This window comes from Gossypium raimondii, chromosome 2, assembly GCF_025698545.1.
Source record: "Gossypium raimondii isolate GPD5lz chromosome 2, ASM2569854v1, whole genome shotgun sequence".
Classification (NCBI taxonomy): domain Eukaryota; kingdom Viridiplantae; phylum Streptophyta; class Magnoliopsida; order Malvales; family Malvaceae; genus Gossypium; species Gossypium raimondii.
In genome coordinates, this window is record NC_068566.1 from 6491436 (window position 1) to 6561236 (window position 69801).

At 33.0% G+C, this 69801-nt stretch overlaps 2 protein-coding genes across 3 annotated transcripts; both read left to right on the forward strand.

The window, feature by feature from the left end:
• The first annotated feature begins 46020 nt into the window (after positions 1–46020).
• LOC105787884 (uncharacterized) lies at positions 46021–48814 on the forward strand. Of its 2 annotated transcripts, none has more exons than XM_012614479.2 (3): positions 46021–46212; positions 47141–47221; positions 48289–48814. In XM_012614479.2, exons 1-3 carry the CDS (start codon positions 46171–46173, stop codon positions 48685–48687), a joined length of 522 nt encoding a protein of 173 aa, XP_012469933.1. In that variant the 5' UTR covers positions 46021–46170; the 3' UTR covers positions 48688–48814. The 2 variants fall into 2 exon arrangements, with proteins under 2 accessions (XP_012469933.1, XP_012469932.1); XM_012614478.2 differs by having other exon boundaries at positions 46029–46329.
• Positions 48815–49865: 1051 nt separating this feature from the next.
• On the forward strand, positions 49866–52692 carry LOC105787885 (uncharacterized). The gene is made up of 3 exons (XM_012614481.2): positions 49866–50201; positions 50668–50748; positions 52090–52692. Exons 1-3 carry the CDS (start codon positions 50043–50045, stop codon positions 52468–52470), a joined length of 621 nt encoding a protein of 206 aa, XP_012469935.1. The 5' UTR covers positions 49866–50042; the 3' UTR covers positions 52471–52692.
• The last annotated feature ends 17109 nt before the right edge of the window (positions 52693–69801 follow it).

Sequence of the window (69801 nt, forward strand, 5' to 3'; positions counted from 1 at the left end):
ATCAAAGCTATTTCAAATAGTGGAAAAAAACCAAAACTCGTTTTAAAATTTTAAACTTTCCTTTAAAATGGCTAATTTTTTTATTTTTAAAAATCTAAACTTTTTCTTTTTAAAAAATCACTACTTTTCTTAAAGATCAAAACTATTATTTCAAATAGTTGAAAAAATCAAAATTTTGTTTTAAAATTTTAAATTTTCCTTTAAAATGACTAAAACCATATTTTTATTTTTAAAAATATAAAATTTCTCCTTTTAAAAAAAACCAAAACTTTTCCCAAGATCAAACCCTTTATTTTAGAGGAAGGGGAAAAAAGGGGATTTTTGGGGCTCCTATGGGCGGAGGACCGACGGTCTGATGACGTCCCCTTCATCGGAGCCCAAAACCTAATCCCTCATGACATGTCTATGGCAAAAACAAAAGAAAAAGAAATAGCATGCTTCTTGTTGTTGTTGTTTTTACCTTTTTCCTTAAAAAAACTATGAAAAGCCTTTTTTTTCATTTTCTTTCATGTATATATATTGTTTTTCAATCTTATTTGTTTGTAAAAAATGATAATAATAATATTTAATAATAATAATAGTAGTAGCAACGATAATAATAATTTGGGCTCCTGAAGGGCCCAAAAAGGAAAGAAAATGAAAACAAAAACAAAGGCCTCATATTGGCCAAAATAGAGGGGGCTTCGAACGGGCCCAAGAGAGAACAAATAATTTAAAGGGAACAAATGGGCCTCCAATTGAGCTTGGACAAAAAAGGGTGTCTACAATGACAATGTCAATCATTCAGTCAAACTAGCAACATTGCTACCATGCGAAACAGTTAGCGCTTGAAACATATCTGACTCGACCACTTACAAGTTAATTACTTAGCTAATTAAGCTGAGCCCGATCAGTAGGCTAAATCACCAATTAAATCGTAATAATTATCATTACCAACCAAGATATTGAATTTAGGACTCACCTTGTAACGCCCTAAAATTTTAATTTTGGGTGTTGTGAATATGTGACACAAAATATCTATCTGCTTTAGTGGTTATGTGTTCCGGGTGTGTTTGGGAGGTCCCAAGTTCAAGCCAGGACTTGGGCAAATTTTGGCATTTTTATGAATAAACCCTATCTTTGGTCAGTAGGCTTTTAAGTAAAAGTTGGCAAATAATTAACAGAATAGGCTTGCTGGTTTGGTGGATAAGTAGAGTGTTGGTGTGAAGGAGGTCTAGTGCTTGAATCTTGGTGTGGGCATTATTTTTGCTCGTGCGTCTAGGAGAGTTTGAGATGGACTAAAAAACTGAGTAGTGGATTTAGTGGGGAGTTTGATGGAGAGAAATAAGGGATTGGGGTGGTTATCAAATATTCTGTTCATCTTTTTTTTCATTTTTTTTAATTTTCCCCAAAATCCCTCCACTCTCTTGTCGTTTTTCTCTTCATTTATGCCGAATTTCTACTCTCTTTCACCCTTCATCTTCTTGATTTTTTTCCCACTTTGCCTCATGTCACTCCACGTTTGTTTGCGATCGTTCGGTAAGTTTTAGATAAGTGATTTGTCTCTGTTTGTTAAATTTCTTCTGAAGTGTTTTGTTTATGCTAATTAGGGGAGGATTCAAGGGCTCATAATCACCAATCGGAGTCTTAGTTTGTGTGGGAATTACTATTCATCAGTTGAAGGTAAGGTTTAGTCGCTTATGGGTTAAAACCTCGATACGAGTTCGATTTGGGATCACGTTATGTGAGATTAAATTAGTCTTATTTGTTAAATTATAGGCTGGAGTGCTCGAGGACTGTTTTAGCATCAAACAAAACCAGGTGTGTACCTGAAACGCAGAAAATGAGATTCGACGAAAAGCTGAAATTGCTTGCTGTTTGGACAGAAGCAGTAGGCTAACTTTGAAAAATCACCATAGATTGTGGAAATCAAATTAGAGAATTAAAAAAATATGAAATTAAAGCTTATTGAGTCTAGCTTCTCATAGAAGAAACGGTGTAAGTAATGGAATTGTAAATCGTGAGACATAATAAGTTTTGTGAGACAAGATTATAAATGAATTCGGGTTCCCCTGTTCTAACTTTGGAAAATCATCAAATATTGGAGAAAAATATTTAGGGGTTAAAACTTACATTTTTAAATTATTAATGAGTCTATTTTCAATAGAAACAAATGGTAACATCCTCCAAATTTTTTACTAAGAGATAATTAATTTTTAGCAAAGAAAGGTTGAAGCTGTCAGACAGCAGAACAAGGGTAAGATTGAAGATTTTACTGTACTTATTGGCTAAACCAAAAATTTTGAAAATTTTTTGGTTGAAAGGTATTTGAGTCTAGTTTCAAAGACATCCAGTAGAACTTAATTTGGAATTCTGTACATCAAGATACAAATAATTTAGTAACAGTGACTCAAGTAGGCAGATTTGAAGGAACATATAAGTAAATAGTGAAAACATATATGAATATTTAGTTAGCACAGATTACATTAAAAATGGACAACGCGGCCAAGGCCAATTTGGGCTAAGTGGGCCACACGGGCATGTGGGCCTACACGGGCAGACCACATGGGCGTGAGAGCCCATTTTCACTGAATTGATTGCTAAGGTTGCACGGGTCACCCAAGTCAACTGTGAACCTACTGTAGGGTCGGTAAGCATCATTTAGACCCCTAATTGTACGAATTGACTGTTTGATTTATATATGTGTTGAGCATGATGATAGTATGCTTGTATACTGAACTAGTTATATGTACTGATGTCCTGAGATAGCATGTCATGACTTGCATGTTGCATTGCATGGGGTTGGGTTAATTATATTTGGAGGAAGTGTACTGAAAGGCTCTTAAGCCTAATATCTTGGCACTCATTTGCAAATTCTTGCTTTTGTGCCGCATTCGGTACTACCTGGAGTGTAGGGATGGGTGGGTTGATTTGATCCCCACATGGAGTGTAGGGTTGGACGGAGATGGTGTGTAGAGGCTGGTTGGGTAGGACTTTGTTACCGAATACTGCATGACTTCTACTGATATTGTGATGGGCTAAGGCCCTACTGCATATTTGATATTGTACTGAGATGGGCTAAGGCCCAAACTATTACTGATACTGAAAAAGAGCTTAGGCCCAAGGCTGCTTTAACTGTGCATTGTGATTTGCTATTGTTTGTTTTCTATGGGATTACACACTGAGTTTTCGTAAACTCGCCCCTTTTGTTTAAATGTGCACAGGAAATCCCCAGATCTAGGCGGATCGGTACGACAGAGGACTCGGCGGTGACCACGGTTTTGGACTTTCATGGTTTTTAGGTTTTGGACTTTCATGGTTTTTAACTCATATTTATGATAATTAGTTTTATTTCTATTCTATTTTTACTGGATAAGTTTTGGGGTTGTAATTGGACTTTCGGACTTTGGTTTTAGGTTTTAATTATCTTTACCTTATGGACTACAACTGCTAGTAATAGGAAACCTCAGTTTTCAAAAGAAACAAATGTTTTTCCTAAACGCACGATTGTTTAATATGTTTTAAAAGCTTCCGCAAACGAATAATGTTTTGAAACTATCGATTAAATGAGCAACACAATTTTGGAACTAATAAGATATTAAGATAAGGAATTCAATGGAAATGGTTCTAATGCGACGACACAGTTTTCAAACACTCTATCATGTGACATCGCTAGATCCGACTATAACGTCTGGGCCGAGTTTGGGGTGTTACACACCTTATTTTACGTTCTTTTGCAGCACACTAGCGAATCTTGAGGTTTCTCTAATAAAATTTAAAACAAACCTAAATTAAAAAATAGTATAAAACTCAATTTATACACCTATTCCAGATCTGGAATAACCATTAAATCCTTAAAAATCTCCCAAATTTTAGATCTAGAAATTTAGGTTTTTATCTTACAAGATTCATCAACAAATTGAAAGAAAACAAGAACTTACACAAGCTAGGTGAAAGGGGCGGCAATGGAGTTCTTTGGGGACATAAATGGAGGTCGATCTTGAGTGCTAAGGTTTCAAATTTAAGGCTGGAAATTTTATGATAAAATGATAGCAAGAAGAGGAAAATAATGGTACAAGAACCTGTTGCAAAAAGAAGAGAAATTGATGGTGAATCTTGGTGGCTTGGGCGGTGGCACACAAGGGAAGAAAGAAAGAAAATTGAAGAGAAAAGAGGAGAGGAAGAGGGTGAATGACTAGGGTAGAGAAATTTTAAGTTAAAGGCTGAAAAATACAAGAAAAAAAGTTGTATTTATACCTAGGGTTCAAGGGTATGGATGGCACAAATATTTAAAAAATATGGGATTTTGCAAAACTTAATTATTTTGCAAGGGAAAAGATTCAAACTTGGGACCTTAATCTAATTTCCATGCTTTCTCATATTTCTTTTAACCACTGATCTATTTCCTCGTTCTTGAAATAATTTTGCTATATTTATTTTAAAAACAAGGCGTGACATACTAGGTTTTGATGCAAAATTTGCAAATTAATAAAAATGGTGCGAGAGAAGGGATTTAAACTTGGGTTTCAAGGAATGTTTCACTAAAACTTATCCAACAAACCAATACCTCATTTATTTTCTAAAAAAACATAGATAATCTCAAAAATTAAGGCATGACCACTCTCTCTCTATTCACAAAATTGATTCTACTACCCCCGATTTTTAGGATGTTACACAGTCCACAAGAAGTGTCATGATTGAAAACTTATTATTGTATACTCTTTATGGAAGCAATTCTATAATACCCTCAAAATTACTACAATAAGAAAGTAAAATATCATCCTTAATATAGTAAAATAAGGAAATAAAATGACAAAAAGGGAAATTTTGAGTTATGTCAACATTGGGAAGTATATTATGATATATTAATTCAAGAAAGAACTAAATCGCAAAAGTGAGAAAATTTTTATGGCCTAAGAGTAAATACTCAAAATTTGAGGGGTTAAAGAGTAAATATGAAAACTTTAAAGGACCAATAGTGCAAATATTTTAAGGGTGGAATAATCTAGAAACTAAGGAAAATGGATGAATTAGGACCAAATTGAATGAGTGAAAAAAGTATGAGGGGGTTAAATCACAATTTTACCAAAATAAGTGATGAGTCAATGGAGAAATTTTGAAGAATCATGAGGGGAAAAATGGTCATTTAGCAAGGAAGATAATTTTGAAGAGTAATGATGATGTTGGTGATATTTTAGATTAAATAAATATTAGTTTATTAATATTTTGATTTAATTTTTAATTATTTTATTTAGTATATAAGGAAAGAAAGATAAAGAACTCTCTTCATCTTTCCATGCTACCAACGTGGGAAGAGAAAAGAAAGAAAGAAATTTTCTTTTCTTCACAATTTGGTCCTTTCACCAAAAAACCACCATTTTCGCCAATAATTTCAAGAAATTTTCATAATCACCAAGAGAGAAAAGTGATAAGGAGACTATGGAGAACAAGAAAATCATCTTGGATTCAAGAAAATGGAAATTGGACGAGAGAGAAAATCAAGTTAAAGATTGAAATCAATAGGACAAGGTAAGAAAATCAAGATTTCAATATATTTTTAAGTTTGATATTATTGAAAAAACATAAAAATGATGTTAAAGTAGAGTTTTTTTTATATAATGTTATATGTTCTTGATATTTTAGTGAAGGGAAATAGGAGGAAGTGATGGAAAATATTGTAGAGAAAGGAAAGGAGGGTGTTATAAACTTGGTTATCAACATTTTGCACTAAAACAGTTTTGGACAGCAGCAATTGTCTGACTTTGAAAATTCACCAAAAATTATAGAAATTGAATTAGAGGTTAATTAAATCCTATTAAATATATTTTTACATAGAAGAAATGGTGTAAGCAAAATAATTTCATATTATGAGATATATGAATTTTCGTGAGACAATGTCAGATTGATTTCGGGTTCCCCTATTTTGAATTTGGAAAATCATCAAAAATTGTAAAAAATAATTAGGGGTTTAAATTTATATGTTTAAATTATTAACGAGTCTATTTTAAATAGAAACAAACAGAAACATCATCCAAACCCCTTACTAAGAGATAATTAATTTTTGGTAAAGAAAGGTCGAAGTCATCAAACAAAAAAATAGGAATAAATTTGAAGATTTTACTGTACTTATTGGTTAAATTATAAATTCTAAAATTTTATGGTAGAAATATATTTGAGTCTAGTTTCAAAAACATCAAGAGGATCTTAATTTAGAATTCTTTAGCTCAAGATATAAATAATTTAGTGACTATTATTGAAGTGGACAACTTTGATATGAACATATAAGCATGTTATATACTAAAAGCTAAAGATTCTAACAAATATATATATACATTAAGGATGTGGAATAGAGAGGAGGATGAATATATATATATATATATATATGAATATTCAGCTAGCATGAGTTTACATTAAAATGGCTAATTGCATGTTTTAGGCATAGGGACTAAATTGAATAAAAGTAAAATTTTAGTGGCAATTTTGTAAAATGTAAAAATGACCAAATTGCATGAAATGAATTGTTATATTGTATAAATTAATATATTGAAAGAAATTATTAATATCAAGTGGGTTTAGAGCTTTAATTTTGTTGTATGATGATATTATAAAGTGGTTTTGTTAATTATTAATGTTAGTATCAAATTGTGAAAATAGTTAAAATATTAGGGTTTGGTATTAAATTTATATTTTATTAAGGGTTTTATGATAGCCTAGAATATTTGGATAAATTATTAATTGAGAAAATTAGTTGATTTGATAGATTAACTAATTAAGGGACTAAATTGTAAAAGTTGTAAAAGCTAGGGTAATTGTGTAAATTCAAAAATTGAAGGGTATAAATTGTGAAATAAATTGGAACTGAAATATATGCTAATGAATGAGTAATTTTATATTTTAGATCAAGCTTTCTTAGATACTCGTGAAAAGGAAAAATAGCGGAATAGTCCCTAAACTCTTGCAATTATTACAATTCGATTCAGGTAAGTTTGTATGGTTAAATTTAATGTTTATTTATTAAATTTATGAATGATATTATGTATTGATTCATATCTATTGTAGAAAATAAAATTATTGTTAAAATATGAAATTGAATTGAATGCTCAAAATGAGTGGAATGCGGGATTGAGTACAACCGTTCTGTGAAAAAGGGATGAATTGACGGTAAAAAGTAAAGGATGAATTGACGATATATGGAAAGGATGAATTGAAGTAAAATGCAAATGATGAATTGACAGTATATGCAAAGGATGAATTGACGACAAATGTACCCAAATAAATCGAGGTTCAGCATTTGTTGCGAACTTTCGTGTTTACTTTCCATTTAGCTCTCACGAGCTTCTGTTAACTCATATAAGTTTTCGTTAAACCATAATGGGTTTCTGATCAGCTCTTTTGAGCTTCAGTTTAACCCTTATAGGTTTCCGTTCAACTCTTACGAGCTTCCGTTTAACCTTTATGGGTTTCCGTTTAGCTTTCATGAGCTTCTGTTCAACCTTCGGGCTTCTGAAAACAATGTACTCATATCTATAAATCGTTCTTCAAATGGTAAGTTATCGGGAGTTGTCTTGAATGATATATATGTATATTAAGAAATAGTAAAAAATTATATGTATCACGAAATGTATATATATCAATATCTTGATATGTTGATTCATGGAAATTATGTAAGTTGAGACGAGTAATAAATTCAAGTGTGACATGTTGAGATAATAAGGTTATTGATGTTGAAATTATATGAAATGCGTTCAAGTACACTAACAAGTTTTATTGTTTGATGCTTAGGCAAGTGTCAAACTACTAGTTGAATGGTAATATGTTTAATTATAAGATGCATTGAAATAGTAGGTCCTCAAATGAAAATATGCTTGTGCTCATGAAAGAGTGGTAAAGTTTAAGTTATGCAATTTCTTATGAAATGATTTATCATGTGATTAATTCAAAAAAGGCTAATGTTTAAATGAACTAGGTTGTAGCTATGGTTGAATGATATGCTTATGAGTGTGGAAAGTAAAGAAACACAAATGAAAATAAAGAAATTTTGGAAGTGTTAAAGTTGTTTAAAATCCTACTATGTTAGGAATAATATGTATAAGTGATATTGTAGATTTTTTCGCTTAGTGAGTTGTTAAATATAACTTCATGAGTATTGCGGTATCAATATTGGATTATTCTTTATATGTATAAATTTCATATTTTAAAAGAAGTATTATGATTAAAGTTTATACGAGCTTACTAAGCATTCATTGCTTATGTATTTGTTTATAATGACATGTATAGGTATTTTGTTTAATAATGGCCTATTTTTGTCCACACGAGTAGAGACACGGGCGTGTGTCTTAACCATGTGTGACACATGGCCAGGTAACACGGTCGTGTGTCCCTTGTATCTTAAATTTGCACAAAATAGAATGCTTACATGGTCTAGCACACGGATGTGTGACTTGGTCGTGTGACCCAAGTCAGTATACTCACACGGGCACAAACATGGCCTGAGACATGGCCGTGTGTCCCTATTTCGAATGCCCACACGGCTTGAGATATGGGTGTGTCTCCAAGCCGTGTGAGACGCACGCCCTAGCCACATGGCCGTGTGACCCTGGCAGTGTTGAAAATTTTAAATATTTCTGAAAAATTTTATGAGTTTTCGACTTAGTCCCTATTTTTTTCTAATGCGTAAATTTAAGCTTCGAGGGTTCGTTTAAGGGACAATATGTATCATTTTGGATTGGTTTCTAATATGAATGATAGATGAAATGAAATGTTTGATAATTAATTTGTAAACTCTAGTAATGCTCTGTAACCCTGTTCTGGCGATGGATTCGGGTTAGGGGTGTTACAAATTCATTCAACTACTTTGTCCAATGACCTCGTTATGTGTGTGTTACCCTCATATGATATCATTGATTCTTTTTAGTTAAATACGTTCACTCAATACAATATTATTTTATCTCATTGCCACCATTGTGTCTTCTTAATGATTAATATGATCACTACAAAAGGCTGTGATAAATTACTCATTCGAGAACAAGCAACCCTTGACCACATTCCATATTTATTAGTTCACACAATACCGATGAGAAGATATCGTTAACTCTATAATTGAGTTATGAATTTCACTGTTGCTAGTAAAGTCATGCCATACACAAGTCATGTACCTAACATACCGGTTATCGGCTCGATCATATTTAGAGCATAAGCCTCTACTTATACCAAAGCACATAAGTTACATACGCATGGTCAGTGACTAACTCAGGATTTAGGTAAATCACACCATGAACGTCACAAGTGAATTAATTCACAAACGGAATCAAAATTAATTCATCTTGGGTCTAGTCCAATGTATCATTCTTCCAATAAGTACATCTATATCTCTACCCGTGGAGTAAACTGCTCTAATAGCCAAGATTAGTCATTTCCCCAATTGGAATTGTAGACGACATAATAATCCTCCTAAGTATTTAAATCAAATGCTCACTTTGATTCTTTTACGGTATTATGGACTCGTTTAGATTATCTACTGAAGTAAGTTGTCTTTCTCACAATGTAAATGTTCCTACAGTGCCATTTATCATCAGTTTGAACTTAGAAAATCAATAAGCTAATATTTGCTTGTCGCAATTTCGCTATGCATGTAAAACATGAAAGACAGAAACACAAAAGACATAATAGTGAAATGTGAAATTAACTTTATTTATTTGTCGTTCAAATACATAGAAAACAATTACATGTTTACTACAATATGGGCACATTTCCCAACATTATCTCATACAATATATCGAGTACGCTACATAATACAATAACACTCTTCATATCTAATTCATTCCCATACCTTTCACTAATGCGGACTCCAATTTTATTAGACAAGTTTCCCATTACCCCTCATTCTTTAATTCGCCAATTTCACATCTTGCATGTTTTATATTACCCGATGAACATCGTAAAAGAAAATAAAACACAGATATGCTTCACATCAGAGGCTCGTCCGAGCTAATCATGTACAGAGGTGTCAAGTTACCCGTCTGGGCTAAACCTTTATTGACACAATGAAAGTCTGGCCAGAGCTATATATACATGTAAGGTTACCAGTCTAAGCTAAACCTATAAAATGACAACAAACTACCAGTCTAGGCTAAATTTGTGTCACACGTATCTTCAAATCCGCAACAAATGTCGGATCTCGGAATCATCAGGAAATAACATGTAACCATGTTTATGAGTGTTTACTAAGTTCATCGGGACACTTTCATTTTATAAACTCATTCTCCTTCCTTGGTGTAATAACTCAACAAACCAAATATGACTTATCAAATTTTTAAGTATATAATTAAAGAGCAAAAAATAAGAAATTTAAACGATGTTTATATTGTATGAACTTACCTGGCTAATTATAACACGTCACGATAGAGCCTACTTAACAACTTTTCCTTTCCCGTGATCTTCTCTCAACAGATTCAAAACTTGATCTATAACATAATTTAATTCAATTTTTATCAACCATTATCATTCATCAACTTATGAAACATATAAGTCAGTTCAATTCTATCACTCTAGATTCATTTAAACCTAACACATTAAACAACTGAGCCATTTATAACAAAGTTTATAGAAATCTTAAGTTGGTTTCAAAATATCTATACTTAGTCTTGATATTCGAAACTAACAAATTCTCATTTTACCAAGTTATCCTTTTTCATAATCTCTCTTCTAAACTAATCGTTTAACACCACAATTTCAAGCATTCAACAATGGTAATATCATGAAATCTTTAATAGTTTTGAAAACAAATACCACTGTTAGCTAGATTGAAGCACAACAATCACAAAAACATCAAATCCAAGCAAAATGGGCTCAAATTAGCTTACCATGCAAGAGTACAAAATTTTCCCAAGTTTTCCTAACTTATAAAGAAGAAAGACGATGATGGAGTGGATGAAAGAGAGAAAAATGAGTCTTGTTCCCCTTATCCACTATGTTACGATATATATATACATCTAACCTAATTATTAATTACAATTAACATCATTACAGGTAAGGTAAAGCCAACACCTATCCGACCACCGTATACAAAAATGGCTAAATTATCATTTTAGTCCCTAATCGATTAACGTATTATCATTAGCAAAAAGAAATCCATAATGGTCAACTTTACCTCTTTTATGATTTCATCCCTGTACTATGTTCAATTCTCTAATCAATCAAATTTTCTAAACTAAAATTTTATATAACCCTATATTGAACCAATGACTATTTAAATATTAATATCTTCGAACTTGATCATCGAAGAACGGGGTTCTGAAACCACTATTTTCGGTACCACAGAAGACAAGTTGTTACATATCCAACTAGTAACATAAGCAATCACATATACACATACTCTAGGTCCAAATTATCACTTACTGACACCTATTTACATGTCACATAATCAGACGTAAATGAACAAAAGACTACCAAATCAACAGTTGGATAGCGTAAGCTCTGAGGTGATCCAATTGACAGGTTCCATAAACAGACAAACTACAGAAAAAGAAAAAAACAATCGAGTAAGCATTTTGAATGCTTAGTAAGTTCATAATCATAAAACAGTAAACTTACCTCATTTAATACTATATACGATAACATAAACAATCCAACATTTAGACTTAACATACCAATTCAATTCCACAAGGTGAGTTCTCTTTTGAATTCCATATGATACGTCAACATATATATATACATTCATCATTAAACGATATTTTGGTATAAATCATATTACCAATCTGATACTGAATCACATTCTTATCAAACTCATATCATATCAATATCGTTACTCAATTTGTATTAGTTATTTAGCCCAATGAACTTTAGTAAATAAATTCAGATACGATGGTACTACACCACACTGGGGAGCACCAAAGTGTAAGCCTATACAAGTGTGAAACTAACCCTATTGGCATGCCAATTGTATCCTATTCTTTACTACGTTCACCTGGGCATCACTTTATATGGATATCAACATTTCTTTTCAATTCAATTCAAATTTCACCTTTTGTACCATTTTGTAAAAAATTCAAAACATAATAAACATACATACATTCACGTAAAAATATTTATCAATTAAATACACATAAGTATCATATGAATTTACTTGACAAAACTCAGCAAACAAGTAGAATCGTAGGGACTATTCAACAATTTTTCTTTTTCGTCGGTTATCCTTGACTTGATTCAAATATTGATCTATATGATAATTTAATTTCAATTTAACAATTCCAAATATCCTAAAACACCCAAATATATGCATATTACATTTTAATTTCATTTTAAAAAATTTCTCTAAAGTTTCATATTTTATTCAATTTAGTCCTTAAAACAAAAAAATGACATAACTTTTAAATTTTAGCTTCGATTCCGTCCTTCTACAGACCACCAAAACCTATATTTATAGAAAATTCATGCCAAATTCAAAATTATTGCACTTTAGTCCCTATGTTCAAAGCTAACAATTTTTACTTTACAAATTAGTCCTTTTTCATACCCAAACTTCAAGTCTAACCAAATAACATCAAAAACTTCAAGAAACCATTAATGGAAATTTTTGAAAATTTTAACAGTTTTGCAAAATAGTACACGGGTCAGCTAAAGTGGGACATTTCCAAACCCTATTTCTTCTCCTATTTTGTCAAGTTGAAAATAAAGAATGAAGGGAAAAAAATATGTTCTTTTCTTTTTACTAAACTTATTTATGTATATTATATTTTAAATCATAATTTTTATTATTAATAAAACAAAATCCCATCCTAACCATCCACTAATATACTAAATGGTGTATTATCCATTTTAACCCATAATTTAATTGCTATTTTAGTCTCTTAATAAATGAAAATCTATAGAGATTAACCACTTTTACAATTTATTCATTATACCTTACTTTGATATTTACGGACTCACTCGTTGAAATTAGGGTTCCGAAACCACCGTTTTCGACACAACTAAAAAATGGGTTGTTACAGGAAGACTTACTCGCATCTAATCTACAGAGGTGGCTATCCTCAATTACTTCATATGATGTCGGCTTCTCTCTATAAGTTTTTTAAATCACCTTGACCATGTTAATGGAAACTTCTTGTAGGGAGAAAATGAGGAAGTTAGGAAACTTTAGCCTATGAACTAAAAAATGGGTTGTTACAGAAAGGTGGGTTCCGAAAAGATAGAGTGTAACACCCCTAACCCGTATCCGTCGCTGGATTAGGGTTACGAGGCATTACCTAACACAACACAGTCTAACACAGCCATTTATCACAATTCATGTCTACTAATCATATTTCATATCCAAACCATACTTCTTTTCGTGCAAACCAATTTCACAATACAATTCATACACTGAAATTTAACCAAGTCATAACCATTCTACTATTCAAATCTCAAACCAACTAACATACATCAATCATATTATGTCATAACAAAACATATCCACCAACTAAATTATTACTCAAGCCAAATCTTATAATCAAACATTATCACACATATATACTTAACATACTTCCCAAAAGAGCTTATAACATGACCGAATATACATAATAATTAGTATCTATAACAAGCCATTTCGCATGGCAACTTATATACAATTCAAAATTATCCATAGTCTATAAATGCCATATGTCATAATATCAAGCTTTCAAAATACTGAAATGGCGGTTGATACTGTGACGATATTCCTTGACGATCCCCGAGCTTGAGCTAGCTTTATATATCTATAAAGAAATGGAAGGATGCACAAAGTAAGCTTTGGAAGATTAATAAGCCATAAGAAAATAAATCATCTCAATGATATTTATAATTCAATTCAACTAGGTCGAATTCAAATGAATCTCAAACACATATACATTTAACTAACTCATATAAATTCATATTATCACATTAAGTACTAAACTTACCTTAATATTTCATGAACATATAACTACACACATACCTGAACCATTTAGCTCAACTTTACATTCAGAATTGTTAAGAACACACGGAAATCATATAAAGCTTGTACAATGCCATATCCCGGATATGGTCTTACATGTTAATGCATATCAATGCCATTGTCCCAGACAGGGTCTTATACGAATCATATACGATGCCAATGTCCCAGACATGGTCTTACACATTTTCTCACTTCGATGCCAATGTCCCAGATATGGTCTTACACGAAATCACACCTCAGAAGTCCTAATATAATGACATCAATATCCAATACATTTCCTAAGGTTCATTTGGAGCATTCGACTTCGTAATTAAATCAATTCATGCACGAAACCAGTCATCTAATGATCAAATCAATTTGGCAATATATATGTATACATATACACATCAATTCAGCAATGTATATCCATATACAAATCAATTCGACAATGTATATCCGTATACAAATCAATTCGGCAATGTTTATCCATATAAAAATCAATTCGGCAATTTATATCCATATACAAATCAATTCGACAATATATAAAACATATACAAATCAATTCGACAAAGTATATCCATATACAAATCAATTCGGCAATGTATGTCCATATACAAATCAATTCGGCAATTTATATCCATATACAAATCAATTCGGCAATATATGTCCATATACAAATTAATTCAGCAATATATAAAACATATACAAATCAATTCGGCAATGTATACCCATATACAAATCAATTCGACAATGTTTATCCATATACAAATCAATTCGGAAATATATAAAACATATACATTTGAATTCAAAAACATTTATTTACTAATGAACTTACCTCGTACGGAAACGAACAGATCGGATCAACTACTCGTCAACTTTCGATTTTCCTCGATCTAAATCTGATTTCTATCTTTCTTGATCTATATGAATTAAAATTTAACTCATTTAATCACTTATTCATTTAATTTCATCCAAAAATACCTATTTGGATATTTTTCACTTTAGCCCCTAAAGTTTCACATTTGTTCAATTTAGTCTCTATTTCACAAATACACAAAATTCACACAATTCAATATAACCCAAGCTTAGTAAAATTACTATAGTGCCCCCTAGCAGCCCAAAAATTTCATTTATTTCGCATTTCAACCACTCAATTTACATATTTCACAATTTAGTCCTTATTTGACATTTTCGTCAACAATCACTTTATAGAACATAGTAATCTATCCACAATTATTCATTTTCCATCATCAACATTCAAAAACATCAAGCTATCATCAATGGCAACTCACAAATTTATAAACCAATTCAAAAACTATGGTATGGGGTAGCTAGAACACAAAGCAACGATCTTAAAAACGTAAAAATTATCAAAAATCAAGCTCAAACCGTACCTTAATCAAGCTATGTATGTGTCGAACCCTAAGTGTTCATCAATGGTGTCTTTCTTCTTCAATATTCGGCCAAGGAAGAAAAGATGGACAAAGTTTTAGCTTTGGTTTTATTTATTTTATCATTAATTTACTTATTTACTATTTTACCATTAAACACATTAGTAATTACACCAAATGCCACTCCACTATCATCCACTAACTCAAAAATGGCCTATTTACCACTTAAAGACCTTTACTTTAATGTTCTATTGCTATTAGACACCTTTAGCTTATAGAAAACAACTTTTACGCTTTACGCGATTTAGTCCTTTTTACAGAATTAAGCATTCAAACAGTAAAATTTATTTACGAAACTTTCACACATATATAATCACATGCTGTAAATACCAAAAATAATATTAAAATGATTTTTCAACCTCGGATTTGTAGTTCCAAAACCACTGTTCCAATTTAACTAAAACTGGACTGTTACAACTCTCCCCCCTTAGGGATGTTCGTCCCCGAAAATTTTACCAGTGAATAGGTTTGGACATTGCTTTCTCATAGCATCCTCAGGTTCCCACGTAACTTCTTCTACCCCTTGTCAGTGCCATAATAATTTCACTAATGTAATTTTTTTTATTTCTCAGCTCTTTGATCTCACGAGTTAGAATTCGGATCAGTTCTTCACTGTATGATAAATCTGACTGAATCTCAACTTCGGTAGGGGAATAACATGTGAAGCGTCGGATCGATATCGTCAAAGCATCGACACATGGAATACATTATGTATCTTTTCTAATTCAAACGGTAATGAAAATCGATAAGCCACTAGTCCAACTCGTTCTATAATTTCATATGGTCCGATGAATCTCGGACTTAATTTGCCTTTACGACTGAATCAAATTATTTTCTTCCATGGTGACACTTTTAAAAACACCTTATCCCCGATCTGAAACTCAATATCTTTCTGTTTCAAATCTGCGTAAGATTTCTGTCGATCTGACGCCGCTTTCAAATTATCACGAATTAATTTCACTTTTTCCTCTGTCTCTCTAATTAAATCAACCCCGTGAATCTTATTCTCGCTTAACTCAGTCCAGTATAATGGTGTTCGACACTTACAACCGTATAGAGCTTCATATGGTGCCATCTTTATACTCGATTGGAAACTATTGTTATACGCAAATTCAATCAACGAAAAATATTTTTCCCATGTACATTCAAACTTAAGAACGTTACATCTCAACATATCCTCGAGTATCTGTATAACTCGCTCAGATTGACCATCTGTCTGAGGATGAAAAGTAGTACTAAAGTACACATTTGTACCCAATGCATCTTGCAATTTCTTCCAAAAACGCAATGTGAATCTCGGATCTCTACCTGAAATAATGGACATAGGTACTCCGTGCAACCTCACAACCTGAGAGATATATATCTCAGCTAACTTATCAAGTGAGTAATCCGTGCGTACCGAAATGAAATGAGCCGACTTAGTCAGTCTATCGACAATTACCCAGATCGCATCTTTCTTACTCGCTGACAGAGGCAAACTTGATACAAAATCCATCGTGGTTTTATCCCATTTCCACTCGGGAATCATCATCGGCTGTAGTAACCCAGACGGTACCTGATGCTCAGCTTTGACTTGCTGACAGATTAAACATTTCGAAACAAATTCTGAAATATCACGTTGCATGCGATGCCACCAATATAGTTGTTTCAGATCATTATACATTTTAGTGCTTTTCGGATGAACAAATAAACGACTACTATGTGCGTCATTCAAAATCATCTGAATGAACTCTAAATTTCTCGGAACACATAATCGACTTCTAAATCTTAAACAGTCATTGGAATCAACTTGAAACTCTGAATCAGGGTTTGAATCATATTGAGCTCGTTTTGCTAATATTTCATTATCAATTTTCTGAACTTCACAAATCTGCTGCAAAAACAACGGTCTCACTTTCAACTCAGCTAAAACCGAGCCGTCTTCAAATAGAGTCAACTGAGTATTCATTGCACGTAGAGCAAACAAAGATTTCCAACTTAATGCATCAACAACAACATTTTCTTTTCCCAGATGATAGTCAATTACTAACTCATAATCTTTTAGCAACTCTAACCATCTTCATTGTCACAAATTCAAATATCTCTGAGTCATTAGATATTTCAAATCTTGTAACTAGAATACACATGACATTTCTCACCGAAGAAATAATGGCGCCAAATCTTCAATGCAAACACAATGGCTACTAACTCTAAATCATGTGTCGGATAATTCTTTTCATGTGCCTTCAACTTTCTCGAGGCATAAGCTATGACTTTGCCTTTATGCATCAAAAAACAACCCAGACCATTCAACGATGCATCGCTATAGATCACAAATTCTTTACTTAATTCTGGTTGTATTAACACTGGAGCTTCAGTTAATAGGGCTTTCAACTGATCGAAACTTTTTTGGCATTTCTGGGACCATTCAAATTTTACATCTTTCTGAAGCAATTTCGTCAACAAAATCACAATCATTGAAAAGCCTTTCACAAATCGTCTATAATAGCCTGCGAGTCCTAGAAAGCTACGAACTTTGGATACATTTCTCGGAGGTTTACTATCCATTATTGCAGAAATTTTGCTCGGATCAACTCTTATACCCGATGCTGACACTATATGTCCCAGAAAACTAACTTCTCATAACCAGAATTCACATTTACTGAACTTTGCAAATAACTGTTTATCTCGCAAAGTCTGCAACACGATTCTAAAATGCTCGACATGCTCAATTTCATCTTGTGAGTAAATTAATATATCATCAATAAATACGACAAAAAATCAGTCTAAGTATGGTCTGAAAATTCGATTCATCAAGTCCATAAAGACTGCAGGAGCATTCGTTAATCCAAAAGGCATAACTAAAAATTCATAATGTCTATACCTCATTTGGAAAGCGGTTTTTGCCACATTGGATTCCTTTACTCGCAACTAATAGTAACCAGATCTTAGATCTATTTTTGATAACACAGTAGCCCCTTTCAACTAATCAAACAAATCGTCTATTCTAGGCGGAGGATACTTGTTCTTGATTGTCACTTTATTGAGCTGTCTATAATCAATGCACATTCTCATAGTTCCGTCTTTCTTTTTCACAAATAATACTGGAGCACCCCAAGGAGAGAAACTCGGTCGTGTAAATCCTCTATCGATTAATTCTTGCAACTGATATTTCAATTCTTTTAACTCAGTGGAGCCGTTCTATATGGAGTTATTGATATCGAAGTAGTTCCTGTCACTAGTTCAATACCAAATTCAACTTCTCGAATTGGTGGTAATCCCGGTAGCTCTTCGGGAAATACATCTGGATATTTACACACAACTGGCATAGATTCAATCTTCTTTTCAATCACTTTTGTATCAAGAACATAAGCAAAGTAAGTTTCATACCCTTTTCTCAGATAACTCTAAGCTTTCATTGATGAAATCACAGCCGGCAACCCATTCAGATCATCTGACTCAATCCGGATAATCTCATTATTCTGACATCTCAAATCGATCATCTTTCTTTTGCAGTTCACAATCGCATCATGTAACGTTAGCCAATCCATACCAAGAATTATATCAAATTCATCAAATGGTAACAACATCAAATCGACCGAAAAACAAAAATCTCGTACCATCAACGGACAATTCTTGCACACTTTATCTACCAATACACACTTGCCTAAGGGGTTTGATACTCTAATCACAAATTCAGTAAACTCTACAGTCAAAGTCTTACTAGATACTAAATTCATACATATATAGGAATGAGTTGATCCTGGATCTATCAATGCAATTACCGTAGTATCATAGAGAGTGAAAGTACCGGTAATAACATCTGGAGACGAAGCTTCTTTGCGAGCGCGAATAGCATAAGCTCTGGCAGGTGCACGAGCTTCAGATCTAACAGCAGTGTCTTTAGTTCCCTTCTGGCTACTACTCACATTACCCATGTTTCTGGGTGGTCTACCTCTAGTTGCCGTGTTACTCGGTCTCATATTCTGCACAGTGTCTTTTTAAACCAACTCGGGACAATCACGAATGAAATGACCTAACAATCCACATTTAAAACAGGCCCGATCACTCAATCTACAATCACCGGGGTGACGTTTACCATAATGTCTGCCCTCGGGTTGATTAGGCCTGATGTTACCAACACTAGCTATTGAGGTCGGTTTCGAACTCACAGGTGGTCTATCTCGATCTCGCATAGAATAACCCACATTAGCCTTTGAACGGCTAAAATCATCTCGGAACTTTTTTGATGTCGACTGAAATGACTTACTCGATGATCTTTTTCGTGAATCTCTAGCTTCAAAGTTAGCTTTTCTTTTCTCTTTCCCGAGTTCTTCAGCTTTGCATGCTCTTTCGACAAGTACCACAAACTCTTTGATTTCCAGAATCCCGACTAATAACTTGATGTCTTCATTTAAACCATCCTCGAACTTCTTACACATGATTGCTTCGGTCGATACACATTTTCGGGCATATCTACTGAGTCTCACAAATTCTCTCTCATATTCTGTCACTAACATGCGACCCTATTTCAACTCGAGGAATTCTTTACACTTCTGATCTATAAATCTCTGACTGATATATTTCTTCTGAAATTCAGTCTGAAAGAACTCCCAAGTAACACATTCCTTAGGAACCACAAATACTAAGGTATTCCACCAATGGTACGCAGTATCTCTAAGCAAGGAAACAGCACACTTGATGCATTCATCGGGAGTGCCAGATAATTCGTCAAACACTCGGATAGTATTATCCAACCAGAACTCAGCTCTCTCAACATCATCATCAACAGTAGCTTTGAACTCTTCGGTCCCATATTTACGAATCTTACTGATAGGTTGCTTACTTGAGCGTATCGGATCAATAACTTGGGGAGCTACAAGAACTTGTGGGGGTGGAGGTTGTTGAGCAGTCAAATTCGTTCGAATGAACTCTGTAAACCACTCATTCATCATTTGGAAAAAGCCTTCCTTTGCCTCTCCTTCGTGGCTACTAGCAATAACTCTAGAATCAGATTGCACTTCCCATTGAGTGGGAGCGGGTGCATTACTTTCAACATCGTCAGCTACGGCTTGATCAGGATCCATTTGCTATACAAAAACACATTTTGAACTGTCAGGAATTCATCGCACTATCGCAGTATATAAATATAGCTTGTATAGCTAAACTCTCACACGCTACTTTAGTTCTAGAATCGACTAAACCGTAACTGTGATACCAATTAAAATGTAACACCCCTAACCCGTATCCGTCACTGGATTAGGGTTACGAGGCATTACCTAACACAACACAGTCTAATACAGTCATTTATCACAATTCAAGTCTACTAATCATATCACATATGCAAACCATACTTCTTTTCCGTGCAAACCAATTTCACAATACAATTCATACACTGAAATTTAACCAAGTCATAACAATTCTACTATTCAAATTTCGAACGAACTAACATACATCAATCATACTACATTATAACAAAACACATCCACTAACTAAATCATTACTCAAGTCAAATCTTATAACCAAACATTATCACACATATATACTTAGAAACATTCTTCCCAAAAGAGCTTATAACATGACTGAATATACATAATAATTAGTATCTCTAACAAGCCATTTCACATGGCAACTTATATACAATTCAAAATTAGCCATAATCTATACATGCCATATGTCATAATATCAAGCTTTCAAAATACCAAAATGGTGATTGATAGTGTGAAGATGTTCCTTGATGATCTCCGAGCTTGAGCTAGCTTTATATATCTATAAAAAATGGAAGGATGCACAAAGTAAGCTTTGGAAGCTTAGTAAGCCATAAGAAAATAAATCATCTCAATGATATTTATAATTCAATTCAACTAGGTCGAATTCAAATGAATCTCAAACACATATACATTTAACTAACTCATATAAATTCATATTATCACATTAAGTACTAAACTTACCTTAATATCTCATGAACATATAACTACACACATACCTGAACCATTTAGATCAACCTTACATTCGAAATTGTTAAGAACACACGGAAATCATATAAAGCTTGTACAATGCCATATCCCGGATATGGTCTTACATGTTAACGCATATCAATGTCATTGTCCCAGACAGGGTCTTATACGAATCATATATGATGCCAATGTCCCAGACATGGTCTTACACATTTTCTCACTTCGATGCCAATGTCCCAGACATGGTCTTACACGAAATCACACCTCAGAAGTCCTAATATAATGACATCAATATCCAATACATTTCCTAAGGTTCATTTGGAGAGTTCGACTTCGTAATTAAATCAATTCATGCATGAAACCAGTCATCTAATGCTCAAATCAATTTGGCAATATATATGTATACATATACACATCAATTCGGCAATGTATATCCATATACAAATCAATTCGACAATGTATATCCGTATACAAATCAATTCGGCAATATATAAAACATATACAAATCAATTCGGCAATGTATATCCATATAAAAATCAATTCGGCAATTTATATCCATATACAAATCAATTCGACAATATATAAAACATATACAAATCAATTCGACAAAGTATATCCATATACAAATCAATTCGGCAATGTATGTCCATATACAAATCAATTCGGCAATGTATATCCATATACAAATCAATTCGACAATGTATGTCCATATACAAATCAATTCGGCAATGTATGTCCATATACAAATCAATTCCACAATGTATGTCCATATACAAATCAATTCTGCAATGTATGTCCATATACAAATCAATTCCGCAATGTATGTCCATATACAAATCAATTCAGCAATATATAAAACAGATACAAATCAATTTGGCAATGTATATCCATATAGAAATCAATTCGGCAATGTATATCCATATATAAATCAATTCGACAATGTATGTCCATATACAAATCAATTCGCAATATATAAAACATATACAAATCAATTCGAAATGTATATCCATATATAAATCAATTCGACAATGTATGTCCATATACAAATCAATTCAAAAATATATAAAACATATACAAATCAATTCGGCAATGTATATCCATATACAAATCAATTCGACAATATATAAAAATATACATTTGAATTCAAAAACATTTATTTACTTATGAACTTACCTTGTACAGAAACGAACAGATCGGATCAACTACTCTTCAACTTTCGATTTCCTCCAATCTAAATCTTGTTTCTTTCTTTCTTGATCTATATGAATTCAAATTTAACTCATCTAATCACCTATTCATTTAATTTCATCCAAAAATACCTATGTGAACATTTTTGCACTTTAGCCCCTAAAGTTTCACATTTGTTCAATTTAGTCTCTATTTCACAAATACACAAAATTCACACAATTCAATATAACCCAAGCTTAGCCGAATTACTATAGTGCCCCTAGCAGCCCAAAACTTTCATTTATTTCATATTTCAACAACTCAATTTGCATATTTCACAATTTAATCCCTATTTGACATTTTTGTCAAAAATCACTTTACAAAACATATTAATCTATCAACAATTATTCATTTTCCATCATCAACATTCAAAAACATCAAGCTATCATAAATGGAAACTCACAAATTTATCAACCAATTCAAAAATTAGGGTATGGGCTAGCTAAAACACAAAGCAACGATCTCAAAAACGTAAAAATTATCAAAAACCAAGCTCAAACCTTACCTTAATCAAGCTATGTGTATGCCTAACCCTAAGTGTTCATCAATGGTGTCTTTCTTTTTCAAAACTCAGCCAAGGAATAAAAGATGGAAAATATTTTACCTTTGGTTTTATTTATTTTATCATTAATTTACTTATTTACTATTTTACCATTAAAAACATTAGTAATTACACCAAATGCCACTCCACTATCATCCACTAACTCAAAAATGGCCTATTTACCACTTAAGGACCTTTACTTTAATGTTCTATTGCTATTAGATACCTTTAGCTTATAGAACACAACTTTTATGCTTTACGCGATTTAGTCTTTTTTACCAAATTAAGCATTCAAACAGTAAAATTTCTTTACGAAACTTTCACACGTATATAATCACATGTTGTAAATACCAAAAATAATATTAAAATAATTTTTTAGCCTTGGATTTGTGATTCTAAAACCTCTGTTCTGATTTAACTAAAACCGAGCTGTTACATAAATGAGGGCTAGGTATTTGCATGGCAAAGCCAAGAAACTATCACATCTCATTAATTTGGGGTGGAGACTTATTCATGTAAAAGATAAATTATGGGCCCAAACACTTCTTACTAAGTATGTAACAAACCTTAGAAACACTTAAGATAAGACCAATATCTCTTCTACTTGAAGTGCTCTTTAAAAGGATGCTTCTAACTGCCATGAGTTCTAAGATCTTAAAGCATGTTTTTCATGAAGGGGAAAATTGTGTTGATTCTTTAGCATGATTAGGGAGTGATTTTCAATCTTCACCTTTCTCGATTGTTGTCATGCTTTATTTTGCATTTGTAGTACTCCTCCTATTTGATTAGCCTTACTACTATTAGAAGATAGCCCATGGGTTATTATGTATTAGACTGTTAATTTTCATTAATGAATTTTTTTCCCTTTCTCGACAAAAAGAACCTAAAGCATAATTACCCAATTGCCCACAAACCTAACTTCAAGCCTAACCCTAAGTACTAAACTTCATAAAACATAAATAAAATCAAAGATTTACACCCTAAGCAAAACTTCTTCCGGGTTAGTCATTTCCTCTCTTCAACAACAATAGATTATTTTTTCATGCCCATCTTCTTACCTAAAGTTATTAATGGGTCGATTTGTAGCTCAATTCCAAAATATTTTCAAGTTCAAGCTTAAATTCATTTTGGTTTGATATGATAGTTTGTTTCACTATTCATGTATTAATTAAACATTTGATATATATTAGAGATAATTGCCCAAACTTTAAAACATTCTAATTTAGTACTTAAAGTATTAGTATTTATCAATTAGGTCCTCACATCAACTTCGGTGCTAAATACTAGTCGGATCTAACATAGAGTATATTTAAAACTAGTGGATAAAATTTTAACACGTAAACCTATTGTATGGACTATTTGGATATGACATTATCAAAAAAATAGCCACCATAAATTTTAGTAAGAATTTTTGTTTCTTTAACACATCAGATCTAACATGCCTATGCAATAGGTATAAACATGTTTAAAATTTAACCCAAGTGTTTTAATGCTCTTAACATCATATCCGACCTATCATTTAACATTCAAGCTAACATTTAGGCTCATAAAATGGCTTGATTGATATGATACTAATACTATGCAGACTCAATTAGAATGTTTTCAAATTTTGAATTTTAAATAAAAAAAATTTTATCTTTTAATTTGAATTTAGGTCTAGTTGGCTTGAAATGTAATTTTTTTATTTAAACTAAATGCTCATGAATCAAGTCAAATTAAATTGCAACTTGATTCTTAAAAATATCATTTCTAGTCTTGGATTGGGACTCACTAATAATTCTAAGTGGAGGTCCACTTGTAAACGTGTATAGTTTGATTGGATCCAATGATAAAATAGGCAAGACATGGATATTCCACATGATAAGATATCCAAATGTTACTATATTATTGTTGGGAAATGTGTCCATATTGTAGTAAACATGTAATTGTTTTCTATGTATTTGAACGATGAATAAATAAATTTCAGATTTCAGTGTTATGTCTTTTGTATTTCTGTCTTTCATATTTTGCACGCATAGCGAAATTAGGACAAACAAATATTAGATTGTCTAAGTTCAAACTGATGATAAGTGGCACTGTAAGAACGTTTACATTGTGAGAAAGACAACTTACTTTAGTAGATAATCTAAACAAGTTTGTAATCCTGTAAAAGAATTAAAGTGAGCATTTGATTCAAACACTGAGAATGATTATTCTGTCGTCTACAATTCCAATTGAGGAGACGACTAGTTTTGGCTATCAAAGTAGTTGACTCCACGGGTAGAGACATAGATGTATTCATTGGCAAAATGATACATTGAACTGAACCCAAGATGAATTAATTTTGATTCTATTTGTGAATTAATTCACTTGTGACATTCATGGTAAGATTTATCTAAATCTTGAGTTAGTCACTGACCATGCATATGTAACTCATGTGTTTTGATATAAGTATAGGCTTATGCTTTAAAGATGATCGAGCCGATAGCTGGTATGTTAGGTACATGACTTGTGTATGGCATGACTTTACTAACAACAATCAAATTCATAACTCAATTAAAGAGTTAATGATATCCTTTCTCATCGGCATTGTGTGGATTGGTAAATATGGAATGTGGTCATAGGTTACTTGTTCTCGAACGAGAAATTTATCACAGTCATTTGTAGTGATCATATTAATAATTAAGAAGACACAATGGTGACAATGAGATAAAATAAGATTGTATTGAGTGAACGGTGATTTAACTCAAATGAATCAATGATATCATATGAGGGTAACACACACATGACGAGGTCATTGGACAAAGTAGTTGAATGAATTGCTTTAGTAAAGTGTATACAATAAGGAGTTTTCAATCATGGTACTTCTTGTAAAATGACTCCATGATTAAGTAATTGTGAATTATCAGAATGATGCTTCTAGACATAATTGCAATTACTAGAGCCTAATTGTATATGTCCAATTGGTCCCTCCGCTAGCTCAACAAAAGCTCAATTGTAATGCTTTTGAATTAGAAGAAAATTTTATGACTTTGGAAATAATTTAATTGAGTCGATTTATTTAATGTGAAATTAAATTGGATGGTCGTAAGAATTGTTTAACTAGAGAATTTGATTAGAGAATTTTCTTGAAAATTTAATTTAAAAAATCTAAGTGATTTTTGGGAAAAATTAATTTTGATCAAGTAAAATTAAATTAATCAAATTAATTAAATTTAATATTATATTTTTGGAAATTAATTTTCAAGTTAGACAATTGGCCCAATGGACATTTGAACTTGAAAATTGGACCTGAGATCGTAAATTGAGCTCGATAGCCCAAAACCTAGACTAAGACCCAAAAATTGGTCGAACCAGGTCTAGTATGTGAAACTAGGCCGATGGTCCAACCGGTGGCTGGATCAGACCGATCAGGCTGTCACTGGCCCAGGCCTAATCGGCATAAACCGAACTAGCTCGGGGTGCCGGCAGCTGTGATGGCGGCATTACGATGGTCGACTAATGATCGGAAACGGTGCTTCTTCGGTGGTTGAGCAGTGAAAGAATTACACTTCTACTGGGATTTTACCAGAAAATTTGAATTCATATTAACTATTCCAAAAATAATTTAATAATTTAATTTAATACTTATCTTAATAGTATTTTATTAATTTAATATTAAAATGATTACCTTAATATTAAATTTAATTTAATATTTATCTAGTAGATAAATATTCTAGTAATTTAATATATTTAATATTAAATTTAATGTAATATTTATCTTGATAAGTGTTATATTAATATAATATTAAAGTGATTAAATTTAATCAAAGTTAAACTCTCTAAACTCTCACTATATAAAGAGAGACTTGGGTCATTATTTTTCACACATTTGAATTCAAGAGAAAGTTGTAGAGAGAAAATTCTCTGAAGAATTTATTTTAGAAAATTTCTAGAGATATTTTCTTATTTACAACTTAACCTAAAAGTTTAGAGAAATTTTAAAATTACCCCGCTACTAATTTTGTGAATATTTTTTATTCGAAGCGGGTCCACACTTGACAGACGTGAGCTTGAGGATAGCAGAGAAGACTACTCGGTTGAAGTGTTCACCTTAGACGAATCGAAAAGGTACAATTTTGATTAAGTATTTATTATTTTATATATCACAACCAAGTTCTTGTTTTGAATTTTTTTTTAAACTCTACATTTTTCCCTAAATTTATTTTTCGCTGCGTTTTCCTGACCAGATTTTCCAACAATATTTGGTATTTGAGTTTGTAACCGAGTTGAGCTTAACATTAACGTGTTGAGAGTTGAGCTTGATTTGAAGTTCGAAACTCACTTATTTGGTATTTGAGTTTGACCTCAATGTTTAATTTGATATCTGAGTTTATTTTTTCAATTTGGTACCTAATTTTAGTTGTAACGTAAAATTTAATACTTAGACAAAATTGCATTATATGACCTAATGAATGTTTGACACTTGTATCTAGTAAAAAACATAAATATTTAATTGAGATAAAAAAAATGAAGTATCAAATTGAAAAAATCTTAGGTAGCAAAATGAACATTAAAACTAAATGCATATACTATCATGCCCTAGACCCGATCCGATTCACCAGATCCGGATCTTGGGTGTTACCACTCTAACACAAACTTATACTTGATCAAGATGTACAAATTTCAACAATACATCTTATTTAATAACATTTCCCAGCTATTTTACGTCTAGGCATACAACGTGTACTTACAACCATTGAATAAGACCTTTCACTCGACGAGGACTTACAAGTACATATATCCCGCTTATTCACATTACTTCACTTATTCTGCCTCTAAGCACTACTACTGGCAGTTTTTATAATACTAACACATTTTGTACATGCCATAAGGCTTATAAACAATTTTTCATAACTTATTCACAATATTTCTATCAGACTTGAGTACATCACTCCTCTTGCTCTATATGCATAACAGCCCATCTCGCTATTCCTTTAGCGTAGCCTTAGCGTTATCCCTCTTGGCATAACCTTTAATCTGTTTACTAAGGTAAGTTCAATAGAATTTAGTAAGTAAACCCAAATTGACTTGAACCTTATTCCAGAATAACTATCTCCTTGTTCTTATTCTTCAACTTGACTCTAGTGAATACGTCCCTTGGATTCTATTTATTTTACTGCTGGTGTCACATTTCGTTTTCGAGATCATAACATACATTACCTATCATCGATACCTTGATCTCATTATTCACTTTGTTCTTTCATAATTTCTTACCATTCTTGTTAGAACAGGCCTTACAGATAGAGTGCCTTTGGTTCTCCACTCACGTTGGTCCATTCTAGTCTTATTCTTCTTACCGTGTAACTTTACTGGGTTTGCCATAAAACTTCTTACGGAGCCTTTCTTTCAGAGTTCACCATACTTATCATTCCTTCAGAGTACCTTGTACATCATTTATCAGAGTTTTTTGTGGTTTCTTTTCTTTTCGGTCAAAGTCTGCCACAGAGGCATTCCTTTTTAGAGATAGCTACAAGGGCTTTCTTATCCAAAGATTGCCATAAAGGCAAGGCTTTCCTTTTAGAATTTCGCCACAAAGACGTCCCTTAAGAGATTCGCCACGAAGGCTTACCCATCCGGAGTTTTTCCATAAAGGTTTTCTTGCCCAGAGTTATGCCATAAAGGCTTTTCTTTGACAGAGATCGCCACAAAGGCTTTTCCTTTCCTGGCGATTTAGGCGATAGGGATTTGCCTATACCTACACTTAGTAAGGTTTGCCCATCATCATCCTAGGACATACAGAGAACCACATTAGGTAATAACCTTCATTAAATTTTTCCATATGATGCAATAACTCACCAATTACGGTCTTACATGATATGGTTTTCTTCCCATATGATGCCATAACCTGCCAATTACGGTCTTACACGATATGTTCTTCTTACCATATGATGCCATAACCCACCAATTACGGTCTTACACGATATGATCTTTTAGTGCCATGGCCATGGACTTGTCCTTTCAGAGATTTATGTTTTTAGTCCTGACGGACCCCTTTGACGACTTCGGAGACAGACACAGACTCATCATGCATCGACTCACTCATGAAAGATATTATTATACTTACTAGACACATTGTTTAACATATTTACATGACACATACACTTATATAACCATTACTCATTAATCCTGAGATTCATGTCCTAAACTTTTAACCTTCAAATAACATGTTTTTCATACATACAAGTTCATAGATATTTATTCTTTGTGCTTTTGGTCACTCAACAAAGAAATATATAGAAGGCATGTAATGCATGTGAGAGTCATTTTAGGGACTCGCCTAACTTTCATGAACAACAGCTTGATCCTCAAGTTTACACATCTATTTGTGGACCCCTTAAAAGTCACTGTTTATAAGACATAGGAAAATTATCAGAACTTACTCATATCGTTTGAAATACAAACATTCACCATGCAAGGCCTTATTTCTTTATCTTTCCATTCACGTACATAAATAGACCCATTCTCTCAAAAACAAGACGTGAGTCCAGAATACTTACCCCGAGTGAAATGCAACCTTATTCATGAACTCCGGTCTTTAGTTTTAACTTAGTAACAAATTCTTGATCAACCTCTAAAGTAAGGCAACAATAGTTTTATTTTCAAATTGACGGGAGAAGCTAACATACTTCCCTTCTAAACTAAGTTGCAAAATTTTATAAAGGAAACCTATGCTATCCTAGAAGAACTTAACACGTGTCATTAACTTTCAAGGCTACTCTTATTGGTGGCATATAGCTGTGGAGAAGCATATTCTAGAATCCAAAATCTTTTCATATATTTGATTTGACCCGTCGTTCCATCCTAACTATCTTGTAAATATGTAGCTTATATGTAAACTAAACAAACTGAGCATACCTTAACAAAGGCGACATCTCTTACAACCCAAGAATTCTTTAATATCCTTGCCAGCCTCTCCTCCTACACCAATATTCTTCCGGGAAGACATCCCTTACTCTAAATTATGTTGTCACCTATGCGCCCTATGAGTGCGCTGGAGATGAAAAATTGGGTGGATAGGATCTCGCTTGTAACACCCCTAACCCATATCCATGCCGAAACAGAGTTACAAAGCATTACCGGAGTTTACAGAACAAATACAATTAATTCATGTCATTTTCTATTCATATCCGGAACCAATCATATTGTCCCTTAAATGGACCCTCGAGGACAAATTTATGCTTTTGAAACAAGCCGGGACTAAATTGGAGACTCAGGTAATTTTTTGCAAATTTAAATTTTTTTTCCTTAAGTGTAGGGGACACATGCCCATATGGCCAGGCCGTGTGGCTCACACGGCCAAGTGACACGCCCGTGTCTCAAGTCGTGTGGGCATTCGATGTGAGGCACACGGCCATGTCCCGTCCCATGTCCATACCTATTTAACTCTCTGACTTGGGTCACATGGCCAGCCACACGCCCGTGTGCTAGGCCGTGTGAACAATTTAATTTTCAAAAATTAGGTGCAGGGGTCACACGGCCAAGTCACATGCCCGTGTGCTAGGCCATGTGACACACATGGCTGAGACACACTTTCGTGTCTCTGCCCGTGTGAGCAATTCGAAGCATTCCATTTCTCAAATTTTAAGATGCAGGGGACACACGGCCAAACCACACGCCCATGTGCATGGCCGTGTGTCACACACAGTTGAGAAACACGCCAATCTCTCTGCCCGTGTGGACAAAATAAGGCCATTTCCAAGCCTTATTTCACACCCAACCTAGCATCAACCTATCCAACAAATTTTGTACCATTACAAATCACAATAAGACCTTCAATTCAAGCCAATTTCAAGTTCAATACATGTCATAACATCCCACTTATCCAAGCATTTAATGTAACACCTCGAACCTGTGTCTGTCGTCAGATTAGGGTTACGAGGCATTACCGATCAAAACACAACTCAGAACAGTCTTTCATTATAATTTATGCACAAATTAGACTAAATCAATCATGAATTTTTAAAAATAAAAAAAGAAACTCGAATATTAATTAGCAGCCCAATCATATAAATCACATTCGCACCTGTAGATTACTTAATCAATTAAAACTAATCATGCTTTACAAGCTCATAGGTCAAAATTCACTGTTATATTCATACCATTCAATATTCAATATATAAATTCAAGCTTTTATCATTACATCATATTCACTAAGCTTATGTCAAATCATCCATTGTATATATTTATTTAAGTAGCAAACTTCTAGCCATGCCATTTTATAAAAAAACTATGCTCATATGCATACTAAGTAAGAACAATCCCTATCTTTAACTAATTATCAAGCATATCATTTTATAAGATATATACATGTGCATAACATTCTAAAACAAAGCCAATTCTAAATTCAAATACCAAATCATGGCTAACCCAATTCATTAATAGTTTATAAAAATAGTAATTTATATGTTATGCATATGGGTAATTTAAGACAAAACATAGGTAACCTACCCTGTTTTGGACAATTTTGATTTGTACAAAAATTAAACAGCATATGAGCATTAATTCGGACAATATTAATATGCTCAAAAACATATAGCAATTATCCAACATTCAGACAGCATTTAATTAACATTTAGACAGCATTTAATCAACAATTGGACAGCATTAAATCAACATTTGAACAACATTTAATAAACATTTGGACAGCATTTAATCAACAATTGGACAACATTAAATCAACATTTGGACAGCATTTAATCAACATTTGGACAGCATTCAATCAATATTTGGACAGCATTTAATCAATAATTTGACAGCATTAAATCAACATTTGGACAGCATTTAATCAACAATTAGACAGCATTCAATCAATAATTGGACAGCATTTAGTCAACAATTGGACAGCATTAAATCAACATTTGGACAGCATTTAATCAACAATTGGACAGCATTCAATCAATATTTGGACAGCATTTAATCAACAATTTTTTACTTCAATTAAGCCAAATTATATAATCAATCATCACACAAATATACTACAAATCTTACCTCCAAAATGAGCTATTTCATGGCCGATTATACATTATCGTAGCATCATTAACAAAATACAACCAAAATAAATCATTCATCCTTACAACAAGCTTACCAACATGAACTAATCATACCATATATATATATATATATATATATATATATATATCTTTGCATCATACCAAATTCATATACTAAGTATACCACACAAATATTCCATGTTCCAAAATTTCTTAAACATTAGCATATTAGCATTAAACCAAGCCATTTTCGCATGGCTAAATATCTACAATTTTCAAGACCAACCAAAACAAATGCTAGCCTATACATACCATATGTTCAAAATTTCGAGCATTCAAAATACCGAGATAGAGGTCGATAGTGTGACGGACTTCCTTGAAGATCCCCGAGCTCGTAACTAGCTTCCAAAAATCTATAAAAGAAATGAATGAACAGACACACAGTAAGCTTAAATAGCTTAGTAAGTTGTCAGCTTATAATTTTCAAAGAACTCATAAAAATTACACCAGTAGGTCGAAAACCACTAATCATGTACACATACATATATAATCATATTTATACGATTAATTCATCTTGCATATTATACATATTACTTACATTTACTTCTAATTTCATATAACTTAAACGTACCTGAATTATTTAATTCAAAACCACATTCAAGTTTACCATATGATTTCCCGTTATACCTTGCGGATTCAAAGAAAAGATACTCGATCGACTTAAAAAGCTCGTACAATGCCAATGTCCCAGACGTGGTCTTTCATGTAATCAAACAATTATGCCACTGTCCCTGACAGGGTCTTACACATAATCATATACGATGTCGATGTCCCAGACATAGTCTTATACGTAAATCTCAAATCGAGGCCAACGTCCCAGACGTGGTCTTACATGATGTCAGATTTCAGCATTTCTGTAGTTCGTATGACTTTCGGATATCGTAAATCAACCAATTAAACCTCATAATTAATCATCATTTGTCAAATACAATTCAGCATAATAGGGTACACATACACATTTAGATTCAGCTATACATAAAATAAATACAGTAAATTTAACTTTAATAATTTACTTACGAACTTACCTCGGACGAAGACAAGCGAATGGAATCGACTACTCGACCACTTTCGACTTCCCCCGTTTTAATTCCGTTTTCTTTTGTTCTTGATCTAAATAAATTCAAATTTAGCTATTTAATAACACATTTCATTCAAATTTATTCCAAAAACACATAAATGGGAAATTTGCATTTTAGCCCCTAACATTTCACATTTTTTTCAATTTAGTCCCTATTTCAAAACAACTCAAAATATTCTAAATTTCAACCCATTCTAGTTAGGCCGAATCTACCCAAGGTCCCTAGCCACCCATTCCTATCATATATTTCACATGCAGACCCCTTAATTTACAAAATTCACAATTAAATCCTTAGTACACATTTTTACTAAAAATTACTTAATTAAACATAATAATCTAACATCAAAAATTTATTTTTCATCATCAAACAACAATTTCATCACATTATCAACAATGGCACTTCTTAAAATCATCATCAATTCCAAAAATTAAAACATGGGCTAGGTAATATACAAAGCAACGATATCAAAAACGTAAAAATTATTAAAAACTGAATAAGAAACATACCTAATTTTGAACTCCAAAGTGCCGAATACCTAAAAGCTCAAAAGCTTATTTTCTACCTTAAAGCTCAAAAGCTTATTTTCTTTCTCAACATTCGACCAAAAATAAAGAACATGCATGGCCATTTTCATGTTTTCTTTTATTTAATACATATTAATACAACAATTACCAATTTAGCCTTAGTCATATAACATTAAAATCCCATTAACTAATGTCCTTACTTTTCCATGCATTAATTCAATGGTCCAATTGCATCATAAGGACCTCATACTTAAAAAGCCATGTCAATTCGGCACTTTAACAAATGGCACATAACTTTTGCCTTTTCTACAATTAAATCTTTTTTCATAAATCGGCACACAAACGATAAAATTAATTCATGAAATTTTCACACATATAAATTAACATGTTGTAGACAATAAAAATAATATTAAAAAAAATTTTGACTTAGATTTGTGGTCCTGAAACAACTGTTTCGATTAAACTAAAATCGGGCTGTTACATTTAATCTTATTTAATTGGCCATATAAACATATAAGTATATTTTACCCATTTATACAACTATTAATATATTTATGTAACTTCCATCATTCAACCATTTCAATACACACATCAAGCATGATAAAACCTTATATAACTACATCAAAATATGCTTAACACTAGTCATTCCAATAGCTAGTTACAACCAAAATGTAATCAAGCCAACATTGGCTAATTAGCCTATACATGCCATTATGGCTAAAATTAGTTTTCTAATTGTACCAAAATGAGCCGAGGGATAATGTGATGATGCTCCGACCAGCTTTCAACCTTTACGAGCTTCTGAGTACTACAAAATAAAGGAAAATAAAACAAAGTAAGCATAAAATGCTTAGTAAGTTCGTATAACTATAATTAACTTACCATTTATTTTCATTAAAATAAACATATAATTGGAATCCAAGTAATTTGGCTTAAAACCTAAAACACACAATTTCACTAATCATGTTAGTTAAGTAATTCACACAAATACCAAGAACATAAATGAGCTCATTATGTAATAAATTTCACATACATATGTTTTCCATGTCATATTTCCACATAACATATACATTTCCATGACAAATCATCTCAATTACAATTTAACCATGTTATAACTTTGCCCATTGAATTTTTCTGAAATACCAATGAATACACATGTAGTACACTCGAAGTGTGCATAACTGTAATCTATTAATTCATATTCAGGGGTACTTATTAGAGTACATAATCAGGAAGAACTCTCTCGAGCCATATAACAGGATGCTTATGTGAGTCATGTAACAGGGAGCTTATCCGAGCTATAACAAGAAACTCATAAGAGTTTGAAACAGAAAGCTATCGATGCATTAGTCAATCCAAATGGCATCACTAGGAACTCGTAGTGACCATAATGAGTCTTAAATTCTGTCTTATGCACATCAGCCTCCTTAACCCTCAACTGATGATACCCAGAACGTAAGTAAATTTTGGAGAACACAGACGTCCCTCGGAACTAGTCAAACAAATCATCAATCCTCGGAAGTGGATACTTATTCTTAATAGTCAACTTATTTAGTTGTTGGTAGTCGATACACATCCTCATGGATCCATCTTTTTTCTTAACGAATAGTACCGATGTTCCCCATGGGGACACACTAGGACGGATAAACCCACGATCCAATAACTCCTGAATTTGAGCCTTAACCTCCGTAAGCTCTTTCGGTGCCATTTGATAGGGAGCGATAGACACCGGAGCTGTACCAGGGAAAAGCTCAATCCCAAACTCCACTTTTCGATTCAGAGGTAAACCCGGTAGCTCCTTAGGAAAGACGTCTGGAAAATCCCTCATAGTTCTAATGTCCTTTATAGTAGAGTCCCCAGAAGCGAAAACACTTACGTAGGCCAAATACGCCTCACATCCTTTGCAAACTAGTTTCTCAATTACCAGTGCAGAGATCACGTTAGCCAAGTAATTCTGATGTTCCCCAATCACAACTACTTCATTACCCTCCTCAGTTCTCAATACAACCCTCTTAGTCGCATAGTCCAAACCGACACAATGCTTGACCAACCAGTCCATCCCCAATATCATATCGAACTCCTAAAACGGAAGCTCCATCAAATTAGCTAGAAATACCGTCCCTTGAACCTCTAGAAGAACATTCCTGTACAGTTTGCTAACTCTAACAGATTGCCCCAGCGAGCTCAGCACAGTTACCTCACTAGAAGTACTTTCAACTGGAATCCCTAGGTTTTTGGAAACAGAACAGGTAACACAGGAATGCGTAGATCCTATATCTATCAATGCATTGTAAGGCACATCATAAATAAGAAACGTACCCGTGATGACATCCTGAGCATCTCCGTCCTCTCGGCGACATGCAGTCTAAACTAAAGCAGGTTGCCTCACCTTAGTCTGTCCAGCACCTCTGTCCGGTGCTCTCTGTCCACGACCCATGCCATTACCACCCCTAGCCTGACCACGACATCTAGGTGGCTGCTGTGCTACCCTCTGTGGCTGTGTAGTACCAGTACCCTGAGCTTGCATCAGATCGGCCCTCAACGGAAACTCCCTAATGCAATGATCCAATGATCCACACCTCAGGCACCCCCTAGTACTTCTCCAACACTCGCCTTGATGGTGTCTACCACAGTCGACCCATGGCTGCAGTCCAGTAGTAGTAACAAGGGGCCCAACTCTAACTGGCCCATCAGCTCTGGTCTTTTTCTTAGGCCTCTGCACAGAACTTAAGGGCTTTGAATCCCTCTTGTTCCTACCTCTCTCTATCGCGGTTTTGGCGCTCAGCGCGCTTAACCTCCTCAGTGATCTTCGCCTTCTCAACCAGTGAAGAAAAATCACACTCCTTCTACGGAGCTATCAGGACTCTCAAATTATCTCTAAAGCAATCTTTAAAGTGGACACAACGCTCATACTCAGTCGCCACCATACCTCGTGCATAGCAGCTCAGTTGCAGGAATTCAGCCTCATACTCAGCCACTGATTGGTCTCCCTGTGTTAGATTCAGGAACTCCCTCCTACAGGCGTCCATATAACTAGCTCCCACATACTTCCCCTGAAAGGCGGTCTTAAAGAACTCCCAGGTCAGATGTTCAGGCTGAGTGCCCTTCTTAACAGTAAGCCACCACTGATAAGCCTCATCACGCAGTAACGAGACTACACCCTTTAATTTCTGTTTGAAGGTGCAATCCAGGTCATCCATGATCCTCTGCGTGGCCTTAATCCAATACTCAGCCACATTAGGGGTGACCCCAGTGACACCCCTGAAGAGCTCAGCTCCATTGAACCGGAGTCATTCTGTAACCGACCCACGGCCCTCAGATCCAATATTAGGCCCAACGACCCTCTCCAATATCCTCAACATAGCCTAGGACAATGCGTCGTCCCCAGCCATGCGATCATAAGACTCAATCTCAGTAGCAGGCAACATTGGCATCTCACTTGTGTCCAAATTCGGTATATTACCCAAGGATGAGAACTCGGATCGAACCCCCCTACGGCCTCTACCTCGGCCTTGAGTACCATGTCCACGAATACCGCGTGCGCTCATGTCTATTCAGATTTATCTGTATTACAATTTTTTATACATCAGTTTCAGTTTTAGTATTTACTAGCAGATGTTTTATGTTAAAAGTTTCAGTAATTCAGAGTGATTTTCGTAAATCGCAGTCTCTATCAGTTTTGCTACAATCTCAATACACACCATCTAGAGTGTTTTCACAATATACTACCTACAACAGTTTTAGAATATCATAACATATATCAGTTTTAGAATATCATAGCATGTATGAGTTTCAGAACACTTATAGGATCGGCGCCGGAGACTTGGTGCACCACAAACCCAGTAGAAATATTTTAAATATTTTAAAAACCAATTTTTTAAAGACCAAATTTAAAACCCATAATGCACAGCCGAGTTTTGCAACCTGGCTCTGATACAACTAAATGTAACACCCCAAAGCCAGCCTAGACGTTATGGTCATATCTGGGAATGTCACACGATAGTGTTTTTGAAACCTCGTTGTTACGTTGAAAACATTCCATGTTATTATCTTTAGTAAACCTATGTTAGAACTTAGGAAGTCGTCTTTATTCATTTAAAACAATTGTTTTGAAAAATCCCTCATTGCAGAAGCTTTAATAAAACAATCTAAGTGATCATGCATTTAGAAACTACTTTAACTTTTTGAAAACCGAATTTCCTAAGACGAGCAGGTATAAATCCATAAAGTAAAATAAATAAAAACCCAAAATGTAAAACCAAAGTCCTAGAGGGTCCTTAAATTACAACCCAAATAATCAATAATAATTAAATCATAAAACGTAAATTGAAAACCATGAAGTCCAAAAATTTCTGTGGTCACCGCTGAGTCCTCTATCGCACCAATTCGTCTAAGTTTGGGGATTACCTGTGCACATTAAATAACAAGGGTGAGTTTACGTAAACTCAGTGTGTAATCCCGCAGAAACAAACAAACAATCAGTATTCACAGTGCACAATTGAATAGTCTTGGGCCTAAGTCCTTTTCAGCATCAATGACAGTTTGGGCCTTAGCCCACCTCAGTACAGTGTCAAAAATGTAGTAGGTCTTAGACCATCATAGTATCAGTAGCAGTAACAGTTATGCAGTAGCAAAATCCTACCCATCCAGCCTCTACACACCATCTCCGTCCAACCCTACACTCCATGTGGGGATATAATCAACCCACCCATCCCTACACTCCAAGTAGTACTGAATGCGGCACAAAACAATAGTTTGTAGCTGAGCTGCCAGTAAATTAGGCTTAAAGCCTTTCAGTACACTTCCTCCGAATAACAACCCCCAACCCAATGCAATGCAACATACAATGGATGATATGCTATTATGTAATTTTAGTACATATATTCGGTTCAAATATTAACATGCTCAGAACAGATATCATTCAGTCAACTTGGACGACCCGTGCAACCTTAAAAACATTTCGGTAAAAATGGGCCCACACGCCCGTGTGTGCCTTTGTGGTCCATTCGGCCCAAATTGGCCTTGGTCGTGTGATCCATTTTTAATGTAAACCATGCTAGCTAAATATTAATATATGTTTTCACTATTTACTTATATGTTCATTCAAAGCTGTCTACTTGAGTCATTGTCCCTAAATTATTTATATCTTAAGCTACAGAATTCCAAATTAATATCCCCTTGATGTTTCGAAACTAGACTCAAATATCTTTCTACCATAAAATTTTTAAATTTTATTATTTATCAAATAAGTACATAAATTCTTCAAATCTATCTCGATTCTGCTATTTGACAGCTTCAACCTTTCCTTACTAAAAATTATTTATCTCTTATTACGTAATTAGATGATGTTTCCTTTTATTTCTCTTGAAAATAGACTTGTTAAAGATTTAAACATATATATTTAGGCCACTAATTAATTTTTTATAATTTTTGATGATTTTTCTAAAGTCAGAACAAGGGAACCCGAACCCATTCTGACATTGTCTTACAAAATTCATTATATCACATAACTTACAATTTGATTGCTTACACAGTTTCCTCCATGAAAAACTAGACTCAATAAAATTTAATTTCGTATTTTATTCAACCTCTAACTCAATTTCCACTATTTTTTTATGATTTTTCAAAGTTAGACTATTGTTGCTGTCCAAAACTATTTTAGTGCAGAATGTTGATTTCCAAGTTTATAACACCCTTCCTTTCTCTACAATTTTTCGCATCATTTTCTCTTATTTATCTTATTTCTCAACAGCAACAAATTTTGGAAGGAAATCCTATTTTCTACGTTTCGGGTACACACCTGGTATCGTTTCTGATGCGTAAGCACTCCTAAGCCTCCAGAACCTAAAAATCGACCAACAAATCTCCAAATTAATCACTTAATTCGTTTTTAATCAACCAATTTGGAAGGAACTCGACTAAAAACCTAACAAAACCCATACCTCGCTTAAGTAACCATGACTTCTCACAATCACATCGTCGATTCAAAACCACCAGCCCCTTGATTAACTCCTAAACACCAAAAAGGAATCCCCCTTTCAGAGATTAACCAAGAACGATTAATAATAGACAAAATCGTTACTTGCCGAACACACACAACCAACGATGAACAACCAAATCAATTGGAAAATAAAGGAAGAAATGGAATGGGGAAAAATAATGGAAATTTCGGCAGCAACTAGGGGAAAGAATCGGCAGAGGAGGGAAAAGAAGAAGAAGAAAACATCAGAAAAAGTTTGGGTAATTGGAGAGAAAACCAAAAATCTACTTTTTTTCTACAACAAAAAGATAATCAGATTATTTTCTGATAACCTCTCCCCCATTATCTCCTAAAATCACTCCCTATTAACCCACTAAAACACAACTACTCAGAATTTTGCCCCAACATAACTCTTAACCGAAATTGGAGAAAAAATACTATTTCCACACCATCACAAAGAATTGAACACAGGACCTCCTTCACACCAACACTCCACTTATCCACCAGACCAGCAGGCCCATTCTGTTAATTACTTGCCAACTTTTACTTAAAAGCCTACTGACCAAAGATAGGGCTTATTCATAAAAATACCAAAATTTTCCTAAGTCCTGACTTGAACTTAGGACCTCTCACACACCCAGAACACTTAACCATTGAAGTAGATACACAGTTGTGTCACACCTTCGCAAGAACAAAAATAAAAATTCTAGGGCGTTACAACTAGACTAAGTTGGGTGAGCGTCGGGTTTTGGGTCCTAAGTTGGTTTTCGAGACTGAAGATAAAGTCAGATTAATTCGGGATCGTCTGAAGGCGGCTTCTCATAAACAAAAGTCCTATACGGATCTGAAAATGAGAGATATCGAGTATTTTGTGAAGGACATCGTATTTCTTAAGGTTTCTCCGTGGAATAAAGTTTTAAGATTCGATTGTAATGACAAGTTTAGCCTTAGATTCATTGGGTCGTATCAGATTCTGAAGTGTATAGGACCGGTCGCTTATCAGTTGGAGCTACCTCCAGAGTTGGACCATATCCACGATGTGTTTCACGTCTCGATGTTGAGGCGGTACCAGTCTAATCCATCTCACGTTGTCTCTGTTAAGGAGATCGAGGTTAGACCGGATTTGACTTTTGAGGAGGAGCCGGTGTAGAGTTTGGAACGATATGTTAAGGTTTTGAGGATGAAGTCAATTCTGTTAATAAAGGTTCTGTGGCGGAATCATGGTACTGAGGAAGCCATGTGGAAACTTGAGGACTCAGTGTGTCAGCAGTATCCTCATCTGTTTTGATCAGGTAAATTTCGAGGTTGAAATTTTTTTTAGGGAGTAGAGTTGTAACGCCCTGAATAATTTATTTCTGTTTGTGTAAATGCCTAACGTAAATATACATCTGCTTCAGTGGTTAAGTGTTCTGGGTGTATGTATAAAGTTTGGGGTTCAAGTCCCGAACTTGTTAATTTTCTTATTTTTTATCCGAGTCTTACCCTTGTTTAATGGGATTTTATAAAACTGTCTATAAAGCCATATTAGAATGAGACTGCTGGTTCGAGTGGTAAGGAGTTGGGGTGCTAGGGGTCCTGTGTTCAAATCTCTGCGTTAACAAGGGTGTTAATTTTTTCTTCTGACGTCGGTTAGAGGTTGGAAGTAACCGGGATTCTGAGTTGGTTGTGAGATAGTGGGTTAATGGGAGAAAAATAGGGATTATGTTAGTTATCTCTTATTTTTCTTTTTTTCAAAATTTTAATTAGTTTTTTTTCTTCTTCCAAAAAAATTGACGTCAGTTTCTATTGCTTTTCTTTTCTGTAAATTTTTCTTTTCTTATTTTTCCTATCCAAGTCTCTCGGTTAATTTCGATGCTTTCGACTCTTTGTTTTCGTGCATTTCGGTAAGTGGTGGTAAAGCTTTCCACGAGTTATGGGGGTTTTCTTATAATGTCGTTCTAAAGATGTTGTCATGTTTCGTTAGTTTAATTTTGGGTTTTGACAGCTCCTCTTGCGGAATTGTAGTCGAAATCGTTCGGAGTGTTGGGGTAAGTGATGAACGTATGAATTAGACTATTTTTTATTTTGGTGGTTTCAGTTTAATCATGAATTATGATTGATTTTGGATTTTGGTTTGTCAATTTTAGGTTCTGATGATCTCGAATGTGTTCTCACATCAAAACCGAAATAGGTGTGTTCCCAAATCGTGAAAAATAAAGTTTCGACGAAAGCCAAAAATGTCTATTGTCGACACTACACAGGCGTGTGCCTGACCTTGTGGTTGGCCGTGTGCGAGACATGGTCGTGTGTTTGATGTGGGCATGGCTGTACGCAAAACACGACCATGTGATGGTGTGGGTGTGGCCATGTGGGCCACACGGGCTAGGCCAAGTTAGGCATGTGGGCCCACACGGGTATGCCACACAGGCATGTGGGTTTTGGGCTAGGCTGTGTGGGCCACACGGGTGAGGCCAATCTAGACGTGTGGGTTCACACGGGCATGTGGGCTAATTTTTTAAAAATTTTCCCTAGGGTCGCACAGGTCGTTTCGATCAACTACGGGCCTACCGTAGGGTCAGTAAGGGCTAACCAAACCCTAGATTAAGTGATCTGTATTCTGATAATATGCTCTGAGTAGGACACTATTAAGCATGTTTGACTATTCTGCTATTTGTATATCTGATATCTGTAAGCGAGCATGTTAAGCATGATAATTCTGTATCTATAATCTGTAATTATGTTTGGGGTGGGATTTGTATATGTAGAGGAAGTGTTATGTATGGCGACCTTCGCCTATATTCTAGCAGATTGGCTGCATTTTATCTGATATGTGTTGTAACGGAACGATATGGTGTGTAGGGATGGGTGAGTGTTTTTAACCTCACATGGTGTGATAGGATGGTCGAAGTTCATGTGTAGAGGATGAGGGTAGGATTCTGTATATCTTATCTGCATATCTATATCTGCTATCTGTATCTGAAATGGATATGAGTCTGAATCTGTATCTGACTGTATGTGAGATTTATGTATGTTTTGCATATCTATTTCTGTGGGTTACACACTGAGTTTACGTAAACTCACTTTTGTTTTTCTATTCCGTTCAGGTGATCCATAGACTTAGGCGGATCAGAGCGCGGAGTCTCGCGGTGACCACTAGTTTATGAACTGACTTTAAATAAAGTTTTATTTATCTAAGAATTATTTTTGGGAGTTTTGTATTAATTGGACTCTCCAGACTATTTGGTTTAATTTGGATTTTATGTTTAATACTTTATTTGCGACGGTTATCTAAAAACGTGGTTTTTACTAAAACAAAAATTTTCTGAAAATACGAACAGGATTTTCAAATATAACGATTTCATCACTTCCGCTATAAATTACATATTGGCAAATAAATGAATTAAATAACACTTCCGATAATAGATATAATCGAATATAAATTATAAAGCTTGAATGATTTGACGAAACGACTAAGTTTTCAAAACCCTTCTTCGTGACACCTCCGAATTCGTCCCTAATGTCTAGGCCGAGTTTGGGGTGTTACAATAACTACATCAAAATATGCTTAACATTAGCCATTCCAATAGCTAGTTACAACCAAAACATTATCATGCCAACATTGGCTAATTAGCCTATACATGCCATTATGACTAAAATTAGTTTTCTAATTGTACCAAAATGAGCCGAGGGAGAGTGTGATGATGCTCCGACCAGCTTCCGAGTACTATAAAACAAAGGAAAATAAAACAAAGTAAGCATAAAATGCTTAGTAAGTTCGTATAACTGGAGTTAACTTACCATTTATTTTCATTAAAATAAACATATAATTGGCATCCAAGCAATTTGGCTTAAAGCCTAAAACACACAATTTCACTAATCATGTTAGTTAAGTAATTCACACAAATACCAAGAACATGAATGAGCTCATCATGTAATAACTTTCATATACATATGTTTTCCATGTCATATTTCCACATAACATATACATTTCCATGACAAATCATCTCAATTACAATTTAACCATGTCATAACTTTGCCTATTGAATTTTTTTGAAATACCAATAAATACACATGTAGTACACTTGAAGTGTACATAACTATAATCCATCAATTCATATTCAGGGGTACTCATTAGAGTACATAATCAGGAAGCACTCTCTCCAGCCATATAACAGGATGCTCATGTGAGCCATGTAACAGGAAGCTTATCCGGGCTATAACAGGAAACTCATAAGAGTTTGAAACAGAAAGCTCATGTGAACTTAACAGGTAACTCCGAAGAGCTATTATTAGGAAGCTCCGGGTAGCCATATATCAGGAAGTTCAAACGAGCCGTATCAAGAAACTCATTAAGAGCCTTATATCGAGACGCTCATAAAGAGCTGCGATATGTCCGCAATATATGCAGGATCAATACCAATCATATAACAGGACACTCACAAAGAGCTACGGTATGTCCGCAACACATGCAGGATCAATACCGATCGGGATGCTCGCAGGAACCATGTAACAAGATGCTTGAGAGGGCTTATAACAGGATGCTTTTTCGAGCTATGCTGTGACCGCAACATATGCAGTACCACAATCAATATGGAAATCCTGTATTCATCGAATTTCATTTATTCAAACGGAACTCATTATTTATCAGGCATAATCGAACATGTGATCAATTCATACATAAGGCATTTATACAGTTCACATATACAACATTCAATTCAAGCATATAAATATACACAATTTAGTTACATGAACTTACCTCGTCACTTGCTCGTATATAATTTTCTACTAATTCAACAGTTTTTCTTTTCCTCAATCTAACTCCTTATTTGATCTTTCCATATCTATATAAATGAATTTAACATAAATTTAACACATTTCATATTCAATTCAATCCATTTTACATCTTAGGTAAAAGTACCATTTTACCCTATACTTTTGATTAATTCCAATTTCGTCCCTAGGTTCGAAAAATGAAATTCATGCAATTTAATCCTTATTCCAAGCCTAGCCGAATTTTTCATATAACAATAACAATCCATGTATTTCACAAAAATAAGAAATTTTCCATAAATTTTACATCTTTTCAATTTAGTCCATAAATCACAATTTCATGAAAATTTCCTTTACAAAAGTTGCTTATCTATCAACAACCTTTCATTTTCTACCATAAATTTCAAAATTTCAGCATACTCACCCATGGAAAATTTTAATACTTTGATAACTTTGCAAATTGATCCCCAAAATAGCTAGATTAGGTTATCAGGATCTCAGAAATATAAAAATTACTAAAAACAGGGCAATAATTCATACCTAATTGAACCAAAAACACTTGCTTGAGCTCACTCTCTTAGCTAGGGTTTCTATGTATTTTTAATTTGGGGAAGATGATGAAATAAGATGATATTAGTTTATTATCATCTTTAATTATTTTCATTTCCAATTTAGTCCTTCTCTTTTTCTAATTTTCCATGGATGAATCATCATAAATATCTACTAATTTCTCTTAATGGTTTATTTGCCATATAAGGACCTCAAATTTTGAATTCCATAGTTATTTAATCCCTCTAGCTATTAGAATTCAACTTTTACACTTTATGAAATTTGATCCTTACTAACAATTAAACATGAAATCGGTAAAATTTTCTTATCAATATTTGCGTCGTCTTTCCTATCATAATGCGACCATGCAATAATATTAAAATAATTTTTTTTCCTGCCAAATCTGGGTGTTACAAATACTAAATTAGAAAAAGGAAAAAATCAGGTAGCAAATATTATATTAACTCAATATTAAAAGTTTTAAAATTCATTCGATTAAAACCTATTTTTGGAGAAATTATTTTATGGACCCTTCCCACCACATCATCCATGGTCCCTTTCCAATTATTTAATAACATTTTAATAAAATTTCCCATGTCATTGACACATAATTTTGGTAAATTTTTTACCTTAAGCCTTGAATCCTGAATTATGAACCCTAACCCTGAACTTGAACCTCAAACCTTAAACTCAATCCTAAACTCCAAATCTCGAACCTTAGTTTAGGAAGGTTCAGGGTTCGAGGTTCAAGTTTAGGTTTAAGATTCAAGATTCATTATTCAAAGTAAAAAATATTAAAATTATGTATCAATGACATAAAAAAAATTAAAATCTTATTAAATAATTAAAAAAGACCATAAATAATCTGATGATGGAAGGATGCATAAAATAATTTCTCCTATTTTTTGAGCAACATGTGTTTGATTTACATGCATGTTGATTAGCATTTTGCTGAACGCAAACAAACGCGCTCTGTGTCGGTTCCACCAACTTCTTACGTTACGTTAAGTTACGTTTCTGTGTCTCATCACCACCACTTTCCCCTCTTATTTCTATCTTCTCTGTTTTCTCTTTTCCTCTTTCTCTCTGTAAGGGTTTCTTTTCTTTTTGTTCCTTTTTCTTAAAATACAATAATTATAACAACAACAAAAAAAGTCATGTCGAAGAAGAGGAAATCCGATGCTACGCGCCTGGACGAGGTGAGTCGGAGCATGTACACTGCCTTCTGCAGCGCCGCTAATTCTCTTTCTCAGCTTTATTCCCACTCCATGAACCACCAGAGCCTCTCTTTCCAGGCTGGCGAACGTTACGCCTTGGTTTGTGGTTTTTTTAATTATCTCATATCTCTATCTCTTTATTTATAAATTTCCTTTATATGCTTCTTGAGAATTGATAATTTACTTGTCTGAAAAAGAATGAATTGAAATTAAACGGAACAATCTGTTTGGAATAGAATTATAGAAAACGTAATTATGTTTTTCTTTTGAAGAAATTAAATTATTGTAGTATTTGATTGTTTTATTTTGTTGTAATCTGGTAAAAGGTGTCAACTTTGTTTATTTCCTTAAAGAAGTGGAAATTTTATGTTCATTTCTGTATCGTTATTGAATACTGAATAAGAATTTCCCTGCTGTGTAATTGATGTTGGAATTTTGCTATTCTTTTTTGTGCAAATTGAAGTTTTGAAATGCTAGTTGAAGCTTAACAGTGTTTTTTTAGTCTTTATTAGCTTAAAATGATGAATTATTGGATGAGCAATTGTTGAAAGCATAGAAAACTAAATAAATCTCCTAAATTCAAAAGCAAAAAAGGCATTTATTGGGTGTTCCTAATGTTACTTGTTGATTTTCGTCCTTGCTTTTACTTCATTGGCACTGTATCCTCTCTATGCGTCGTCTTAGATTTAGAAAACATGTCAATCGCTCTTCTTGTAGATAATTTCATCTGATCATCTTGTTTCTCGACTAAAATGCTTCCTTCTGATTGTAGCGCCCCATTTTTAAATAGTGCTGTAGGGATTCCTTGGCTTTCATATTTTAGTTGTTCAATTATGATTTCATATGTGTCCCTGGTTGGTCTTTTGGTGTTGTATCTAATTGTATACATCCTTCTCCCTTTTCCCTGCAGGAGAAACTTTTTGAGTGGATTTTGAGGCAGCAAGAAGAAGGATTGAAAGTGATGACAACTGATATTGTTGCTTATTTGCAGGTATGGTTTGTGATTTCTTTCTCTTGTTTGGTTTCGTGAATCTGTTTGCACATACCTCTTTTCTACTGAATTATATGTTTTTTTGTATTGATTTTTTAATGCTTCAACCAAGTATGGTTTATTATCATTCCAGTCATATGGTGAATTTAATTGGAGTGTCCATACAGTTAAGCATTTAACTAGAACAGTTTGTTTGAGGAATTTGACTGATAGGAGAATGAAATAAATGGATGGGAGGATGAGGAGTTTACTGTAGGATAAAAGAGACTACCGTTTTGCCGGAATTCCTAATTGATAGATGCATGGTCCTGGGTTAGAACTTAGAAGTCTGTTTTGGGTTTTGGATGGAAATGAGAGTAAAGTAGGTAGATGTCGAGGGTGCAAGGCCCTTCGTTAGAAGTTGAAATAATGATACTTTCCTGGAAAGCAATTGCTGTAAGGCTTCCTATACATCCTGATATATTAACTGTGGGCTTCCTATACATCCCATATTGTTCCAGTCAGTTGAATTCAATCTTTTGAATTGGTGAGGTTCTTTTGTGAATTCAATCTTTTTCTCCTTTTTAACTTTTTATAAGGAGCTGTTCAATATTTTTGAGGAACATGTGGCACGGATTTTGGCTGATGGTGCTATTAGTAGGTTTAGGCTTATCACTATAGTTTCTTTGAAGGGGTGAAAATGATAGGGGTCTTCTGTTTTCCATGCTGCAACTCTGAGATCCATTCTAAGAAAAAAAAATGTCACTATGTGATTTTGAGTTGGCCTTGACACATCCACAAACTATTCAGTCACTCCATACATTATGATTTTAAAATATGAAGGCATGTGAGTTATTTAGTTATTCCGTACATCATGATTTTAAAAATATAATGAAGATGTAACTATCTGATCAATATAATGGTTTTTTAGCATGGATGGTGATGATTGTTCGGTACCATATTATCCATTCATAATTCAGAGTGTTTGACATGAACCATTTTATGGTATGTAGTTACATTTATATGGAAAATGAAGTGACAATGATCATCTCTTTTTCCTGATAATTATCCTTTTCGAATTTCTGTAGAATGAGCTTGAATATGGAGCAGAGGATTTCCCAATGTCCCCCAGACAGCCATTTCAGCAGCAGCAGCACCCTCGGCCTGCAACACACCAGAACAACTTAGGTTCTCCTTTTTCTTCTAATCCAATTTCAGCAGGCACAATTGCGCAAGGAGTTCGTTCTGCGGATTACCAGGCAAAGAACTCCGTATTTTCAAATGCACTCTCCAGCCCTGTTCGTCAGAGCCTTCAGCACTACCACTCAGTCCCGGGTGCAAATAACATCAGCTCCTCTACCAATGAACCTCGAAATAATGAAACATACCACACTAACCTACAAAACAGAGAAACTGATTCCCCAAGCACTAACGATTGCATGGACATGCATGCTGATGATAGTCCACACCAAGATTTTCCTTTCTGAAATTTCTATGGTCATTCATTTGCTGCTTTCTTCTTTTTTTCTTGTAAAATATCTTGAAAGGCTAGGAATCTGAAAAGTATCTTGAAATGTATTGCAAGTTCAATGTTAATGTGCTATTGTCATATAATTATATTTGTCTAATAATGGTGGTATTCGCTTGAATGGGGAGACATCTAGTTCTAGCCATCATCCCAGTCTAGCAAGAAACAAACAACTGTTGAACATTCTGGCAATATAGCATTGCTTAGCGTGTTAGGTTTACTAACCTACAATACCTTGTGTTCCAGGCAACCCCTTGCGGATGATGACCAAGCTAAAGTTGTAAAGTACTAATACTAATCCAAAGCAATCAAAGATCCTTTTATGTTTCTTTCAGGAATCCATTTGCATAAACCACTCTTCGTAGTTTCATTAACACATTCTTCTAATGACGAATTCTGGTCAATGTTCTCATATTTAATATAAATTTATAAATTTATTACATACTTTTTTTTTATAAAATATACAAAATAAGTAGAAAACCAATTTTTTCGAGTTATTTTATTTTGAGATATAAATATAAAATATTATTTATTATTTTAATATACTTTTTCATATCCAACAGGCTCAATCTTGAGCAAGCATGTTTGAGTTCTCCGAGATTGACCAGACTGGACCTAGGCATTTTATGTAGCTTACAAATTTCAATATATTTTGTTTACCAAGCCCATAACCTATGCTGCTTGTTTGTGTATATGTGTCCAGTAATTAATTAGATAAAAAAAGAAGTTAAATCTATATATGCTTACAGAATATCAATTATTCTTTTTCCTAAAAGTAAAGGGAAAGTTAATTAAATAATATATTTTTCTCCTATATTTCAACCGTGCAGAAAAAAGATAAATACAATCCTTTTTTTTATTTTTCAATAAATATCTATACTGTCTTTAAATACTAGATTAAATTGATGTCATAAATTGACAGGATAGAATATAAAGATTAGATTTATAAAAAAATCATATGGATAATTTACATTATTAATTATCTTTTTTTTTTCAAAAAAATATTATTTCATATAATTTTTATTTTTATTTCAAACGTATATAATAAAAAAAAGAGCGATGAAAGGCGGCCCATAAGGGCCCATGTGATACAGCTCATATAAAAACTCCCTGCTACTTCTTTCGTAAATCATAATCGTCTCTTTCCAACTCAAAACATCCGCATATTCTCTCTACCCTAATCTACAATTCTTCTTCGATTTCATGTAAATCTGCATCATTTAATTTTTTTTTCAGAAAATAAAACCCTCTTTCGCTCTATCGTAGCAGTTTTATTTATTTACTTGTAATTTATTTTCAATTAGAAAATTAAACATGACGAAGAAGAGAAAATCCGACGCCTCGCGCCTTGACGAGGTTGATCGGACCATGTACACCAGTTTTTGCAGCGCTGCAAACTCCCTCTCCCAGCTTTACACCCAGGCTATGAACCACCAACGCCTTTCTTTTCAGGCCGGTGAACGTCACGCGCTGGTTCGTTTCCTATCCCTCTTTGTATCTATTTGCTTAATAATATTTTATTCGTGGTTGATTCCTATGATTTTTTTTATGCTTGATTGAATCCGATATTTGTTGTGATAACCAAATACCTAATAAAATCGCTTTATTTTAAATATTATATCCTTTGTTTTATAATATCTAAAATAAAATATGAAATCTCCTTAGTTTAAATCTCACGTGCAACGAACTGTTTGATTTTGCTTTTATGCGCAACAATTATTATGTTGTTAGTTGTTCTGTCAAAAGCAATTAATCATTTGTAATCTTATATGAATTTTCTTTTTAACATTTATGTGAAATGTTGAAGCAATGAAAACTTAATTAATTTGTAAAATGTTACAATTTCTGTATTATTCCTTGCTGGTTTTGGTGTATGGAATTTGTTTTCATTGTGTAATACCTTCCTCTCTAACTGTATAGATCTTTTTTCCCTTTGCAGGAGAAACTCTATCAATGGATTCTGAGGCAGCAAGAAGAAGGGTCAAGGGCTACAACTGTTGATATAGTTGCTTATTTGCAGGTATTTTTCATTTCTTGCTTTCCTTAGTTGCTAATCAGCTATTTGCCTCTGCCAATCGCATATGCTTTGAATTGAACTTTGCAACTAAACTGGATAACTATGAAATACTTTGTTGATGTCCTTGGATCCTACATTTTACGGACTATTTTATATGATATGTTAGGCATGTTACTCCATTTAATTCTAGTTCTTTTACTTTGTTGGGTTCAGTCTACGAAAGACAATCTTGAATATCATTCTGGGATAAATTTTTTTATTTGAATGTTTTAAATTATTTTGAAATATTATACTTTTCTCTACATATTTTATAGTATTTTAATATCAACAATCCAGCAAAATCTTTTTCAAACGTCTGTATATTAGTAATTAAAGTTTGTTAAATTATTTAAAAGCGTATTCTTTTATGCATATTAATCATATAATTGTTCATACAGCAAGTAAGCCTTCCAAGAGTACCTGGTTTGGAATCCCTAACCATAAAAAATTGTATTAAAGGAAAGTGAATTTAAACAAGATATATGTAATTTTCATGCTTTATATCACTGCTTATGGAGTAATCATACTACTTAAAAATAAGTGAATACTCCAAATATTTTTGTCTTAGTATTTTGTTAGGTTTATTATTATTCTTTATGTTACACATTTTTACTTTCATTTATTTGTTTATAAAAATAATAATATGAAGTAAAAATAAAAATGTGTAGCGTATAAGTAGGTTAATAAAGTGATTGGTTTTCTTTAGAAGAGAACTAAAATAGGTAAAATCAATTTTAGCATTTACATTATAATTTAATTAATAATAATTTTTGTCTTTTAATGTTATTATCATCAAATTAATAGCTGATTGAAACACTTGGGGCTTGATTGGCTGCCAGATGCTACCAATTCATCGTTGATAATGTATCTATGGAGTATGCATGTTTGGATATAATCTTTAACTAGATCAATTTTCCATACAACTGAAAGTTGATCATATATCTACGAAGTATGCATGTTTTGAATATGCCTCCATAGAGATGAATCTGTGTAAAATACTGTTAACAAAAGGAATAGAGAAACTTGGTGGTAGATGTAAGGTTCTTGCGAAGTAGAATTTTGAGAATTATGGGGGTTAAAGGGGGAAGCCGCATACCGTAAGGAACTAAAAGTGAATTTCAGAAAAAAAAAAAAAAACCTACCTCGTTACAGATTTAGGATTTGTTCAACCTTTCTCCTTCTGTCTTTGAGCTTTCTCGTTTTAACGAATGCTTTGCTTCATCTGCATTTGTGGAATATAAAGACAGATCCACTCTCGCTGAAATGAGGTTGTAGTTTAAGATTTAATCTAATTTTCTTTCGCAGAATGAGCTTGAATATGGAGGAGATGAGCCACCGATGTCCCCTAGGCTGCCGCTGCAACACCCACATTCCCAGGCTCCAATGCAGTCGAACAATTTAGGTGCCCCTGTTCTGTCCAATCCATTGTCATCGGTAAATGTTGGGCAGGGAGTTCGGCCTGGTGATAACCAAGTTAAGAACTCTGTTTTCTCGAACGCCCTCTCAAGCCCAGTTCGCCGGAGCCTTCAGCCCTACCACTTGGCGCAGGGCAGCTACAATTCAAACAACATTTTATCTTCAGTAAATGGACAAAGGAATAACGAGAGCAACTATTGTCACCAACAAAATAGGGAAGCCAATTCCCCCAGCTCTAATGACTGTATGGACATGCATGCCGATGATTAGATTTGTTTGGTCTTTTAGCATTTGTCTTTCTTGTGGTAAAATTTTAATGCGTGGTTAGAATTCATTATAGTGCAAAATTCATTTCTTAAGGTTGCATTGATGTATATCGTTGATGGTGGTGGTAAGTTGTCATCCAATATTTGGAAAAATATAGCATGAGGTAGATGCTTGACGTTTAAATTTCTTTTCTATGAAAATACGCAGAAAGAGATGTTTGTTTCATTGCAAAGAGCAAACCTGGTTGGAATTTTGAGATGGCTGGCAAAGCTTTTAAACTGGACGTTAAATATGAATTTAACAAAATGCAAAGCCCAAATCAGAAGTTAAAACTAATGTTTGCTGCCAACTGTTCTCTGGAAATCAATAAATTAGTTGGGCCGGGGCTGGGATAAAATAATTATTTTTATTTTTCAAAAATGAATTTTGGAAGTCTTTTTGAAATATGAGTTTTAATATTTAAAGACCGAGTTTGACTTTGCTTTTCCGTTTTCATATAATATATTAATTTTTATTTATTTATTAAGATTATTGACACCATTTTTTGGATTGAAAAACGGGGTCGACTTGGGTTTTGAAAATGAAAACGAAAAGGGAGTCGCCACCGATCCTTTTTGATGAGGTGTGATCGGATCACCTCGAAAAGTGGTTGTTTTTAATAAAATGATTTGATTTTATTAAAACAACAAGTTTGGTCCACGAAATTCAGAAAAACGGGTTCGGGAGTCGGTTACGCATGAGGAAGGATTAACACCCTCGATACGCCCAAAATTGGTACCTAGTTGATTATTTAATGTCTTAGTGTCGAAAAATTGAAAACTTTAAAGAAATTTAAAATACGATCCTTAAAAAAAACTCGAATAGCATAGATTAAAATTCAAGAGGATATTTGTCAATTTGGTTAGACGAGAAATCGAAACCCAGCACCTTAGAGCACGTTCCTTGAATTTCCAAACGCAAAACATTGCCTTATTTTGAAATTTTTGAAAAGGATACTTAGCTATTTGGTTGAACGAGAAAAATCGACACCCAGTACCTTAGGGCATGTTTTCTCGAATTTCCAAACGCAAAACATTGCCTTATTTTGAAATTTTTGAAAAGGATACTTAGCTATTTGGTTGAACGAGAAAAATCGACACCCAGTACCTTAGGGCATGTTTTCTCGAATTTCCAAACGCAAAACATTGCTTTATTATGAAAATTTTTGAAAAGGATATTAAGTCATTTGGTCGAACGAGAAATCGAAACCCAGTACCTTAGGATACGTTCCTCGAATTTCTAAACACAAAATATTACCTTATTTTGAAATATTTTCTTTTTTTGAAATATGAAGTTTATATGTACGATGGAATAATAAACATGGTGAAGTGAATAAAAAAAATATGAATAAAGCGAATAATATATCAATCATACATTCCATAGCAAATAAATAAATAAATAAACTAAAAACATAAGAATGAACATATAAACAAATACATAAATGAACATAAAAAAGAAAATTATATGAAGATTATAACATATAAAAAAATGTATGTACATATGTATATTTAAAAATTATTAAGTAAAATACATATATAAGTATGTATACATATATTTATGAGAAAAAAGGAATATAGATATACGTACATAAATATGCATATATATATATATATATATATAAAATTATATATATTAGATAAAATATATGTAATGTATAAACACTTATATAATAATGATAATATAGCATAGCACATATATTTAAAATTACTTAATAATTATTAATGAAAATATAATGATAATAATGATAATAATAATAAAGTTAACAAAAATTGACTAAATAATAATAAAAGATGCTAAAAAAGGCATTAAATCGAAATGAAATAAAACATATAAGACCAATTCAAAATAAAGGAAACAGAAAAGGATCCAATTGCAACGCGCATAAAAACGGAAGGATTGAAACAGCAAATAAACCACAGACCCAAAACGCAGCGTTGAAATGGGCCAAGTCGAAACAAAAATGAAATTGCAGGGGCTAAATTAAAAATAAGAGAAAATAACGAAAAAGGCTCAAATTGTAACACGCAGCAAAATCAGGGGGACTGCGTGCGCAAATAGCCCAAAAACTAAAAACACGCGGATCCTCCGGGTCGGGTCGGGTCTACGCACGGATCCCCCTGCCTTAAACGGCGCCGTTTCAATCTGGGAATTTAAACCCAATTTTTCTGAAAAAACTCATTTTAACCGACATTTTTTCTAAAAAATTCAAAAAAAAACTCTCCCTTCTCTCTAAAGGTCCGGCCATATGCGCCACCATCAGCCCCGGCACGCGCGGTGGTCGGAGGCGCAAAATAGGGCCTTTTTGGCTCCTTTTCGAAGCCAGTAGCCTCTAAGCCGTGGATCTAAAGCTGAAACTTGCAAAAGTCGAATGAAAAAACGCAAAAAACGGAAGTGAAACCACTCGACTCCCCTCCTCCGGCGCGGCGTTGGAAGGAAGGTACTTCCTTTCCTTTTATTTTTTATGTAAAAATATGCGTAAAAAAGGAAAAAAAAAAACCGAAAATATAGTTAAAAAGATTTGAACAGAGAATGAAAGAAAATCACCTCTTAAGATTCTAGTTTTTATTTCTGTGAATATGTTACAAGAAAGAAAAGAAAAAAGAACCCCCTTACAATGTTGGTATTCGGCTCTTTATAGCCGATTTTCACAATATCTTTGTTTCTATTTTTGCTCTCTTTTTTTCCTTTCTGCCTTTTGCGTGTTCTCCTTTTGTTTTTGCAGGTGGAGCAGGTAAGTGAAACAGAGGGAGGATGAGCGGCGATGGGACGGTGGCAGGTGGTGGCAGAGGCATGGGAGGCGTGCAAAGGGACAGTGGCGGCCGACAGAGGGCCCTAGGTGCGGCGCACCTAGGGTTTGAAAAAAATTGTTTTTCTGATTTGTGTTTTCTGGGCTGGGTTTTGGTGGGTTAGGCTTGTAATTGAGTTGAGGGTTTGGGTTTGATTTTAGGATAGTGGGCCTGGTTTGGTTTGATGAGGCCCGGGCTAAATTTGGGCTGTACAAAGATAACATAATTTTTTGTCCCTGGTAATTAAGTTAATTTTAGTGTTTTTTTTTTTTTTACTTTAGCACTTAAATTTAGTAATTAGATCTAAATTTGGATTCCGTCAAGATTCGTTGATGTAACCAATGTTCTTGGAACATGAGTAGATTGGTCAGTCGAATCGATTGGATCAAGAACCGATCAATATATTGGTCCAAACAAAGAGGTTGAACAAATTGAATCGAAAACTACTCGAAACTAGTAAAAAAAAGGGGGGACAGAAATAGTAGTTGATTAGATTGAACTGGTTTAATATTTTTTTAATTTTTTTTCAAAATTTTAATTATTTTTTAACTATTGTTTGCTCTAGCAGTTGAACCGATTAAATTGGTTGAATTGAGAACCAGCGGTCTGATTGGTTCACTACTAGTTCAATTATTAGAATAATATATATAACACTCTAAGATTGTACCATGTATATAACACTCTAAGATTGTACCATGTCATAAAAAAATTCATATAAAATTTTTAATTTTCAAGTGATGACATGGCAAAATCTCATAGTGTCGCTTCATCAAATTTTTATAATTTTCAAATTTAGGAACCAAAATGATTCTAGTTACCAAATTCAAGTACCAAAGTGAATAGAAAAACTATAATTATCAAAGTGGTCCTAATTACCAAGTTGGGGCAAAAACTTAGATCATCCATTATTTATTTTATATATTATGTAACCTATGTTATATAAAATTCAAATATACTATAACGTAAAAATTTTAAAAAAAATATTGAATTGTTTTTGTTTAAAAATTTAATAAAAGAAAAAATAATGCTAATAAAAGATACATGTATATAATAAATAATGAATAAAAAATGAGCGGCCATAAATGAACTAGAGTTAACTATTAAAAAATAGATAAATTTAAATAAAATTTAAAACTCATATTTTAAATAAAATCGATTTAAATAACTATATATAATATTAATATTAATATTATATAAATTTATTCAATCCAGTTCATAAACACCTCAAGTCGGTGCTTTTTACTTAATTACTCGGCTTTGTTTGAGAGCGGTATTGTTGAAGAGAAAGTTATGTTTGGCAATGGGAATTAAGGTTTTTATGAGTTGATTTAGTTACTACTTCGATCTTTTACAAAAGACTCATTCCAAGGTTTAATAGAGATCTTTATATCTTTCATTTAGGCTTTTTTTTTTTTTTGTTTGGGTTGATTTATCTGTCTCTACTTATATTATTTAGTTTTTAACTAAGTTGATATCATAAATTAATTGTATAATGCCTCAACCCAGTTTAAAAGAAATATTTAAAAAAATTTAAAAAGTAAAAGAAATATTGTGAGAATGTTTTTATTTTTAATCTTTTATATAAAATTTATAAAAATAATTTAAACCTAAAATAAATCTAAAATATAACATCCTTAAATCTAAAACATTGAATATATTTTATAGAATATATTTTTACGAAAACTTTTTTCGCTAAACCTAATGATTATTACTAGTTTAATTGGGAGTCGACTCAAAAATATTTTTAGATATTAATGAATAAAACTTTATGGGTACTTCCATCTTTTAGAATTCTTGTATAATAACTTAAATCACTAAAACCACTTTTAAAACCATATGAAAAACTACCCTATTAGAAAATATCTTTCCTTTTAAAATACTACCATTAAATTAAAAGATTAAATATATACTTTTCATAATTATATATAATAATGAATAAAAATATTTAAAGCATTAATATTTTCTATATCATTATTTAAATTCTTGATTGAGTTAGTTTCATAAGTCAATCGGGCATCGACTTCGGTTAAAAAATAAATTATATTATTCTAGGTTAGTTTAGTCTTTTATTTTTAAAAATAATAAATAATTTACATATTGTGCGATTTGAACCGAGACATTTGCAATGATAAAATTTTAGCTTTACCACTTAACTAAAATTTTATCTTAAATCATTTTGTATATTTTATTTATTATGCACATTTTATTACCTTCATCAGTTATGTCTATACTTATATTATCTATACTATTATTTGAGTGTGTGACTAAGTTGGTGTCACGAGTCAACTCGATACCAACTCAATCAAATAAATTACAAAAATAACTTTACATATTTTAAATAAGTTATATTTTTACAAGGACATTTTTTCTCTCTCTTATTTTAAAAAAGGTTAGTATTTGGTACACAGACAATGTATTTTTTTATTCCAGAAGCACTCTTAAAAAATTGCCACATGTCCTTTTTTTTTTAAATATGACACTTGTCAACCCTTTGACTCTGCTTGTGGAGTCTAAAAACTCCGCCCGGCAGTATATCAAATATTTTCCCTTTTTAAAAAACAAATAAAAGAAGTTACAAATTTTATGATTTGAACTCATGTCACAAGCATCTATAATTTTTTTTTATCATTTCAACTAGAATTTTATTTTTATATTTTTTTATACATTTCAATATCATTACACAAATTGTTTAACCCACATTGTTTGTATATTTATACTATTATCTAAGTGTGTGATTAAGCTAGTGTCATGAGTCAACTCGACACCAATTTAGCCAAGAAAATTACTCAAATAACCTTATATATTTTTACAAAGTTATATTATTAAAAGGGTACTTTTGCCTTTTTCTTATTTTTAAAAACTAATAAAAGTTGCAAATGTTATTACACATATTATACATATGTTATTATTATTAGTTTCAAACCTTTCGTTTCATTGTTTATTGTATTTATTTTTAAACGCACACATGTGTTCTAAATACGTGTTTCCACGCACATACGCGTGCAATGAAATTTTTAGTTATTATAAAACCCTTGACTGAGTTGGTGTCACAGATTAATTGGGTATGAACTCAGTTGAAAAAAATGAAAATGTAACAGCCTGTTCTTAGTGAAATCGGAACAGTGGTTTCGGGTCCACAAATTCAAAGCTGGAAGAAAATTTATTTTAATATTATTTTATAGTCTACAGTATGATAGAAATATCGTATGAAAATTTTGTTAAGAAATTTTACCGATTACATGTTTAATTTGATAAAAAGGACCAAATTGCATAAAGTGCAAAAGTTAAATTCTAGTACTAAAGGTACCAAATAGCTATGGAATTAAAAATTGGAGGTCCTTATATGGCAAATAGACCATTTAGAGGAGTTAGTAGATAAGGATGATTATTCATCATTGAAAAATTTAATAAAGTAAAGGGTTAAATTGGAAATATGATAAATGAATTAAATAATAAAAATAAGAACATGGAAACTCTAGTTATGAAGCTTGAAGATAGACAAGCTTATTTTGCTTAATTAGACCCGGATAGACACAATACGGAGTTAGATCGAGGAAAAGAGAAAGTATCGGATTAGTAGCTTTTGTGTATACGAACACTTGTCGAGGTAAGTTCGTGTAACTAAATTGTATGTTTATATGTTTCAATTGAATATTATGTTTGTGAAATGTATGATTGCCATGTATAAATATTGATCACATATCCGAAGATATCTGATAAGTACTAAGTCTCGTTTGAACCTAAGAAATTCAATGGATACAAATGACATTGTCATTAAGGGTTCCCGATTGGTTGTGGTCCTGCATGTGTTGCAGACACACCACAACTCTTATGAGCGTCCTGATATTTGGCTCTCACAAGCTTCCCGTTATTTGGCTCTCAAGAGCTTCCTGATAATTGGCTCTCACGAGCTTCCTGATAATTGGCTCGCATGAGCTTCGCGATATTTGGCTCTTTTGAGCTTCCCGTTTATGGCTCATATGAGCTTCCCGTTACATGGCTCGAAAGAGCTTCCCGATTACATGCTCGTGTGAGCATACTTGCATATGAATTGACGGATTATAGATTTGTACACTTCGTGTGTACTACTCATGTATCCATCGATATTTTGAATGATTCAACGGGTAAAGTTCTGACATGAGATAATATGAATTCGAGACGAATTATTCGGGTATATACTTGAAATACATGGATATGATTTGTACATGTTATATGAACACATGACGTAGAAAGTATATGTATATGTATATGGAAATTTGATTATTGATGAGCTCATACATGTTTCTTGATATTCATATGAAATAAATGACTAACATGGTTGATGAGGATATGTGTTAGGGCTTTTGGCCAATTTGGTTTGATTATGCCTTAAATGCTTACCTTAATTGTGATTAAGTGGTAAGTTAAATTCCATATTATACGAACTTACTAAGCTTAAATGCTTACATTGTTATATTTCTCATGTTTTATAGTAACTCGGAAACTCGTTAAGGTTGGAAGTTGGTCGGAGCTACATCACACTATCCATCGGCCCATTTCTTTATATATAGTAAATCATTTTGGTTATAATGGCATGTATAGGCAAAATTTGGCCAATGATGGCATGTAAATGTTTGGTTGAAACTAGCCATTAGTATAGCTTGTGATTGGTATATTTTGATATGTATATATATGGCCTTAACATGTTTGATGAGTGTTTGAAATGGTTGATAGATGGAAAACATATAGGTATATTGATGATTGGTTTGAGAAAATATATTTGGTAAAATATGCATATACGTGTATTAAGTTAATTTGGCAAGATTGGATACTTGGATATATGTGGTAATATATCATGTTTAAGACATGATTTTGGCTTGTTTTGGTTGCTTTGTTATGGCTTGTGAATGTGCAAATTAATGTGTTAGGTGAGAAATGTGGCTTGGAAATGGCCTATTTTTGTCCACACGGGTAGAAACACGGACGCATGTCTCAACCGTGTGTGACACACGGCCATGTGACATGGTCGTGTCTCAATCGTGTGTGACACAAGGCCATGTGGCACGGTCGTGTGTCCCTTGTATTTTAAAATTTTTTGCATAAGTCAGTATACTCAAAATTTTTCACACGGCCTAGCACACAGGCGTGTGGTTTGGCCGTGTGTCCCCTACATCATTTAAAGTGCAAAACTGAATGTTCAAATTATTCACACGGCCTGGCACACGGGCGTGTGGCTTGGCCATGTGACCTCTGCACCTTATTAATGCAAGTCTGTATGCTCACATGGCCTAGCACACGGGCGTGTAACCTAAGTCAGAGAGCTCCCAAGTTTGGACACGGGCTGGGACACGGCCGTGTGTCCCTATTTCGAATACTCACATAGCCTGAGATACGAGCATGTCTTTTGACCGTGTAAGACACACAGCCTAGCCACATGGGGGTGTGTCCCTTGCACCTTTGAAAATTTTTTATATTTTCCGAAAAATTTTCTAAGTACCCGATTTAGTCCCAATTTGTTTCTAAAGTGTATTTTGGGCCTCGAGGGCTTGCTATTTCCAAAGTTTGATGTGGCAACCATATCACCATTTGTGTAATACTATCCCAACTTGATATTTTCACATATTACTAAAAAAAGAAGCGTTAATAGATTTAACGACTATCGTTTATGTCAATATTGAAAATTTGAAATTCGAAAATTATGGAGACTTAAATTTTGAATTTAACCAAATGGATTTAACTGTTACCATTTAAATCAAGACTGAAATTGAATAATTCAAAACCCAAAACTAAAATAGATCAAATTGAACTATAGAGACTAAATTCAACTTAAGCATAATAAAATATTAATAGTAGAATTTGATCATAAAAAACTATATCCTAATTTTATTTTATCTTTTAAAAATTGAAATTTTCATTAAAAGGAAGAGAAAGTACTACTATGCAATATCTCAAAATTTATTATTATAAATTTCAGCTTATAAAGTAAAAAAAAATTCATATAGGATAGAAATAGTTGTTTGCGTATACAACTAGGTAAATATAGAAATAAATAGAGTAAAATTAAAGTAGTTTCTATACAAATACACTAAATTATTGTATCACATTACCCTGGAATCAAAATTTATATGTAATTTAGAGATTTTTCCTTATAATTATAGGTAGTATAATATTCTATAATTCCTATTTTGTAAATAAATTTAAATTTATTTCTGGATACATAGAATCACTGGTTGAGCCACCATGTTTTTGTACAATAATGTGGATTAAAAAACTCATAATAAAAAAAAACACTTTGCAATATATGAAGGGGTGTGAACCCATGGCAGTAACAGCCTCAGCTCATATGCCTTCAGACAACAAAACATAAATGGAACAATCATCTGTTCTAAAGGATTCTTTCAAGTCATTTTATGTGATTTTCTTTTTGTGTCTATTCATGCCAGCTTTGGCATGCCATGCAGGCCACCCCTATGGCCGATGGCTGGACCAGATGAGGTTTCATTCCATGCACGTCATTAACTAACAAAATGGGTGGCCCCTAGTTGCCCTATTTAGGGTGGGCATAGAAAAAGATTTTGGTTAAGAACTAAGGATATGGTCCAAATCGAATCAGACTTTTAATTTAATTGATTCATGTAATATTTTTTTTTTGAAGTTATAATAGTTTTAATATATTCAATCATTACAAGATGCAATAATTAATTCAACAACTAAATTGAATAATTAATTAAAAATTTTACATATTTTATATAAAATAAGACTCGAACCTAAGATCCGAGGGCTCAATCTTACCATTACTATCAACTTAGGGGCATTGACGAATCTAAAAATACGACTTAAAGGGGGTAAGGGAGAAGTCAGAAATTTTTGTTGGAGGGGCCGGAATTAAATTATATATTTTTATGATAGTAAAAATACAATTTCGCCATTTAAATATCCTATATCTCTATAATTTTTAGAGGACTAAATCAAATTTTTATTATTTTTTGGGGGTCAAAGTGTAATTTTATTATTACTAATTTAAAATTTCAAAAATTATAAAAGGCCTAAATGAAAAATTTTCCATTTTAAGGGGGTCGGGGTCCCTGCTAGCTCCCCTCGGATCCGCCCTTGCCTAGGAGTGAGCCAAAAAATTGGAGGCGAAATTAAGTTGTATATTTTTACAATAGTAAAATTGTAATTTCACCATTTTAATAGCCTATATCTTTATAGATTTTAAAAGATTAATTAATTTTTTTTATTATTTTAGAAGTCAAAATACAATACTAATTTTAAATTTTATAAATTATAAAAAAAATTAAAAGTTAAAATTTTGAGCACCCCTGGCCGCTCTCCAAACTCTACCTCTGCATTGAACTAAGGGTGGGTTTGGATGGGCGGTACGATTACTTGTTGTTAGTGTAAAAATAGCGGTAGTGGTGAGATTAGATACTATAGCGATACTGTTGCGTGAGACAAAAAGTAAGCTAAACGCACCGCACCGTACCCAATCGCCCATCCAAACCCACCCTAAGAAATCATTGACGATTCAAGCAATAATCTTCAAAGTTTGAATTCTCTTCAATTTAATGGATGGGTCTGTAGAGGTGATATTAATCGATTTAATGGTCACATTCTTGGCCATCTAATTACTTCTAGAGGTTGTTTGCTGTCATGGGTTTTGGGCACAAGGTAGCCCCAAATCACATTTATATTGTCTCCTTTGACAGACCAACCCTACTGATTTGAAGCATGGCAGGTTTAATCACTGCCTGGACCATACTCCATATTGCTTTTTTTAAATCTTTAACACTGTTTTTGACTTGGGAGCACCAAGAAATACAAATATTTTAGCTGTTTTTTTCCTTTCAAGTCAACTATGGAGAAAGCTACTTGAGATCTTATCATTATTTTGCAATAATAATAATAATAATAATAATAATAATAATAATAATAATAATAATAATTCTATTTCACAATCTGATTCCTTATTACATTCATTGTTACATGATTGAATGTTTTTCTTTTCGTATCAAATATAACGCCGAATCACATGCACCGCACATGGAACTTAATCCTTAGCCGACTAACCCATTTTCTTGGTATTGGATTATTATCAAGCGAAGATTCTTTTCTTTTTTTCCAGGTGAAAGTTATTTTTTTATGAATATTAAATTTATATTTTTAGAGGGATTAAATGTTGTTGAGAGGCGAATTTTTTCGAGAGAAATTTTCGAAATGTTATTCGTTGGATAATTGGCAAGACTCTTAACAACATCATGGTATTATCTCGTGGTAGGATTTTTCTCACGACTTTGCAGAGAGTCCAAGTGCCTTAAAAGGTCTGTCATGAGCGCAAGTTCACAAAGTTAGGAGTATGTTATGACTTACAAGGCTCATGGGAGAAGTGTTAGTGTAGTGCGTGATGGTAATTATGTAAATAACTTGACCTACATGCAAGAGAGACACGAACTACCAACCTGAGACATATAGGCCCACTTACTTGCACATATGGTATCACTTGGGGAAATACCTTGATATTCTTGGGTGTTTGGTCGGCTACCCAACAAATAACTCTTTGAAAACTTTTTTGGAAATAGTTTCCTACTCAGCAAATATAATTTTAACTTTTTATAAACTTAAAATTTTATAATTTTAGAGGGATCAAAATATAAGTTTACAGTTTTGAAAGAAAAAGAATTGAAATATACATTTTAGGTTTGAGGGAAACGTTAGAAAAATCTTATTACCTTTAAGTTTAAGGGTTAGTTCTTAACTGCTTTTAAAAAATGCTTTTGAAAAGTACTGTGGAAAAGTACTTTTGATAAGTGCTTTTGAGAATTTTGAGTGTTTGGTATTGCTGTCAAAAAGTAATTTTGAAGAATAAAATGTCCATTTTAGACATGATATTATAAAGTAACAAATATGTATTTAAATAATGTTCAAATTAGTTAATATTATGATATTTTAGCAAAAATATAAAAAAATAATCACGTTGGTCGTCTGTCTCCCAGGATACAACAACAAAATGATCACGGCAGTAGTACCTATGCAGTGATCAACGAACAAACCTTGCCTTCTTCTATCACCGAAACTTTTGAAAATTTGGAGAGAAAAAAAAACATTTTTTTTAAAAGTGAAATAAATTCGTTGTGTGTCTCTAAAGAATTCTACAGTATTCTTTAGGCTTTTATAGGCACTCAATATGGAGGAATTTTGGAAATTTCCATAAATAAAGATACAAATCTGCATTAAAAAAGTCTTTAAATCAATTTGAATAAAATCAATCAATTTGATTTGGAATCAAATCAAATCGAGATATTTTTCATTTTAAAACAGATTCTATATAATATCTACTGAGAAAAAAAAATTATGTATTGGGATAAAATATCTGCAAGTTCTTTTTGGGTCCGACTAGTCCGGACATTTCGCGTCACCCACGTCGTTCAGGTGCGCCCTAACCCCAATGGGTTTGGATCTGCACCACCTGCGCGCAAGGCAAGGTTTCAACCTTAGTCATTCAATAACCCTCAAGCGAATTCTCATATATATTCATATCTCACACTTGGTATTTAACCAATGTGAAATTTAAGCTTTTCTTTTTCTCAACAAACGTTCACAAATAGCTTATTTTGAGCATCAATTTCTCATTCATCACTCATTCATTTTGAGCATATGGTATACCATTGTAAAGGTATCATAGAGTAAAATATAAAACCATAATTTTATGCTTCAACTCTCCACCTTTACCAATCAAGAATATACCTCAAAGTTTCCAAAAATTACATTTTTTTCCAACAATCCCCCACATGAATGAAAATTGATAGTTTTAACGAAAAAATTGACTCGATGTGGTAATAGAATCTACGATCGATAGTTGCATAGGACAAGTAGACATCCACCCTTAAACCTTCCCTTGTGAAAGTATATTTACTTTACTAGCTGACCAGTAGATGCGATGTCCTTGAACTGTTCTGCCGTTTGTGTAAACGATGATATACTTCACACAACTACATCCCTGGTAAGGTTTTTAGTTCTCATGGGTATGTTCATATGGTCGTGAATATCTTTTTAGTTATGCAAAAGTTTGAGAGAAATATGCCCCAATAGTGTCATCGAAGCGACCCCATTTCACTCTCACATAGGTGACTTATGTTGCTCGGCTCACCGAAACACACAACGGTCATTAAAAGCATTGCTTAACCTATCCTATTTTTAGTCACTGTTTACATCATAGGAATGGACTTGGGATAATAACCCCCACAATGACCTCATAGGTCTATGTAAGTAGGTTGTCCCTTTGAACCTAGATCTTGGGATCTCCAGTCAGCTAGGTCGGGTTTTCCTTCACATAGCGCATTTTATTTTCATGAGCTTTAGTCTCATTCCTTTCGATATTTTATCAACATGATCTTAATTTAAGCCTCTAGTTAGCAGATCCGCAATGTTTTTTTTTTACAAAATCAATAGAGAATTTCGTTTAAGATCAGTTTTTTAATGGTATTGTGTCAACGACGCATATGTCTCGACTTACCATTATACATTATGTTAGAAAGACACCCCCACACTTTCAAGTGGTTGTAGGATGGTTTTCTACCTTTCTATAACTCATATGGTGTCTTATCCCTTTTCTTGCGGAACACCTTATTTAAAAGGTAATTAGTTTATAAAAAAGTTTCCCCCCATATTTTCTATGATAACCCAAAGCTTTCTAGTAAGGCGTTCATCATTTCCTTTAGATTTCTATTTTTTCATTCGGCTACTCCATTTGATTGATGAGAGTATAGTGGTGTTACTTCATGAATAATGTCATGTTGTGTATAGTATTCATCAAATGGTTCAACATATTTACCACCACGATTACTTCTCACGATCTTAATCTTTTTATTAAGTTAGTTTTCAACTTCTTGCTTATATAGAATAAATTTCTCTATAGCTTCATCTTTGCTCTTAAGCAAATATACGTAGAAATATTTTGTGATATCATCAATGAAGACAATAAATTATTTATTACCTCCTCTCATTTGAACAAACTTTAAGTCACAAACATCGCTATGTATTAGATCAAGTGGTTCTGTGCTTCTTTCAACAGTATAGTGGTGTTACTCCATTTGATTGATGAGAGTATAGTGGTGTTACTTCATGAATAATGTCATGTTGTGTACAGTATTCATCAAATGGTTCAACATATTTACCACCACGATTACTTCTCACAATCTTAATCTTTTTATTAAGTTAGTTTTCAACTTCCTACTTATATAGAATAAATTTCTCTATAGCTTCATCTTTACTCTTAAGCAAATATACGTAGAAATATTTTGTGATATCATCAATGAAGATAATAAATTATTTATTCCCTCCTCTCATTTGAACAAACTTTAAGTCACAAACATCGCTATGTATTAGATCAAGTGGTTCTATGCTTCTTTCAACAGTTTGAAATGAAAACCTTGTTAATTTTGCCTCAACACATGTTTCACATTTATGATTAGAATTAATGTGAAACGAAGGAATGTTTTAAAGTTAATTAATGTTTGTAAAGTATCGTAATTAACATGTCCGAGCCTACCATGCCATAAATCAAATGACTCAAGCATATAAACAGAGGAAGAAGTGACATTATTATTCATTGTATTTGTTTTTACAGAAATTGCATTAAGTTTCCACATGTCATTTAATATATATCCTCGTCCCACAAACATTCCCCATTTAGACAAAACTAGCTTCTAGGATTCAAACAGCATCCTAAAACCGTATACACTTAGGAGTGTCCCAGAAACAAGGTTCCTTCGTATGTCAGGCACATATAACACATTTTGGAGCTTGAGTTCTTTGCCAGAAGTCAACTTCAAGACCACAGTACCCTTCCCCTTGATCTTGGAAGTCGTAGCATTGCCCATATAGAGCTTCTTCCCATTTTCACAAGGCTTCAACTCAGAAAAGGAGTCTTTGTCGCAACAGATATGACATGTGGCACCAGTATCAAGCCACCATTCTCTTAGATTTGAGTCAACCATATGTTGACTTCAGAAATCATAGCACATAAATCCATATCTTCCACAGCATTGGTGGGAGTTTCCAGTTTCTGTTAAGATTTTTGAAACGAAACTAGAATTAGAAAAATTATCAACTTTTGTTAGACAGAAGGCATTTAATAAAATCGGAAACAAAAGTTTATATAGTCTAATCGAAAAATACAATAAAACAATGCACCGGGTAGGTAACCCTGAAAGAGAGGTGGTGCACTTAACACGCTTAAATACCTAGTCTTTCAAAAAAACAATTCTAGACATGCACTTTCATATTGTCTTTTTAATTCACAATTGATAAATTTCTTTTTCTTTGATGTCTCAATTTTAAAGCTACAATTTAAAGCCATAATTAAGGTCACAATAAACAAAAATTTTAATTTCCAGTTAATATTACCATTTGATTTTGTTAAGCGGCAGAATTAAAATTTTGAAACAAAATCAAAATCAATTCTATTGAACGACGAGATTGAATCTCAAACAAAATTATTTAATTAAATCTTATTTGGAAACAAAATCAAAATCAAATAAAATATGTTAAATGGCGGAATAATCCCGAATGTAATTATTCAATTAATTCTCATTTGAAACAAAATCAAAATCGAATAAAATCTATTAATGACGGAATAAATCCAAATGTAATTATTCAATTAATTATCATCTGGAAACAAAATAAAAATCAAATAAAATATGTTAAATGGCAAGAATAAATCCTGAAATAGAATTATTCAATTAATTCTCGTTTGGAAACAAAATCAAAATGAAACAAAATCTGTTAAGCAGCGGGAATAAACCCCGAAACAGAATTATTTAATTTTAACTTTTTTATTCTCAAACATAATACGTTTTTTTTCGCCTAGGTGTCTCGTTCGTCTCGGATTAGAGAACTGTAAAATAATAAGTTTATCTTAAGATTGTTGGACAAAATACGTTAGCGAACAAATATAAATATTTATATTTATATTAAATACAATATCTGAACAAATAATATAAACAAATATTTATATTTATGTAAAAACACCATATCTAAACAAAACAAATTAAATAAATATTTATATTTATTTAAAATATCATATTTGAAAACAATTAATTAAACAAGATCTTGAAAAACTAGAAATCGAATAAGGGAATCGAGTTTTACTAGATATTGAAGCCTGGTTTCATAGTTTCCTTAAGACAGATTCGGCCGCTCCTATGGTACTTGAAGAAACGTTGGTCGTCTGTCTCCCAGGATACAACAATAAAATAATCGCGGCAGTAGTACCTATGCAGTAATCAATAAACAAACCTTGCATTATTCTATTACAGAAACTTTTAAAATTTTGGAGAGAAAAAAAAAAAGAATTTTTAGAGTGAAATAAATTTGTTGTGCGTCTCTAAAGAATTTTGCAGTATTCTTTAGGTTTTTATAGGCATTCAATATAGAGGAATTTTGAAAATTTCCATAAATAAAGATACAAATTTGCATTAAATGAGCCTTTAAATCAATTTGAATAAAATCAATCAATTTGATTTGGAATCAAATCAAATCAAGATATTTGTCATTTTAAAACAGATTCTATATAATATCTGCTAAGAAAAAAAATTACTTATTGGGCTAAAATATCTACAAGTTCTTTTTGGGCCTGACTGGTTTGAACATTCCGTGTCGCCCATGTCATGCAAGTGCACCCTAACCCCAATGGGTTTGGATCTACACCACCTGAGCACGAGACAAAATTTCAAGCTTAGTCATTCAATAACCCTCAAGCGGGTTCTCATATATATACATATCTCACACTTGATATTTAACCAATGTGGGATCTAAACTTTTCTTTTCCTCAACAATTATTCACAAGTGGCTTACTTTAAGCATCAATTTATCATTTATCACTCATTCATTTTGAGCATATAGTAAATCGTTGTAAAGGAATCATGAAGTAGAATATAAAACTATAAATGTATGACTCAACTCTCCACGTTTACCAATCGAGAATATGCCTCAAAGTTTTCAAAAATTATATTTTTTTCCAACAATGGTGATAATGCGGAAAGCTAGGGTCGAATGTATTAGGTAAGCCTATTGACTTGGGGTTCGTTTCTTTTCCTCATTGTCTCTGTTTTTTCAAATTATTTAAATGATATGATATTTTCATAAAAAAAGGTTTTTTATTTTATTTTACTGTGGGACCATATATATTAAATTAAATAAAGTTATAACAAATTTTGAAAACCACTTTCTTTTAGGTGAAATTTGAATAAAAAATTTCTACTCAAATCCACTCTTGAAATTCCTCACAATTTTGAATTTCTTTATTAATTTTCCTAAACAAATAATTTCATTCTTTTTAAATTTTGAAAATCTTAATTAAAATAAATTTTCTCCAATAAGTATCTTATCCAAAACATCCTAGAAAAATGTAGTGACATGTTGGCTGCTATTGATCAATGTGTAATCAAACAAGGGAAAAAGAAAGAAATATGTATTATTACTCAAAATTAGCTAAAAGTATTATGGAGCCCTTGTATTAGGAGTTAGATTA

Excerpts from the sequence above, each read along its gene's own strand:
- LOC105787884 (XM_012614478.2), top strand. The coding sequence starts at position 46,171 with ATGTCGAAGAAGAGGAAATCCGATGCTACGCGCCTGGACGAGGTGAGT. Across the intron at positions 46,330-47,140 it reads CTGGCGAACGTTACGCCTTG|GAGAAACTTTTTGAGTGGAT; the intron begins GTTTGTGGTTTT and ends TTTTCCCTGCAG. Across the intron at positions 47,222-48,288 it reads ATATTGTTGCTTATTTGCAG|AATGAGCTTGAATATGGAGC; the intron begins GTATGGTTTGTG and ends GAATTTCTGTAG.
- LOC105787885 (XM_012614481.2), top strand. The coding sequence starts at position 50,043 with ATGACGAAGAAGAGAAAATCCGACGCCTCGCGCCTTGACGAGGTTGAT. Across the intron at positions 50,202-50,667 it reads CCGGTGAACGTCACGCGCTG|GAGAAACTCTATCAATGGAT; the intron begins GTTCGTTTCCTA and ends TTCCCTTTGCAG. Across the intron at positions 50,749-52,089 it reads ATATAGTTGCTTATTTGCAG|AATGAGCTTGAATATGGAGG; the intron begins GTATTTTTCATT and ends TTTCTTTCGCAG.